Below are 72,089 nucleotides of genomic sequence, written 5' to 3' on the forward strand. Positions count from 1 at the left end.
CAAAGGTGCTGATCGACATTCTCGACGCTCTGTTTGCACGTTGGGGCCTGCCCAAGAGGATCACGACTGACCTCAAATGATTTCCCATGAACTGTCCTCCTATCTAGTGGGTAAAGGGATCCACCACATCCGCACAGCGTTCTACCACCCTGCTGCGAACGGGGGGGTGGAACGGCTGAACCAAACACTGAAAAATGGCATCAGGGCCCACCTGGCACAAGGGTGCACGCTCACCACCAGCCTCCTCCAGACGCTGTTGCATTATCGGGCCACGCGACACGCCACTACAGGAGTCTCCCCAGCCTCCCTCATGCTGGGGCGGGAGCTCCAGCTGCCTCTCGATAGGCTCCGCCCTACACTAGCTCAGCCCCCGGTCCATCCAGTTCAAGCCACAGTCACCAAACACCAGCGCTTGATGAAGGATCGTTTCGACAGGGCCAGACGTGCTAGGCCACCTGTCATTGCTGTGTCAGACTGGGTCAGGATCCGACGACCTCATCGGGACAACAAACTCCAGTCGTTTTGGTCTGACCCTGTCCAGGTCAGCAAACAGCTTGGCCCGGCCTCGTTTAGGCTCGCCGACGGCACTCGCTGGCATGCTACCCGCCTGCGTAAGGTGCAGCCTCCCCCTGGCCCAGCGTTGGGTGTGGCCTCTTCCACAGTCTTGCCAGCCGCACGGTTGGATGAAGCAGCAACCCCGGCCTACCAGGCTCAGCCCCAAGGCGTGGAGCCGCCACCAGTGGCTGTGGCTGCACCAGAGCCACGTCTGGTTCGAGCACGCAACAGGCCCGATCACTTGCGTGACTACATGACTGAGTATCACACCTAGGTTGTGTGAGGGGGGGGGAAATGTTACGTCTGTAGTTTTATGACAGTTTGGACTTTACTACAGTGCCGTGTTACGTTATGTGTTACACACGATGTTGAATAAATGGAGATAAGCTCCGACCTGAAGCTCTGAGTATCAGTCTCCGTTATTGAACATATCAGCGAACTCTAGGGGAACCAGAGGGAACTCACTTGATTCTCGACCTGTTCTATTTTTTTAAATAGCGGCGCAACTTGGTGGGCGCCCCTGGTAATTTCTCTGCGTGAGAAATACAAGGTGTGGCGTGTGAGCGTGTGCATGGGTTGAAATGCGTGAGAGCCCTGAAGACAATGACCCAAAACATACTGCTATAGCGACTATTAAGTTTTTCAGGGCCAAAAAGTGGAGATTTAAATCCAATTGAACATGCTTTTTAAATTCCTGATGATAAGACTTTAGACCAAAAAACCCTCAAAACAAACAACTGAAGAGGGCTGCAGTACAGGCCTGGCAGAGCATCACCATGGTTACAGTACAGGCCTGGCAGAGCATCACCAGAGAAGATACCTGGCAGTAGTGACTTCATGCAGTTATTGCATGCAGAGGATTGTCTACAAAATACAAAACTTTTTATGAATCTGTCCTATTACTTATGGTGCACTGAAATAGGGCGACTATGACTAAGATTGCCTTAAATTGCTAGCAGGTTAGCTTGAGTTACTGGCAGGTTATCTTAAATATGTAAAACAACCATTAAGGGAGTGAGACATCAACAATGAGTAGATTATGGAAGGGTTAGGAGCAGGGTTAGCTAGGGTTAGGATCAGGTCAGGCTAGGTTAGCTAGGGTTAGGAGCAGGTCAGGCTAGGTTAGCTAGGGTTTGGAGCAGGTCAGGCTAGGTTAGCTAGGGTTAGGATCAGGTCAGGCTAGGTTAGCTAGGGTTAGGAGCAGGCCAGGCTAGGTTAGCTAGGGTTAGGATCAGGTCAGGTTAGGTTAGCTAGGGTTAGGATCAGGTCAGGCTAGGTTAGCTAGGGTTAGGAGCAGGTCAGGCTAGGTTAGCTAGGGTTTGGATCAGGTCAGGCTAGGTTAGCTAGGGTTAGGAGCAGGTCAGGCTAGGTTAGCTAGGGTTTGGAGCAGGTCAGGCTAGGTTAGCTAGGGTTAGGAGCAGGTCAGGCTAGGTTAGCTAGGGTTAGGAGCAGGCCAGGCTAGGTTAGCTAGGGTTAGGATCAGGTCAGGCTAGGTTAGCTAGGGTTAGGATCAGGTCAGGCTAGGTTAGCTAGGGTTAGGATCAGGTCAGGCTAGGTTAGCTAGGGTTTGGAGCAGGTCAGGCTAGGTTAGCTAGGGTTAGGAGCAGGTCAGGCTAGGTTAGCTCGGGTTAGGAGCAGGTCAGGCTAGGTTAGCTAGGGTTAGGAGCAGGCCAGGCTAGGTTAGCTAGGGTTAGGATCAGGTCAGGCTAGGTTAGCTAGGGTTAGGAGCAGGTCAGGCTAGGTTAGCTAGGGTTAGGAGCAGGTCAGGCTTGGTTAGCTAGGGTTAGGAGCAGGTCAGGCTAGGTTAGCTAGGGTTAGGAGCAGGTCAGGCTAGGTTAGCTAGGGTTAGGATCAGGTCAGGCTAGGTTAGCTAGGGTTAGGAGCAGGTCAGGCTAGGTTAGCTAGGGTTTGGAGCAGGTCAGGCTAGGTTAGCTAGGGTTAGGAGCAGGGGGCCGTTCCACTAAAGGTGGCTTAGTATATCGGCGATTGAAATAAATCAAGCGATCAGGCAACTCGGGATTGGAATTCAAGCCTCAGGTGATTCCTCGAACGAGGATCAGGCTTGTGTGATGAGTGTTCACAGAAGACAGGCTTACAAATCTTCGATATGGGCGCGTGCACGCAGACATAAAGAGCCCCGAAGAGTCGATCTGTCGAAATGAAGATACTCCACTCTGCAGGGGTCCTACATTTGCGCAGCATTCCGAATTATTGATCTTTATGAAGACGGAAAAATAAGATGTAAAATAGTGCAATACTGCCGCAATTAACAAGGCGAGGGAAATGGTTTGGCAAGAAATTGCTGACCGATTAAATGCGTAGGTCATACTAGCCCCAGTTATTGTTATATGTTCATATTTTAATAAATGAATATTACTACTGTGGTGATATCAGCAGCAGGCTACAAACCGTCATATCGCCACAATGGCCTAGTGGTATCGACTGCTGCCATAAGATGTATTCGTCATTTTTGGACGGTGGTTCGAATCCCTCTTCGGACACACTTTTTACTGCATTTCATTGTCTGAATCTAATCTAAAATCTCATCTAAAAAAGTATGTAGGCTATAAAATTATGGTGCAGGCTAATTTACAAGAACTGACACGATTACAATGGTGTTTGAAGCCTTTGCATGAAATCTTCGGTTAAATGTAAAAAAAAATAAAAATAAAAAAACGTAGTCAAGTCTCAAACACGCGACCTTTGGATCTCTAGCTGGCTGCCTTAACCACTGCGCCAGCCAGACCACTGTGATGACAGCAATGCAAGTACAGACAATTTTTTTTTTTTTTACACTTTTATTTATTGATCTATCGATCTATCTATCACACTTTCAAAATATCAAGTTATCTATCACACAATCAAACTATCTATCGATCGATCACACTTTCAAAATATCAAATTATCTATCGATCACACAGTCAACCTATCCATCTATCTATCTCGTGTGAAGTGGGAACTAATATTTCCTAAAAGAGGAACATAAACAAACACTGGCTTCAAAAGATGTTTGAGACTCCCCCAGTCCTTGCATCCAGAGTTCTGTCTATGAATTTGAGAGTGCTACCATTCCTCCAACCCCATACCTCAGCTGTATATGGCAGGGACCGACATTTTGTTTATCCAATACGAGATTGCGGCTTTAAACGATATGTGGAAACAGCACAGATGCATTTCTCTCAACATTTACAGTCTGCTTCTGCCTGCTTTTAAGGCAGTTTGGCTTCTCATGTCAAACACTCTGAATGTGTCTGACATGAGAGTGGCTAGAGTGCAGAAATAAGGAGCCATGCCCTGAAAACCCTTAGGGGTATGTAGCTAGAAAAGTTCTAAAATGAAGCAGTCATGAAACAGTTCCCTTTACTGTATGGACATGACTGCAACCCTGCTCTTAAGTGTGGAACTCTGATGAATGGGTGTCCTTTGGAGCGCTAGCGCACAAAACTCCCCCTGCAGTGAAACAATGAATCTATTTATGAACAACATACATGGAGTCTGTGGGCAGTGGTTTCACTGTGAGAGTGGTCGAAGAAAAAGCAAGCCGTGAAAGTTCTACACATTTATTGTAGTATTCTTCTTAATTCTCCACGCAGCAATTTATGATTAGTAAAACATTTCAAGTAAACAATAATGTCATTCTTCTAGACCCACAGAAACCAAGAGTTCCATTTTGTGTGCAAACATTATAGATTGTCAGACTTGTCCTTGGTTCAAATATATATGTATCTATGATCTATCTATCTCAGTGAGAATTTCGGATTAGAGTAGGTAGTTAATTAACTAAATGCAAAAATACAGTATTTTATTTTACATAAGCTCCTATTCCTGTAGGCTACTGTGTTTCACAGATTCACAGTCAATGGTTCACGTAGAGGTTCATATAGAGGTTAAGAATGGGGAAACAAACAAACACACAGTGCAACCACATTAGGAACATACTATGCTGCAGCTAAAACCAGCAAAGCAAGTGAATGTTAACAAGTGAATGTTTAACTGGACAGTTAGCTTGCGTGTGGCTATCGGCTACTATTTCCTCATTCAACTGATCCAGGACCAGTTTTACTGTGTTGCGCATCGGGCTAAAGATTATGACAGAAATAAAAGGAGCTGATCCAAAATCAGTTGGCGTGAGGAAGTGACGTGAGTGAGGTACATCATGAAATACAGTGCCCTGTGTAAGTAATAGGACAGTGAAGCATTTTCTCTTCTTTTGGCTCAATCAAGACAAAACTATGAGGTGAAAGTAGAGAATCTTTTTTATTTGATGGTATCTGTGTACATTGGTTTCACCATTCAGAACCTACAGCACTTCTTCTGTAGTCTCCTTATTTCAGGGGACCCAAAGGTAATGTCAGGTGTGTTCCGTCGCATAATTTGCAGGCCTACAGACAATAAGAGAACTGTAATTGTCTAGTATTGATTGATCTAGTATTGATTATATCAGAAACTTGGTCGAAAAAGAGTTTGGAACATAATTAAAAGGAAAAGAAGCGTATTTCAGGGCCAAAAAGTGTAAAGTTCTTGACTGGCCAATGGAACATTTCATTTCCTGATGAGAAGATTTTAGGCAAAAAGACCTCAAAACAAACTACAACTGAAGATGGTTACAGTACAGGCCTGGCAGAGCATCACCAGAGAAGATACCCAGTGTCTGGTGGGGTCAATGGGTCACAGACTTCTGGCAGTTATTGCATGCAAAACATTGTCGACCAAATACTGTTACTGGTTAATTTGGACAAATTTGATCAATCTTTCCCATCATTCATTTCTGAATGGTGAAACCAATATATACACAAATACCATCAAATAAAACCTGAGAATCTCTAACCTAACCTCATTGTTTAATTTCAAATCGAAACTCTTGGACTGTAGAGCTACATGAAGAAAGCATGCTTTGCTGTCCCAGTACTTCCTCAGGGCGCTGCAGTTAGCTCGATGGCGCGGGGGTAAAGAAGCTCCTTAGTTCCCTCCAGTCGTGTTCTTCAGATGGCGCGGGGGTAAAGAAGCTCCTTAGTTCCCTCCAGTCGTGTTCTGCAGATATGCGGGGAGCAGTTTTACCTGACTCAGATGAAGACTGGTTCTAGACTCTGTTCCATAGAGCACCTCTGAAAAGTGAGTCCAGAAGGCCTATTTGTGTTCGGGGAAACCACCCCATAATGTACAGTATCTTACTTAATACCTGAATACTACAGTTAGGTCCATATATATTTGGACACAGACAGAATTTGTGTTATTTTAACTGTTTACCAAAACATCTTCAAGTTACAGTTATATAATGAATATGGGCTTAAGTGCAGACTCACAGCTTTAGGGTAAGGGTATTCACATCCAAATTGAAGGAAGGGTTTAGGAATTATAGCTCTTTAATATGTAGCTCCCTCTTTTTCAAGGGACCAAAAGTAATTGGACAATTAACTCAAAAGCTGTTTCATGGGCCAGTGTGGGCTATTCCTTCATAGATCTGACTTGATTCCAAGTGTGGCATTTGCATTTGGAAGCTGTTGCTGTATACACACAACAGGCCATCCTTAGGCTTCAAAAACAAAACAAAAATCCATCAGAGAGATAGCGGGAACATTAATAGTGGCCAAATTAACTGTTTGGTACATTCTGAGAAAAAAAGAACGCACTGGTAAGCTCTGCACCACAAAAAGGTCTGGACATCCATGGAAGACAAGAGTGGTGGATGATCACAGGATCCTTTACATGGTAAAGAAAAACCTCTTCACAACATCCAGCCAAGTGAAGAACAGTCTCCAGGAGGTAGGCATATCATTATCCAAGTGTACCATAAAGGAAAGACTTCACACAAGCAAATACAGAGGGTTCACCACAAGGTGCAAGCCATTCATAAGCCTCAAGAATAGAAAGGCCAGATTAGACTTTGCCAAAAAACATCTAAAAAAGCCAGCCCTGTTCTGGAACAGCATTCTTTGGACAGATGAAACTAAGATCAACCTGTACCAGAATGATGGGGGAAAAAAAGTATGGAGAAGGCTTGGAACAGCTCATGATCCGACGCATACCACATCATCTGTAAAAAAACGTGGAGGCAGTGTGATGACATGGGCATGCATTAACATTTTTATTTATGATTATGTTCATTTGTCCAATTACTTTTGAGCTCCTGAAAATAGGGCACTGTGTATAAAAATGGTTGCAATTCCTAAACATTTCATACAATATTTTTGTTCAACCCCTTGAATTAAAGCTGAAAGTCTGCACTTCAATTACATCTCGATTGTCTCATTTCAAATCCATTGTGGTGGCATACAGAGTCAAAACTATGGAAATTGTGTCACTGTCAAAATACCTAACTGATATCTGACCATCAGACTGAATCGCCAATAACCCCTTCAACATGTGTGGTGCACGAAGCCTGTGGACGAAGGCTGGAGTGTTCAGCTCTTCCCCATCATCTTCAGCAGGAGCTATGGAACAAGGAGGCACAAAGACAAACAGAGCAGAAGGTTGGACATTTGACATTTGACATTTTAGCCATTTTGCAGACACCAAAAGCCACTTAAAAAGAGAGATTACAGGGACAGATTACAGGGTTTCCCTGGAGTAAACTGAGGGCTAACTGCCTTACTCAAGGGCACACTAGTGGTGGTGTTCCCAGGTGGGATTTGACCTTCTGATCACCAGTCCAACTCACTATCCACTAGGCCACCTCTACCTACTCACACCTAGTCTTTACCTTCACTTTAACATACATGACTCGGGTCAGAAGCATCTCTATACAGTACAGATCTGAGGGAGAGAGATTTTTACAATGTAAAAATAAAGTACCGCGTGCGCTCGCTGGAGAATAGGAGGGGGGGTCTACCTGTGTGAGATGTAGCATGGAGAATGGGAGGGGGGGGGGTCTACCTGTATGAGATGTAGCATGGAGAATGGGAGGGGGGGGGGTCTACCTGTATGAGATGTAGCACGGAGAATGGGAGGGGGTCTACCTGTGTGAGATGTAGCATGGAGAATGGGAGGGGGGGGGTCTACCTGTATGAGATGTAACATGGAGAATGGGAGGGGGGGGGTCTACCTGTATGAGATGTAGCACGGAGAATGGGAGGGGGTCTACCTGTGTGAGATGTAGCATGGAGAATGGGAGGGGGGGGGGGGTCTACCTGTATGAGATGTAGCATGGAGAATGGGAGGGGGTCTACCTGTGTGAGATGTAGCATGGAGAATGGGAGGGGGTCTACCTGTGTGAGATGTAGCATGGAGAATGGGAGGGGGTCTAACTGTGAGATGTAGCATGGAGAATGGGAGGGGGGGGGGGGGTCTAACGGTGAGATGTAGCATGGAGAATGGGAGGGGGGGGGTCTACCTGTGTGAGATGTAACATGGAGAATGGGAGGGGGGGGGCTAACTGTGTGAGATGTAACATGGAGAATGGGAGGGGGGGGGTCTACCTGTATGAGATATAGCATGGAGAATGGGGGGGGGGGGTCTACCTGTGTGAGATGTAGCATGGAGAATGGGAGGGGGGGGGGGGTCTACCTGTATGAGATGTAACATGGAGAATGGGAGGGGGGGGGTCTAACTGTGTGAGATGTAGCATGGAGAATGGGAGGGGGTCTAACTGTGAGATGTAGCATGGAGAATGGGAGGGGGGGGGGGGTCTAACGGTGAGATGTAGCATGGAGAATGGGAGGGGGGGGGGGTCTAACGGTGAGATGTAGCACGGAGAATGGGAGGGGGGGGGTCTACCTGTGTGAGATGTAACATGGAGAATGGGAGGGGGGGGTCTAACTGTGTGAGATGTAGCATGGCACTACCAATAGAGCAAATCAAATGACCTCTGACCCCTCCCACCCTGCTGACCCCTCCCACCACCCTGCCCTCTGGACGGCGCTACCGATCCCTGGCCACAAAACATCCCGTAAAAAAAATAAAAATATCCCCCTCTGCTATAAGGACTCTGAACATCTGACTCACTGCACTAACCCTGCCAGATGCACTGCACTTTATAGTTGTACATATTATCTATGATTTTGTCTTGTGGTTATGTGTGTACATTGTCCATTGTGATAGTCATGTGTAATGGGTGTATGTTGATGTAATTGATACTGCTGTATTGAGTTTCTTTCCATCTGTACCGACAACAACTTCCACCGACCTTGGTTGTGTCGTCATTAAACGATTAATTAATTAATTCATGGAGAATGGGAGGGGGGAGGGGTATGTGTACCTGTGTGAGATGGTAGTCTCCGTCCACCAGCTGCTCTATTATGTTGAAGTGATCAGTATCAGGGACGTCTTCAAGACTCACCCTCAGTCCTGACGACTCCAACGCCTGAAAGTTCCAGACAGGAAGGGAGAGGAGAGAGAGGGGAAGGGGGTGAGAGAGGAGAGCGAGGGGAAGGGTGGTACTAATTAAAGCCATCTCGTCTGTACTTTAAGCCCATATTCATTATATAACTGTAACTTGAATATGGTTTAGTAAACCGCTAAAACAACACCAATTCTGCCAGTGTCCAAACATATATGGACCTACAGTATATCTCAAAAGTGAGTACACCCTTTAGATTTTTGCAAATATTCTGTTATATCCTTTCAGGGGATAACATTATCCTACTGAAACTTTGATATAACTTAAAGTAGTCAGTGTGCTGCTTGAATAACAGTATAGATTTATTGTCCTTTGAAAATTACTCAGTACACAGCTGTTAATGTCTAAACAGCTGGCAACAAAAGTGAGTACACCCCATAGTGAACATGTCCTAATTGTGCCCAATGATGTTGTTTTCCCGCCCTGGTGTCATGTGACTCGTTAGTGTTACAAGGATTCAGGTGTAAATGATAAGCAGGGCTGTTAAATTTGGTGTTTTGGGCACAATTCTCTCTGAATGCTGGACAACATGGCACCTCATGGCAAGGAACTCTCTGAGCGGCTGAAAAAAAGGATTATTGCGCTTCACAAAGATGGCCTTGGCTATAAGAAGATTGCCAACACCCTGAAAATGAGTTGCAGCACAGTGGCTAAGATCATACAGCGGTTTTCCAGGACAGGTTCTACTCGGAACAGGCCTCGCCAGGGTCGACCAAAGAAGTTGAGTCCACGTGCTCAGCGTCATATCCAGAGGTTGGTTTCCAAAAATAGATGTGCGAGTGCTTCCAGCATTGCTGCAGAGGTTGCAGAAGTGGGATGTCAGCCTGTCAGTGCCCAGACCATACGCCGCACACTGCATCAAATCGGTTTGTATGGTCGTCGCCCCAGACAGAAGCCTCTTCTGAAACCAATGCATAAGAAAGCCCGCAAACAGTTTGCTGAAGACAATGAATCCAAGAACATGAGTTAATGGAACCATGTCCTGTGGTCTGATGAGACCAAAATAAACCTGTTTGGGTCAGATGGTGTCCGGCGTGTGTGGCGGCACCCTGGTGAGGAGTACCAAGACAAATGTGTTTTGCCTACAGTCAAGCAATGGTGGCAGCATCATGGTCTGGGGCTGCATGAGTGCTGCCGGCACTGGGGAGCTGCATTTCATTGAGGGACACATGAATTCCAATATATACTGTGACATCCTGCAGCAGAGCATGATCCCCTCTCTTCGGAAACTGGGCCGTAGGGCAGTTTTCCAACATGATAATGACCCTAAACACACCTCCAAGATGACAACGGCCTTGCTGAAGAAGCTGAAGGTTAAGGTGATGGACTGGCCAAGTATGTCTCCAGACCTAAACCCAATTGAGCACATGTGGGGCATCCTCAAGAGGCAGGTGGAAGAGTGCAAGGTGTCCAACATCCGTGGGCTCTGTGATGTCGTGATGGAGGAGTGGAAGAAGATTCCAGAAGCAACCTGTGCAGCTCTGGTGAATTCCATGCCCAGGAGGGTTAAAGCAGTGCTAGATAACAATGGTGGTCACACAAAATATTGACACTTTGGGCACAATTTAGACATGTTCACTATGGGGTGTACTCACTTTTGTTGCCAGCTGTTTAGACATTAACAGCTGTGTACTGAGTAATTTTCAATGGACAATACATCTATACTGTTATTCAAGCAGCACACTGACTACTTTAAGTTATATCAAAGTTTCATTAAGATAGTGTTATCCCCTGAAAGGATATGACAGAATATTTGCAAAAATCTAAAGGGTGTACTCACTTTTGAGATATAGTGTATATATCTGTATATCACAGCTGGCACTAGATAAGTGATTGGGCCAGTTCAGCTGGCTGGTAGGGAGCCAGGCCATGCAGTACAGTACAATGTTAAAAACAACCCATATCTGAGCCGACACAGTGAGGTTTGTATTGGCGCGCTGCAGTGTGCGAACTATGCTAAGTGTCTTGTTGCGACTGACTTTATAGTAGTCCTCCGATTGTTGACGGAATTCCGGGGAGTCGTTCTGTGCCACTGCGACCACGATGGCACACGCCGAGGAGGAGAGCTTGAGCTGCGGAACCAGCTGACTGGGACTGTTCCTCTGAGCCACCTCCCTGAGGGGAGGGGAGGGGAGAGGAGAGGAGAGGAGAGGAGAGGAGAGGAGAGGAGAGGAGAGGAGAGGAGAGGAGAGGAGAGGAGAGGAGAGGAGAGGAGAGGGGAGGAGAGGGGAGGAGAGGAGAGGAGAGGAGAGTGGGGAGGGGAGGGGAGGAGGGGAGGGGAGTGGAGGGGAGGAGAGGAGGGGAGGGGAGAGGGGAGGAGAGAGGAGAGGAGAGGAGAGGAGAGGAGGGGAGGGGAGGGGAGGGGAGGGGAGGGGAGGGGAGGGGATGGGAGGGGAGTGGGGAGGGGAGGGGATGGGAGGGGAGTGGGGAGGGGAGGGGATGGGAGTGGGGAGGGGAGGGGATGGGAGTGGGGAGGGGAGGGGAGGGGAGGGGAGAGGAGGGGAGAGGAGGGGAGAGGAGGGGAGGGGAGGGGAGGGGAGGAGAAGAGGGGAGGGGAGGAGAGGGGGAGGGGAGGAGAGGGGGAGGGGGAGGGGAGAGGAGAAGAGAGACGGCTCAGACTGGCACCGACCGACACTGGACACACGCACACGCACACACACACATAACTACCCACTGATAAAGACATCTATACCACAGGGTCCTCTGTAACAGAGGGTCTTTGAGCGGGGTTTAGGGGTTGGGCCGTGGAAGGGTTGTGTATTAAATCAATCAAATGGCATGTGCAGAGTGCAAGGCATGACCAGGGACACTATCGAACATGTTTAGTCTGCTACGGTGGCCAGAGAGAGAGAGATCAACACTGTGAAGCTAGCAGCCAGTAAACTGGTGCGAGATGACCTGGTTTTGGTGTAAAGAAAAATAAATAATGAAATCGATTGAGGTTGGCTGCTAAGCTAGCTCGGCTAACTGTTCACATGCTGCCGGGGTGGCACGGTGGCAGAGTGGTTAAGATCACTGCCTCACAGTCTCAAGGCACTGGGTTCGAATCCCGGTCTCGGAAGGTGCTGGGTTCGATTCCTGGTAATCACTTTGGGAGTTTGCATGTTCTCCCCGTGCCGCGTGGGTTTCCTCCGGGCACTCCGGTTTTCTCCCACATGAATGAAACATGCAGTATGAATGAGTAAGAATGCGAGTGAATGCGAGTGAATGTGAATGCGAGTGAGCATTCCCAGGGCTGCTTCGAAAATGAGACTCGTCTCAAAGGAAATCCCTGGTAAAATAAAGGTTCATTTCATTTCATTTCATGCTAGCTAGCGAGTGAAAACCGAGTGTGTTGTTTCTGCCAATATTTTCATGACATGTCATGAAAATGTGGCTTGACTCCATGGGTCCATGTTTAGAACTGTTTCGGATTATTTATTGTTTATTAATATGTAAAGGGTTGGTTTTTTATTAAGTTGTTTAAACTAGGTATGGTAAAGACTAGCTAGCTGAGTGGCTTGATTGTTGTTTTCCCACCTCCACTTCTACCACCTAAGCCTTATTTTGAGCCAGGAAAAAAAAAACAGCAAGCCTAGTCGGGGGTACATACTCTGTCATCTTCAGGGGATCGTTCACATACGTGGAGAGGATGGGAAGGAGGTCGTATATACCACTGACAAGGAAAGCACCTGAAAGAAAGATAAAGAGAGAGATAGAAAAAGAATGAGAGACAAAGTGTGGGAGAAGAGAGGGAGGGACAGGGGTGACCACTATGAACTATGAACCATTTAAAATGATCTGAAAATCTTGTTACTGTCTGTCTCTGTACGTAGACAGCAGACTGTCATATAAACAAAACAAGGCGTCAGTTGTTGTGGATTAATAATGAGACTCAAGATAGGAACTTGCTTTTAATCTAGGTATACTATTTATTAAAGAAAATGGTCTTTCACAACTCGAGTTGGACCCAGCCCACTTAAGGTAGACTGAGTGCCCACTTACACACAACACATCTCTCATATAGTAAAACAGCGATAGGAGTCCGCATTCCATAAATGTTGGAACATTGGAACAATGTTGGACAAGGTCTTAATTTCACACTGTACACTGGGTCAACATAGTCGCAGGGCCCTGCACTCATGGACAGGACCGGACCAGACTCTCCCAACAATGCCATACATGCCATATATCCTCTGACCTCTGACCTTTAAGATCACATTCAGACCGGGCCAAACAGGTGTTAAATAGTTTCCAATGTTTAAAGAACTTGAAATGCGCTTGATTTAGCTGTGTTTGCACTTTGAGACTATACCAGGACTTCCATTGTTCCTGATGAGCCCAATCAAGCACTAAAACACGGAACGTTCTTCAAATATTTGCAATCATTTCACGTTTGTATTTGACCCAGGTTTCCTCACATGTGACCTCTCACCTCTGATCTGGGGTGTGATGCTGTACTGAGACCAGTCTGTGCTGAGCACCATGGCAGCCAGGTGAGCTCCTGCTGAGTGGCCACATAGGTACAGCCCACTGGAAACACACAACATAGAATAATAATAATAATAATACATTAGACTTTATATAGCGCTTTTCTAGACACTCAAAGACGCTTTACAAACTGAAAAGATAGAGTAAGTAAGTAAGTAAGTAAATAAAGCTTTATTTATATAGCGCCTTTCGTACATGAAATGCAACTCAAAGCGGAGTAGTAGTAGACAAGTAAAATAAAAATAAACCAAAAAAATAGATAAAAGAAAGTATAGGGGTCTAATTAATGTTTAGATTACTAAATCTAAATCTAAGTGTCTTTGTAGGACAATCTATTCTGTATACTGCAATTACACCTAGATTTCGGGCGGAGAAGCAGCGAACAAGCAACGCCAGCGTCCTCTCTTGACCGGCATTTTTTAAAAAGTGATCATATCATATCTATCACACAGTAATTATTATTATTATTATTATTATTATTATTATTATTATTATAATAACGTTTATTTGTATTGCGCTTTTCCTGCAAACGTTGCAGCTCAAAGTGCTCCAATCATTATATAGCCTAATCATAATTTAATTATTTAGTCATTTAAAAGCAATATTAAAAAGATGGGTTTTTAGTCTTTATTTGCTGAGGTTGCATCCCTAATGTAAACTGGCAGTGCATTCCACAATTTGGGTGCATGAAATGAGAATGCAGCCTCACCAAATCTCTTCTTTTGTACATGTGGTACACAGAGAAAACCAGCGTCAGAAGACCTGAGAGCTCTATTGGGCTGATATGCTAGCAAAAGGTCTTTCAGATATTCTGGTGCTGTGCCAGTGAGAGAATACACACAGTTTACAATAATACACATACAAAACACCAACAGAATAAAACACAATTAAGAAAAAACACACATTTTTCAAAAAAAGGATAAGAGAAAAAGAGTCCTTGTCATGTCCTTAATATATTTTTCTGGGTTTTTTGCATTGTGACTGCCAATGGTCGAATTGATTTTTGCTTATGACGACTGATGTATATATGATTCAATTACTGTAGACAAATGTACAACAAGTCACTTTGGATAAAAGCGTCTGTTAAATGTCAAAAATTTAAATATAAAAAACGTTAAACTGACCTAGAGGCACCAGAGTAACCAATTCAAATTCTCTGTGCAGATTGTTCCAGCAGTGAGGTGCACCACAACTAAAAACAGATTTACCCAATTCGGTGAAGACCCGATGAATGATCAATAATAAGGTTAGGTAAGCCTGCATAAAGGTAGTAAGTTTATGCAGTAAGGCTTTATACAAAAAAAGGGAGTAATGAAGAGAACTGCGGGACTTTAACGAGGTCCAGCCAACTATTTCCTAAAGTATGCAATGATGAGTATTAAAAATATCACGATAAAGTAGGGGTACCTAATATAACTCAGTTATATTAAGAGTGTTGGTCCTGAGAGGTTAGGGGTGCTATCCCTGGCCGAGTCATACCACAGACTCTAAAAATAGGACCCAATGCCTCTCAAATTTCAAGTTTGTTACTGACGTCAACATCGTTACGTCACATTACACAAGTGTACGAAAGTACAATTTTTAGGCTTCGGTTCCTGACATTGCAGCACAAGACAAGACTGCTTGGCACCCAGCGTTAAGGAGATGGATGGGGCGGGGGGGTAGGACTAGCGTCCTGTCCAGGTGTGGACTTCAAGCTACAGAAGCAGGAGCCATTCTGGCCTGTGTGACCGAATTCGCCTCAGACTGAGGCCTTGTCCACACGGAGACAAATTTGGGTGTATTTGTGTTTTTATTGTAGCCCAGCTACTAACGTGAGCTATGAGCATTTCAATAAATAAGTCCATTTAATAAATAAGCATCATTTCATGGTTATGTACACGGTTATTAACATTGTTATAAGTTTATAATGTGTACTTGTTTACAAGCTCTAATGTGAGTTCGCTCATTGGTTATATGTCATTCATTCATTTCTTTATTTCATTGGTCCATCGGGAAGAGCTAGCCAATGAAATGTATGCTGAGAGAGAGGGGGCGGGACTTTGTACTAATAGCGTTAGGTAGGGATGCTCCGATTTATCGGCCACCGATTTAAATCGGCCGATTTCACTCCAAATGACTCGATCGGTGATCGGCAAAAATGGCCGATCGCAAAAACCGATTATTTTTTTTTTCCCTGGGGAAGACAGATAACTGAACAGAAAACATAGGAGGACGTAACAGTATGTAAACCATGAAGGCCACGTTTATGATGTCTTTTATACAGCCATATCGACTGACTTGGGCTTCAGGCCCTAACTGGGTGATAGGCCAGACCTTTACTATGCCATAAAAATGGGTCTGCGTTTGCTTGGTGCCTAATGGATCAAAACTTTTGTCTAAAAAGCAAAAAATATGTAGGCTATCCAGTCAGTAGGCCTACAATTATGTATTTTAAAAAAAAATCGGTATCGGTATCGGTTGATCTTGAGGAAAAAAATCGGTGATCGGTATCGGCCCCAAAAATCCAGATCGGAGCATCCCTAGCGTTAGGTTGCGTGTCAGAATGTTTGAGGACCTCGTCGAGTGAAGTAAGACTTGTGTATGCTGTGTGTATTAACAATTCGGGAATCAACGAACAGTTATTCTTTTGGATGTTGGTGCACATTGAAGCTACCAGAGGTAAATACATATGTCTGGTGTTTGTTTATAAGCTACATCTACTCGTTGTAGTATGTTATATTTGACTGTAGAGCTAATCTCGGCTAGCGGTTAGCTTAGGATAATTACGTTAGCATGTTGCTAGCCTTTGCTGAGTGATAAATTGTTTCTAGCTTTATCAAAACGAAATAGCTATTGGATTTTGTAGCTCAGTGTATTCTGTTAATTCAGAATTGGAAGTCGAGAGACCCAGCAAAAGGAAAGCTCTTCGTTGGACAACGGAGACCGTTTCCAATCGCCTGGGGTAACTCGAGACCGTCCATTGAATCTTCGCGTCAGTGTCCTTCAATCATTCTCCTGCGCTCGTGGGAGAGCGCTGGACCTCATCCCCCTCATCTCTGCCTCTTTTTACACCATCTTTCAAACCCCTCGTTTACCTACGAGTTCCCCACGAGGTTACGTGAGTACTGAACCACGCACAAGCTTTTACTTGAAAGGAATTGGAATAGGCTTTGAGCCTATATTTGGTTATGTGATATTGTGATATTGTCTGTTGACATTGTATTGTGAATATTGTCTATTGACTTTGTATAACATTATAATTGACTACCAACACTTTAAATTTAGCATTTAGTAAATAAATATATACCCTTTGGTATTTGATTTTAAAGCCACTGTGTTGTGTCATAAACAGGTAATAGGCAATTCATATTCAGATGATTAAAACATAAATACATTAAAAGGATTAAAAAGGAAGTCCTATTTAAAATACTTCCACATAGTTAATGGAGGCACTGATCGTCATAATTTGAATAGTTTATTATTACAGGTAATACCGCCACTTATTTAAAATAGAACTCAGGCCCCGCCCATATGGCAGGGGTTACATTATCATATGGACGTTTCGTCCACACTGAACCGCGTTCTGGGAGCCTGAATACACTATTTTTTTAAACCAGGTCCCAGAGTGAACAAACCTGAAGACGCCACCGTTGCATTTCCGTCTCTACAAGTCATACGCATCTTTCCTGAACCGATGACGCCATAGCCCCGCCTCTCCTTTAACCCGCATGCGCTAACCCAGCCAACAACAACAACAACGGCGCCTTACAGGGTTGTTGCGTTTGTTGCGCATGCTCCATTCTTCTTCTCTGTTTCATCACTTGTGGCAGCGTTACAGCATTTTCAGTGGTTTCGTTTGGACGCACATATTTCTTGAGACGACTTTGTGTTTACGGAAAACCTTTTTTAAATGAAAAAGAAAAAGATGGGTTCTGTCTCTGTGTGGATGTGGCCTGACTTACTGTATCTAATGTGACAGTACCGCTGGAGGACGGACCGGCTTACCTAATGTGAGAGTACTGCTGGATAACGGACACCACACCCCTCCGCACCTGGGACACCATCAAATCCATATTTCCTGAATAGAAAACGAGAGGAAGAGTGAAAGGGTAGGGGGGGGGAAAAGAGAAAAGAACAAAAAGAGGGAAAGGGTAAGAAGAAGAGATCGACTTTGATCTTTTCCTCAGAGACAATCTATTATTATGACATACATTTGTGACATCCAGGGTACCTTTTGGGGCAATGTCATAGCCAATGGCGACCACCACAACGCCCTTATGAACCAATGGGACGGCCATAAATCCAGATTCCTCCTTGCTGCAAGGACGTGGTCGCAATACACAGAGAATATACATTGAATGGAGGAGAAGAACCAAAGCAGAAAAAGAGCCAGAGTTAGAATAGAGCGCCAGACAGACTGTCTGGGTTTAACCAAAGCCCCTCTGCTTCGTTAAACCATTTCATTGAATCATTGTATTGTCCCTCTAGGCTGGGCTGTTTGCACCGTGGTCAACAGAACTAGCAGTTTGCACAGTACACACTAACCAGACTCTCAGACAGACAATGTTGTTAAGTGTTACAGCTGAAAAAGTCTCAAGAAAAACAAAAGGGACTAAACTAAAGCGCTTCTCAATAAGCCGTACACATAAAGCAAGCCACACCATAAGAAGTTAGACAGAGTCACTGAACTGAACTAGCGTATAAAAGGTTACGGTTTTAAGAGTAGGCCCTCATACCTACACAACACAGAAAACAAAACATCCACTGATAACAGCAAACAAAACATCTCCCACTACCCCCAACTGTCCAGTCTATTCGGTTGTTAAGTCTGACGTCAAACGTGAGGTTTAGCAATTTCCGGTTCCAAACCAGAAATTCCCTGCACCAGAGTACCAGTGTACTACAGCGGTAGAATGACAGTTCAATCGTTTTTTAGACTCGGATCTATTCATACAACAAGGGACACAGCACTTTCCCGTTTTTCCCATATTTGTCAGCGTCTTTGAGCCTCGGAAAAGCGCTATATAAATATAATGAATTATTATTATTATATATATCACGACTTAACAACCGAATAGCAGGGCGGAACCAGAAAACAAAAAGAGAAAGAGTTTGTCTTTCTCAGTACCTCAGGAACTGCCAGTATCCTCCATGGATGTAGATAACCAGGGGAACATCTGGAATAGGAAAAACACAGAACAATGTTCAAAATGATAAATCAAACATATCGCTCCTCACTCTTTGGATGCTCAGAGACTGCTTCCAACTACATTTACATTTACATTTTTGGCATTTAGCAGACGCCTTATTCCAAAGCGACTTACAATCAATACATTTGAATACTAAGCATGTGAATCAGCAATCCACCATTCGTTGCAGGAAGAGTAATCTAGCTCGGGCCCGGGCCACTGATAGAAGAAAAAACCTTCTCCCTATCGCCTTCTACTAATTTTTTTTTTTTTTTTTTTTTTCAGAAGATGTCAGAAGATGTCTCAGGAGGAGCAGTTAAGATGTAACCTGAAGAGATGGGTCTTCAGTCTACGACGGAAGATGGGTAGTGACTCAGCCGTTCTGACGGCCGTGGGGAGCTCATTCCACCAGCGGGGAGCCAGTGTTGTGAAGAGACGTGATCGGGCAGCCCGACTGCTGTGTAGAGGAGGTGGGGCCAGTCGGCCAGCCGAGGTGGAGGAGCGGAGTGAGCGGGCAGGGGTTTGGGGGGTTACCATTTCCTTCAGGTAGGCAGGGGCTGTCCCTTTAGCTGCCTGGTATGCAAGCACCAGGGTCTTGAATCTGATGCGAGCTGCTATCGGGAGCCAGTGCAGGGTGCGAAGGAGAGGGGTGACATGCGAGTATTTGGGGAGGTTGAATAACAACTATACGCCTGAGGAACGGTTGGCATTAATGACTGGTATGGTAGCTGCTAAGAAAATGATACTACTGGATTGGAAATCACCTCCACCTCCCTGCTTCCAGAAATGGCTGAACAAATTAATCAGTATCATGCAGACGGAGAGAATACACTTCTATAACTCTAAAGTTCCCAATAGATATTTGAACATTTATATGATATTTGACAATTATTGATTATCTCAAAGTTTAAAGAATTGTTGATTATATCCTGTAGTGATGCAAGCCTGTACTCTTTCTTATTTTATTTTATTTTACTAATTTGTATCCCTGACACCTGACGATATTACATTTTGGAAATTGCTTTGAACCAAATCATACTAGACATTTATAGCTGGCAGCTTGTGTTTGTTTGTCTTTTGTATAAAACTGAAAAACTGAAAATAAAATATATTTTAAAAAGAACAAATTAAAGACACTCCTGCGGAAAAACATATCGCTCCTCTATTCCATCGTGTCTGCTGCAACATTAACTGCTTTTAAAGTTCATTCAACAGGAAAATGACTAATTATTATACAAGCTCAACACATACAAACATCTGTTGTTGTTGTCCAGCAAGGCAAAATCCAACAAATGTCCCCTCTACTAGCTATTCACTAACTAGGGGTGGGCATCAATTATCGACGATCGATAATTGATTGATAAGGATCTTGGTCGATCACAAAATATTTTGCTCGATAATCATTAATACATTGAGTGAAAATGTGTTTGTCCACGTTATGTGTGAGAAATGAACTTTGCATTTGCCTTCGCATTGAATTTCGCAACGCAGTACGGCATGATGCAACAAGTTCCCGTACGTTAGCCAGCAGAGCAAGCTCGGACATGGCAAAACGAAGCTTGGTGTGGGAGCATTTTGATCTAAAAGGCGACGCCGCTCATTGCAAACACTGCGCAGTGATATATAAATACAACACGACGACGACCCCGATGAAATACCACCTGCAAACAGTACATCCGACCCTGATTGCTCCTTCGCTACCTTCTCAGCCCTCCATCACGTCTCATCTAATACGCGGGAGGTGTGATGCACAACGAGAAGAGAAAGTAACGATGGCCATCTGCAAATTAATCGAAACAGATATTCTTATTTTCAAGAATAACGTTTTTTCCCCAAGGAAAACATGCTTGTTATTTCTGCCCTAGGCGTTGTTTTAATGAAAAAAAAGCTTATCAATTAATCGATAATTGATCGTTAATTATTGTGATTATCGAAAAAGACATTTTGATCGTTTGCCCAGCCCTATCACTAACCTAACCAAACCAAACCAAACCAAACCAAACCAAACCTAACCTTTTATGTATGCACTTTGGCTTCTCTGTCAATTATGACGGGAGGCACGAAAAAGGTACCTCGACAACTTCTGATAATGTAGGCATATTTTTCATACCATGTTAAAAAAAATCTGTCAACCCTGATTTCTGGTCGTAAGTATTGAACACATTTGACATTTACGATTGCCGGCCACGCCCTTTTTCCGAGCAGGTTGTCGGGAGAGACAATTGACAATTGATTGACTCTTAACACACCTCACACCACAGGATTTTGTTATAGGAAAATGTTAAGAGCCATCTGATAATCGGGCATTTTCTGTCGTTTTCAGACATCCGAAAATCCTTATGTGTGTACCCCGCTTTATGTGTGTACCCCGCTTAACCAAACCTAACCTAACCAAACCAAACCAAACCAAACCAAACCTAACCAAACCTAACCAAACCTAACCAAACCAAACCAAACCTAACCAAACCAAACCTAACCAAACCAAACCAAACCTAACCAAACCAAACCAAACCTAACCAACCTTAACCAAACCTAACCTAACCTAACCAAACCAAACCAAACCAAACCTAACCCTTGGGTTGCAGATAATAGTGTGATAATCTGTGGACCATCAGCTGAGACCTATCCAAATAACAGACGTAAACAAATACATTCAAATGCGTAGTCATGGGTTTATGTAAAGGGATGAAGAGAGGGCAGCTAAACTCTGTCTGTGAGGGGATTGCATAATCCCATCTGTAAAATGGTAAATGGACTGCACTTATATAGCGCCTTTTTTGCTGCTCCAAAGCTGCTCCAAAGCGCTTTACAACGGCCTCTCATTCACCCATTCACACACATTCACACACCGATGGCGGCAAGCTGCCATGCAAGGCGCCGGCCCACTCACTGGGACCAATTTTAGGGTTCAGTGTCTTGCCCAAGGACACTTCGACATGTGGCCAGCCGGGGCTCGAACCACTGATCTGCCAACCTTGCGATCATTAGACGGCGACTCTACCTCCTGCGCCACAGCCGCCCCAAACACACATGTGTACACACACATGTGCACCCCCCCCCCTTGCCTCCGTTGGGCAGCCTACCTAGAGAGGAGGTGTTGGGTATGTAAACGTCCAGCTTCTCTCCGTCTCCCTCACCATATGGAACGTTGAGGAGGGTCTGGGCTAGTCCACGGGCACGCTCCGTACCTAAACACACACACACACACACACACACACACACACACACACACACACACACACACACACACACACAATGGATATAGAAGGCCTATTTGTTTATTTAATAAGTGCATCTTCAGTATCTTTTTGAACGATATTTAGTTGTTTTCTTTGCGGATATCAAGAGGTAAATGATTCCAAACTGTACTGGATCTATTAAGCACTGTTCTTTTCAGGAAGTTAGTTCTTGTTTTTTTTATATCACCATGGTCAGCCTTTCTGGTGTTATGGTTATGAACAGTATTACAAAAGACGATTTCATCTTGCAAGAACTGAGGTTTATGTGTTCGCAGACTAATGCAAAAAAAATTCCCAGTGCTTGAGGTTAGCCTCTTCTCCACATCAAGCCACTATAGGCGAAGAGAAAATCCCAACAACTGAGTACCATCCTTCAATCACAGTGAGACGTTAACCAATGGTGGTAGATAATCCATCTATTGAGTAAATAATCCACCGACCTTCTTTGAGCGCCGCTACGTGGGCTTTGATGACGTCGTCCGCCGACATTCTGTGCGACCACCGACTGGGAGAATACTGTTTGTCGAGCTCCTGTCAAACGGTAGAAGTGTGTTACCGGTCGGCGGCCATACACGCCCCGGTGTGCCGGCTGGCTGAGACAGGACCATACACGCCCCAGTGTACCCAGGGTTGAGGCAGGCAGGGTTGCCAGATGGAATTGTCAATTTCCAGCCCAACCACAGTCTACCTACCGCCCAAATGTTTTTTTTTACGGCCCAGTGTGATCAGAAGTAGCCCATTCGGCGGGAACACGCCCCACCTGGCAACCCTGGAGGCAGGACCACGTCAGTGAGGACGCAGAGAACACCGCCCTCTAAAGGCGGTTATCCGAACATACATGCACTGACCTGATTTACACTGCTGTGGTCATGTTAGCGAACAACCTGGCAACAAGTGAGTGCATAATATTATGAGATATTGCAAAGATATTATAGATATTGCAAAACTCAGTTTTATTTCGGCCAAAAGAAGGCCGTGAATTAACCACGTTAAAACGGATGGATTTAATGCTGCTTAAATTAAAGGACTGCTTTGAGAATGTATGTTGTCAGAAATGTCATGTCTTATACAATAATAGCTTCATTTCTTCACTGTCTCTTAAACGGAACTTTTCCATTTACTGAAACGTACATCCTTGTACTTATATATATAATGTCATGTCTTCTACGATATCGTCAACATGTATCCACTGTCTCTTAAACGGAACTATTGAATCTAATGAAACTTACATCATTCTTCATATCTCTCCAATGTGCCATGTTTGCTCTTGAAGTAACAGAAACTCTGACCCTTTAATTTGAAATCAGGCACTTAAGCCAGATAAGGTAAAATGAAGATTTCTTCCAAATAAAAGCGCCCACGTTAGGTCCAGCCACAACCTTTGGACTGAATAGCAAAATTGAGAAAAACAACCAATGAGATGCCCTTTTTCCATACACGCCCCCTTTTAAAACTCGGATAAACAAACAATGCTCGCTCAAATTCTTCACTGACAGTGACTGACCGACCGTGACTGAATGACATTCAATGATTTACAATGGCGGGAGTTCAAATTTCTTAAATGTTTTTTAAAGATCAGATACATCAGATATTAGCGAGTTGTTTGTCCGAGTTTTCTGCCTGTAGTGACTTTTGCTGCGATATGATTGGACAATTTCTATTTTGGGGCGTGGCTTAGCGATAGGGCTATTATTCCATGCCTCCAAGAACCGTCAATTATTTACAGTAGTAGGCTAAATGTGTGCAACTGAACTGTGGAAGTGAAGTCAAGACTAGAGAATGACTAGATGATAGCCTGAGAGTGGAGGCACTGGCCTACCTGTTTCTCAGTGAAACACAGGCATAAATAGAATCAAATGCTTTGAGGTGAGCTAATGGATTATGTAAATAATGTCATCATCATGGCCTCTGTAAACATATGTAAGAGTGGTGATGACAAGATGTGCACTGATAGGGAGATAATCCACGATATAGCAGGTCTTTTTTTTTTAATACGGTGCCTTTTCCGTCCCCAGTGCAGATCATGTTGTATTTTGTCTAAATTTGGACAAATACTAATACCATTAGTTTTTTCATGTATAGTCAATTGTTATTATGTTTTTTACATTTTAAAAGCTTTGGTTAAAGATGTAAATGGGATTTTGCCATGTCCCCAGTGTTCAACTTCAATCCAAAAAATAACTATTAAAAACATATACATTTCCAAATATGTTATTATTATTTCATTTTCCTGATCAATATCTATTGAAATCAAATATATTTTTTATCAAAAAAATATTTTGTACAAAAAATTAAGGTTGTATGTTTGTCCCTGCGGTCACTGTCCACCCTGTTAAGCTGTGTTAATGTCCCTTTTAAAAGAAAACCATATTTCTCAATCACATCACTCTCATGAGGTGACATCACATCAGTGGAGGGGATTTCAAATGTGGTAAGCTGTGTGATTTTCTACCTCTTTTACCATCTGATTTTAGTGAGTTTAATGTGGTTGACCATAACGTATTAAGTATTTAGTGCAAATTAGATTCCTCATCAAGTATTCATGGTCATTCTAGGGATTATGCTAACACAGGCAGGCTAAAGGCTAACTTTAACTCAAAATGTCCACCCTGTTAGTGTCCACCCTGTTAATGTCCACTCTGTTAGCCCTATTCAACTAACAGTGGGTAATTTAAATAAAATACAATTTAGGTGCCTGAGCTCGACCACTATGTTTTTCAGCAAGCTAGATATGTCCTTTAATAGAACATTAAAATATAGATAAAGCAACAATTTATTTTTCACAAGTTATGAAGTCCAAATGGCACCCTATTTAAAAAATTACCCAGCACACCGAATTATATGTCTATGAGCACACTGCATTGTGTGTTTTTGCATAACAGCAGCTATGTTGGTAACAAACAATATTATGAATGCCTTGGACCGAAAGCAGCGCTGTGCTGCCCTGTTTGTTGATCTGTCCAAGGCATTTGATTCTGTTAACCATTGGCTGCTGTTGGGCAGGCTAAGTGATGTTGGTATGGCTCATGAGTTATCAACAGCCTGACTCAGGGAAGAGGCAACTGAGTAGGCTATTGTATTGTAGACTATTGCCGCGTTCGTAAATTGTCCGGAGCGCACACTGGGTTCGACGTCATAATGCAAGCATGTAATTTGATTGGACTAGAGGCAGTCACGTGGACGCTCCAGCGCTCTCAGAGCTAATTTACGAACGCGGCCTATATGAGTAGACTATTGTATCGTCGACGATATGAGTAGACTATTGTATCGTCTGCATAAAGATGCACTTTAGCTGTAGATGTCCTTCCCAATGTTATTTCTAAAAATTGCCTTTAAACAGCTGCAGACCTCATTATATGGTCTAAAGTTTGTTCTCAATGCTAAGAAAACCAAATGTATGATCTTTTCCAGATCTTAGATAAGCATTCATACCTTAGTAAGTAAGTAAGTAAGTAAGTAAAGCTTTATTTATATAGTGCCTTTCGTACATGAAATCAAAGCACATACCTTAGGAGGAGACTCAATTGAAAGAGTATCATCCTATAAGTACTTGGGTATTTGGGTGGATGACAGGCTCTCTTTTAGAGTGCATATTAAGAACCTAGTAAATAAACTGAAGGTTAGGCTGGGTTTTTATTATCGAAATAAGGCCTGCAGGGGCGGTTAGGTGGCGTAGAGGGTTAAGTGTCGACCATGTAACCACAGGGTCGCCGGGGACATATCCTGCATGTCATCCCTCCTCTCTCACCCATCCTTCCTGTCTAATTCTCCACTGCATCTATCAATAAAAATGAAAAATATGAATGGGACTGCCCCACTCAGAAAAAATAACTTAAAAAAATAATAATAATAAGGCCTGCAATCAAACAACATCATGATGTCCTCTGACTCCAGCGAATGTTCTGTCCTGGTCCTACTAGATCTCAGAGCAGCTTTCGACACAATAGGTCATGGAGTTATGTTAGATACACTTAGGTGGGTTAGCATCTCGGGGAGCACCTTAAACTGGTTGGCCTCCTACCTTAAAGAGAGAAGTTTCTCTGTGGCTGTTGGTCCTTCTCTGTGGCTGTTGGTCCCATCTGACCCCACACCCCTTCTGTGTGGTGTGCCACAGGGATCTGTGCTAGCGCCAATCCTCTTCGCACTATACATGCTCCCTTTAGGCCTCCTCATCAGCAAGTTCAGGGGTATCTCTTATCACTGCTACGCAGATGACATCCAACTCTATTTCGCCTTTAAACCAGATAAACTGGAGAAACTCAGCACCCTACAACAGTGTCTGTCCACCATTGAGAACTGGATGGGCAGCAACTTTTTCCAACACAAACAGAAGTGTTGATTGTAGCCACTGAAAACTCTGCTTCTAGAGTAGCCACGCACTTAGGGTCCCGTAAAGACAATGTGCGCCCCCACCTAAGAAACCTGGGTGTTATTTTTTATCAGTCTATGCATTTGCACAAGCATGTGAAATCTCTGACCCGTACCTGTTTCTTTCACCTCAGAAATATTGCAAAGCTCCGGTCCATTGTATCGTATGCTGAATTAGAACTGTCTGTACATGCCTTTATTTCATCCAGACATGACTACTGCAACTCACTGTTTACCTGTCTCAACAAATCATTTGTGGCTCAACTTCAGCTGGTCCAGAATGCGGCTGCCAGGCTTCTCACCAGGTCTAAGAAGTCATGCCACATCACCCCCATCCTAACATCCCTGCCCTGGCCACATCACCCCCATCCTAGCATCTCTGCACTGGCTCACGGTGCAACTCAGAATCCAGTTCAAAGTGCTGGTGTTCACCTTCAGAACCCTCCATGGCCAAGCCCCCGCCTACATCTCCCATCTCATCCACCCCTACTCATCCAGCCGGTCACTGAGGTCATCCGACCAGGAGCTCCTGGTCGTACCCAGGACCAGACTAAGAACTAAAGAGGACAGAGCGTTTGAGGTGACGGCCCCAAGACTCCGGAATGCCCTCCCCCCTGACCTGAGAGCCGCTCCTTCAGAACACATTTTTAAGCTGCATGTGGGGAGCATGGCACGTTCGACCTGCAGGGGGAGCCACAGGACGGTTGGTGAAGGGGATGGGGGCGTAATTGGCACCGGCAGATGCTCCACACGTTAGGGGTTATATCACGGGAGCATTTGCACTAGGCCCAGGAACGACAAAAGTGCCTATATGACAGGGGGTCTAAGCTTCGCATTTTCGCACCGGGAGACAGGGTCATTGTATTACTGCCCACTTCCAGCTCTAAATTACTCGCTAAGTGGCAAGGGCCGTTCGCGGTCACACGGCGAGTGGGGGAGGTGGACTGTGAGGTGGTGCGTTCGGATCGGGGGGATAGCACGCAGATATATCACGTTAATCTCCTAAAAAAATGGACCGAGGTGATCCCTGTCGCGCTGGCTACGCTACTTCCCGAGAGGGATGAGTTCGGACCGGAGGTCCCAAACGCTAAAATTAGTACCCCGGCCCACTTAGGAGACCATCTCTCGGCGAGTCAGCGAGCGGACGTGGCCGAGTTACAACAGGTTCGCTGACGTGTTTTCCCCCCTACCCGGTCGCACCACGCTGATAGAACACCACATAGTGGTGGACCGGCTTGGCACGGCTACATTTTATACGACCCTGGACTGTACGAAGGGATACTGGCAGATTCCGCTGTCGCCAGGGTCCCGCGAGAAAACAGCGTTCTCCACCCCACACGGTTTATACCAGTTCACCACGCTGCCGTTCGGGTTGTTCGGGGCCCCGGCTACGTTCCAGCGGCTCATGGATCGTATCCTGCGGCCGCACACTGCATATGCGGCGGCGTACCTCGACGACATCGTTATCTACAGCGATACGTGGCCGCAGCATATGCAGCGGGTGGCGGCCGTGTTGCAGTCGCTGGGGCGGGCGGGGCTCACGGCCAACCCGGCGAAGTGCGTGATAGGGCGGGGGGAGATTCGCTTTCTGGGGTACCACTTGGGGCGGGGGGAGGTGCGACCGCAGATAGAAAAGACCGTAGCGATAGCGGCCGCCCCACACCCCAAAACACGGAAGGAGGTGAGGCGGTTCCTGGGGCTGGCGGGCTACTACAGGCAATTTATGCCGGAGTTTTCGAAGCTCGCCAACCCCCTGACCGACCGCACCCGGTCCAGTGGTCGGTGGCGTTTGAGGGTATTAAAGCTGCTCTCTGTGGAAAAACTGTCCTGTATGCTCCTGATTTTAACATCCCTTTCTCCCTGCAGACGGATGCATCGGATAGGGGGCTGGGAGCGGTGCTGACCCAGCAGGTGGAGGGGGCCGACCGCCCAGTGCTGTACCTGAGCCGTAAGTTATCGGAGCGAGAGGGCAGGTACAGCACGGTGGAGAAGGAGTGCCTGGCCATCCGCTGGGCGGTCGGCGCCCTCCGGTACTACTTGCTGGGGCGCTCGTTCACCCTCTACTCTGACCATGCTCCCCTCCAGTGGCTCCACCGTATGAAGGACTCCTACGCGAGGATCACACGCTGGTACCTCACGATGCAGCCCTTAAATTTTACGGTGGTGCATAGGCCGGGGGTGCAGATGGTCGTGGCCGACTTCCTCTCCTGTTCAGGGGGGAGGGAGCAGGCTGGCGGCCGGGCACGCCCGGCCTTGGTCTGGTGGTGGGGGTGTGTGGGGAGCATGCCGCGTTCGACCTGCAAGGGGAGCCACAGGACGGTTGGTGAAGGGGATGGGGGCGTAATTGGCACCGGCAGATGCCAATTGAGTCCTCATCAAGCGCCCTCTTAATGTTGTGTTTTGCTTCCCTTGGGAGTTCAGTAGGTGGAGAGGCGGGTGAAAGAGTGACGGGAGAAACGGAAATAAAAGAACGACGGGCGGCCGAGATCAAAGAGAGTCGGCGAACCGACACGGAGACCCAGCTTCGGGCTCCGTATTATTATTTAAAGACTTTGTATCAAAAGTGATTATTGTTTGAGTGCGGAAAGGTGAACCCGCGAGGGCTATAAATAAACTGGCTGCGCCCTCTAACCCGTATCCCTGGTGTCCGGCTCCCTCTGTGCACTGAACCCGTTACACTGCAATTAAAGACTCATCTTATTAGGCAGGCTGGCAGTCACCCATAGCCATTTTATTGTTCCTGTTTATGTTCTGTTTACGTTGTCCCCTGTGGGGTCTTCGCCCGTTTTTGTTTTTGTTTTTAATCTTTGATTTTTGATTGCACTTTTCTTATTTTGATGTAAAGCACCCTGTGCATCCGTGCTGTGAAGGGCGCTATATAAATAAAGTTTTACTTACTTACTTACTTAATTTAGCAGTTATGAAAACACTTGTTCAGCCAACTGTTTTGCTCTGTGCTCTATTCTATAATGTTGTAACATATTTAAAGTCAATGTTGTTTCAGAATGGCAGTTGAATGTATCAACATTCCACTATGTTAAAAATAGGAGAGACAAAAAGCTGAATAGTTTAAAAATGAGTTTGAAAAATATACAGTAAATGTAAGCAACTCAAATTAGACATCTGTACGTTTTAAAGTTGGATTGGTGTGAGTAGCTTAAAAGCTGTAGGAGTCGCATGCAGAAACATCAATAATTGGTATAATAAGAATAAGTATGAGCAATAACAATAGTTGGACTTTCTGAAGCAAGCCCAATAATTAAGGTTCTTTACATTTTAAAAATATTGTGGTACACTCTCAGAAAGAACTGTGTTTTCTTTTTTTTCTTTTTTTTGAGGAGCACACTCTGAAGTTCTCTTTTGGATTTTGAACCCTGTAATATTTATAAAGGAAAATTGAGGCAGCTATTTGCATCAGCTTTTTGAGTTGGAGGTACCTTTTATAAAATGACATTAGGAATGTAAATAAAATAAGTTTCAGAATTATTATAATATAAGCTGCTATCAGTGATTTCTGCAATCACCAACAAAATGAAATAATTGTAAAAATGCATTTGAACACTTCTATGACTTATTAGTGGCGCTCAAGGATAAACATAAAGGCAGCATTACTTTTTCAAAACATGATTTCAAGCCCTACATCATTTGTTTACACACAAAAAAAAGAAGGAGCAATCCTTATTTCTTTGGTTATTATGATAAGCTACAACACATCTCCTGTGTTAAATTATTGTGATAAAAGTATAATTAATTTTAATTTTGCCATTTAGCAGACGCTTTTATCCAAAGCGACTTACAATTACGAATTACAGGGACATTCCCCCTGGAGTAACTGAGGGCTAAGTGCCTTACCCAAGGGCACACTAGTAGTGGTGTGGCTTCAGGCGGGATTTGAACTCACAACCTTGCGATCCCAAGTCCAACTCACTATCCACTACCACTACTAAGTATAAGAGTCATTAATCATAATCAAGGAGTATAATATAATAATATTATTACAACAACAACATTTGTTGTAAATCAACATTTACAATACTCTTTTCATTCAGGTATGAAAGAGCATTGCTTATATGATCATATTTTGTACAACCTACTAAGAACACACACACACACACACACACACACACACACACACACACACACACACACACACACACACACACACACGCACGCACACACACACACACACACACACACACACACACACACACACACACACACACACACATACACACACACACACACACACACACACACACACACACACACACACACACACACACACACACACACACACACACACACACACACACAAACTGAACCATCTGTCTCCCGCCTATCTAGCCCATCTGACGTCAGTAGTTTTGTGATATTTTGATCCTTCTCCATGTCGATTGGTTCCTTCGGTGACGTACTCTATGCCTATTGGCTAGCCTGTTCCTGTATATAGACAGACCGGTAGTGCCGGTGGCGGGACTTTCAACATTGATTCAGCTTTGAAGACTTGTGAGTTAGCAGCATTCAGTCCGTTCACAGCATATTATAACCAGAAGAGTAACAAAATGGACTGCTTGAACGTTCCAAAAATTCTGCCTAATTCTCCGCAGAAAGGCCGAGGACAAATTCAGGTAAGATCATGTCCACATGACTAGACTTGACCTCCTTCAATGGGATCGCAAACAGATAATATAAAATAATGTGTACTCTTTGCGCTCACTGATCAGTCCTCTATTGTTGTTTGCAGGTCATCTTCGGACCAATGTTTTCTGGTAAAAGGTGTGTATATAATGCTGTTTAAGCATTGTTTGTTTGAGATTATTGAAAAGTGAATGTGTTATTCTTTACAACTGCACTGTAAGATACACAACCGTACAACAGCTCCTTATGAGGCATACCGCCAAATCTGATGTCGCCCCTCCTTACGTCCGTGCAGTGCAGTAGAGTCTGCATATCACCATTAGCTACTCCAGGCGACATAATACAATCTGTTTGCTTTAACTCTGTCATTTTCTGTCATTAACATGGATTTCATATTTCATATTTCACAGCACTGAGTTGATGCGGAGGGTGCGTCGCTTCCAGATAGCACAGTACAGCTGCTTAGTGATCAAATACGCCAAAGACACCCGGTACTCCGAGAAAGGGATGGCCACACACGACAAGTAAGGAGAAGATGGTTTATTCTATGGCCGCGTTCGTAAATTGTCGGGAGTATGGGGTCAGAGATGATGCCGAGGTTGGAGGGGGTTACGGTGAAGCCATCGCTGTTGAGTGAGAATGTCTGGGTGCGAGGGAGAGAATGACTTTGGGCCGATGATGTATATTATATATGATATTTAGCATGAGTCATATACGTGCCATGACCTGTATTTTCCATCCAAAACACACATTATGCAAACATGGCCAAAGGGTATAGACAAGAGAGACCTCCCCAAACCACAGGACCTCCCAACACACCAGTTCACATCAACAACAATACTACTGTAACAAGTAACAGCAACAACAACGATATGCTAAACAATAATTGTTTCCATATCACTGAATACATAACTATCTGTTGCATTAAAACACACATTTGAATAGAATATCAGGGTTCCATTACATAGCTTTCATCTGTGTCTCAGAGGACAGAGCATAGATGTCAAAGTATTACAATAAGGCCATGTTGTTTTTTTGAGAACTTTCCACAATTGCATTGGCACTGCCCTAGCTTTGTTTTGTTTTTCAGGTGTAAATAATCTCCGGTGCTTATTGTAGCTAGCTGGCAGAGCAGTGTTATTTAGCATCCTGGTCATGGAATAACCTCCAGAACACACTAGGCCTACATCTTAATCATCTCGTCTCCCTGGGAGAGTTCAAAGCTCTGATTAAGAGTTGTGGGACAGAAGATCGCAATTGCTTTTCCTAAAATTGATTATTGTCTGTTTTTATTATGTTTCATTCTCCCATTCTGTAACCTTGTACTGGTACTGTGATTGAAAACAGGAAATGCTGAACCTCCATCCAAAAGGTCAATAAAACGGTCCATTTCTTTTCATGTCCCTTCCAGAAACACAATGGAAGCAGTACCAGCCAATCAGCTAGGAGACGTGCGTTCTCTGGCGCTCCAAGTTTGCGTCATTGGAATAGACGAGGGACAGTTTGTGAGTATGATGTACTTTGTAATGTGTATCGAATAGTAAATGGTAATGTCGTATTTGTTTCTCACAGAGGAATTCTCAGCATGGTGTCAATATGACCATTCCTAGGGCTTGTCTGGACCAAACTGTTCAGTTGAGAATCTCCAATCAAATGCTTTGTTATGTACCATGTTTGAAACGTCCCCATATAATCAACCCAAGATTATTCTAGATGTGATGTGATGTTCTAATGCTTTAGCGCGTCTCTTTTGTGTCCCTCAGTTCCCAGATACAGTAGAGTTCTGTGAGGAAATGGCCAACATGGGGAAGACAGTCATTGTAGCAGCCCTGGACGGAACGTTCCAGAGAAAGGTATGCATGCTGCCCAGCCCAGCCCGTCTGGGGGTTCTCTGATACAAGCTTGAATGACAACCGGAAGGCAGGAGGGACTCCCAGGGAAATGTGTGTTTAGTTATTTAAACATCATTATCTTGTTGCTGTGCATTTTAGTTTTTATCCAAAGTGATTTACGTTGCAGTGAGTTCATACATTTCACTATATATGGTCCCAGTGGGAATCAAACCCACAACCTAAGCGTTGTTAGCGCCATGCTTTACCAGCTGACCACTAGAGTATTACAGTACTAGGGAATAGGCACTGTATATAAATAGTGCACCTTTTCAGTAAGTATTTACTCCAGTTTAAACTAAACTCCAATTGACTTAAACCAAAAGCTTACCAAAACCTTTTTATTTTAACTTTACAGACAAGTTGAAAGAACACACAGAGTTAAGTTGCTTACAGTATACGTACAGTTACCACATACGCAGTCCGAAAAAAAGGTCTTTGAAAACGAATGCACCTTTTTCAATAATTTAATTGGAATTCAGGCCACATCCACAATCAATCATAATTGACTATTATTCTGAAATCCAGAGGTTTGTTAAATGGTGTGATGTTAACTGCCTGGTTTTAAATGTTAAGAAGACTGAGGAGATGGTGTTCGACCCCAGAGGTGTTGGGGACCACAGGCCTGTGGTCATCCACAAACAATCCATCTCCCAGGTCGCCTCTTACAAGTATCTTGGGGTTTTCATTGACAACTCACTCACCTGGAGCACTCATGTAGACAGCCTTTGTAGCAGATTACAACAACGACTACACTTCCTACGCCGCCTTAGAGTTCATGGTGTTGACCAAAAATGTATGCTACTCTTCTACCAGTCTGTCTTAGAGAGTCTCATCAGATACGGCATTACATCTTGGTTTGGTAACCTATCTGTACAACTAAGGTCCAAACTGGTCCGACTGATACAGACTGCATGGAAGATCATAGGGGTGAAAGACCACTCATCCCTGCAGTCTATTTTTGAACAGGCTACTCTCAGACAGGCTAATAGAATTCTCATGAATCCCTCCCATGTCCTACATGCAGAGTATGAACTGCTGCCCTCTGGGAGGAGGTTCAGAGTCCCCCGCGCTAGATTAAATAGATTTAAAAATTATTTTATTCCCGTTTCTGTTAAACTTTTAAACTGCACCAGATGAATGTGAACATATCTTGCTTATCGTTTTATTTCCACTCTTGTTTTAATCAGGTCTGCCTTCTGTTTGTGTGTTAACATTCTGTATTGTCTGTTGCTCTTTGTTGGCTGCTGTGGGGTGCAAGCCCAATACAAATTTCCCAGTGATGGGACAATAAAGTGACTTTTGACTTGACTTGAGACAGAACCGATCTTTTTCTTTTTCATAAAAAAAACTAACTTTTCCGTAAACAAAGTCGTCTCAAGAAATATGTGCGTCCAAACGAAACCTCTGAAAATGCTGAAACGCTGCCACAAATTACACCAAAAACAGAGAAGAAGAATGGAGCATGCGCAAAACTCGTGCGATGAACAATCACACAAAGAAGAACAATGGCGGAAAATACAAATAGACCCTACAACCCTGTAAGGTGCCGTTGTTGTTGTTGGCTGGGTTAGCGCATGCGGATTAAGGGAGAGGTGGGGCTATGGCGTCATCGGTTCAGGAAAGATGCGTATGGCTTGTAAAGACGGAAATGCAAGGGTGGCGTCTTCAGATTTGTTCACTCTGGGACCCGGTTTAAAAAAATAGCGTATTCAGGCTCCCAAAACGCAGTTCCGCATACGATAAAAAAAACGTTGGCAGATACACCAAAATTCGTCTCTGTGTTTACAAGGCCTCAATTCACTTCTGTGGTGACCTGACTACCTTGTGGTGATGACCTTTGACCTCTACACTGTTGTCTGTATTTGTCTGCAGCCGTTTGGCAACATTCTGAACCTGGTCCCTCTGGCGGAGAGCGTGGTGAAGCTGAACGCCGTCTGCATGCTCTGCTACAAGGAGGCCGCCTACACCAAGAGACTGGGCGCAGAGAAGGAGGTGAGAGGAGGGGAGGAGGAGTGGAGGAGAGGGGTATACTGCTGTACAATAGCATTGCATCAAGAGCTCATCAAGGGCTCCTGCAAAAAGAAAAAATACCTCGGGTTCAGGCCACAAACAGTGGGCGGATGGGGGATAGAGTGATGGAGGATAGAGTGATGGAGGATAGAGTGATGGGGGATAGAGTGATGGAGGATAGAGTGATGGAGTGGTCATGAGCTGAGAATGGAAGAGAGGACTCCTCAGATCCAGCTTGTCCTTCACAAACAACTCATGTACTCTGACCGGAGTCAACTTTTGTCTTTTTTCATCACCCATTCTATCCTCCTCTCTTAAATCCCTTGTTCATATCTCTAACCCTCCTCTCTTAAATCCCTTGTTCATATCTGTAATCCTCCTCTCTTGAATCCCTTGTTCATATCTCTAACCCTCCTCTCTTAAATCCCTTGTTCATATCTCTAACCCTCCTCTCTTAAATCCCTTGTTCATATCTCTAACCCTCCTCTCTTAAATCCCTTGTTCATATCTCTCATCCCATGTTTACGAGCTTCCGTTGTTATGGAAATAGAACATATTGTGGCGTCAGCCTTACTTCCTGCTCCTACGCCCCCAGGTGGAGGTGATTGGCGGAGCCGACATGTACCAGGCGGCGTGCAGGAAGTGTCACGGTGGGCTGACCGCGGAGAAGGAGAACAACAGCGCCCCCCGGAGGGACGAGACGCCGCCGCAGCTGGCCACGGCCAAACAGCTGGACGGCCGCGCCCCGAGAAAACTGTTCGCCTCGCTTCACCTCTGACGGGTTCACACACACTCCGTACGTCTGGACGTTCCATGTCGTTACCTGTAAACCTAAACGGAGACCTCACACTTCCGGTTCACACCAGCCAAAATGTTTCATTCATTCGCAGTTCAGAAGGCGTCCACATGGCGGCGCTGTGTAACGTAAGGCCGTGGCGTATCCCTGCGTTTACCAGAACATTTGAAGTTTGCCACTCCCACTGAGGGTGGATTTTTGGTCTCCAATAGCTGATTGATCTGTATAGTATCTGTGTCCTATCTAGACTTTTATGTGTGTTGTTTTTCTATAGCTTAAACCTATGTACATCAAGCCTACGTAACTGTAAATATTTCGGTGAAACAGAGTTTTAATTATTTTGATAATCATTTGTTAAAAAAAAAAAAAAATGCTCAACATAAATTGACCCACAACTTGCCCCCAGTGTCCACCATGTCCTTTCATCAACCAGCCAGTGTGTGAACCTCATTTGTAGGTGTCGAGCTTGCCTTTCCTTAAAAAGCAGATTATAATAATAATAATAATAATAATAATAATAATAATAATAATAATACCTTAAATACTACCTAAAAGCGCTATATAAGTTTAATGACTTATATAGCTCTTTTCTAGACACTCAAAGACGCTTTACAAACTGAAAAGATCGAGTAGTAACAATAAAAAGAAACAAAAGGTAAATAGAAGAAAGTATAGGGACCTAATTGAGGTAGTGCTGGGGACACATGGGAAGGGGTGGGGGAGGGGGAGAGGGTTAACTGGTGAAGGCGAGCTTGAAGAGGTGGGTTTTGACTCAAGGACTGAGGGCCTGTTTAAATGTTGGGAGGGTGTTGGCCTGTCTGATGTTGTTGGGGAGGGCGTTCCAGAGGGACGGGGCTGCGGCTGAAAAGGCCCCATCACCCCAGGTCCGGAGCTTGGTCCTGGTGGTCTTGATGGTGGTTTGGTCGTCAGACCTGAGGCAACGGGAGGGGGGGTGGAGGGGGACGAGGTCGGCAAGGTAGGAGGGGGCCAGATTGTTGATGGCTTTGGAAGTGGTGAGTAGGATTATTATACAATCAACCTTCATGCTAGTGCTTGAATATGGTGATATTATCTATTGAATATGGTGATATTATCTATTGAATATGGTGATATTATCTATTGAATATGGTGATGTTATCTATTGAATATGGTGATATTATCTATTGAATATGGTGATGTTATCTATTGAATATGGTGATATTATCTATTGAATATGGTGATATTATGAATGAATGAATCGTTTAATGACCACACGACCTAGGTCGGTGGAATTTGTTTTCGGTACAGCTCAATACAGCAGTGTCAAAAAAAACATACACACATTGCACATAACTCACATCTATTGAATATGGTGATGTTATCCATTGAATATGGTGATGTTATCCATTGAATATGGTGATATTATCTATTGAATATGGTGATATTATATATGGTGATATTATCTACTGAATATGGTGATGTTATCTATTGAATATGGTGATATTATCTATTGAATATGGTGATATTATCTATTGAATATGGTGATATTATCTATGGTGAATATGGTGATATTATCTTAGCAGAATGCAGCAACCAAACCTTTGAACCTTTGGATGCCAATCTACCGTAGGACCCTTTGCTTTATCATAGGTGATAGGAGTTTTAATACTCGTCATTTTCATAGGTTATCAAAAGGTCGGGTGGACTTCGTTAAACTAGACAAACTCATATTTACTGTATGTACAATCTTATGTCACTCACCAACAGCTGTTATGATTTTTTTTTTAGGGATTGTATAATATTTATCTGTTGTCCCTTGTCTGTTTTTCTTATATTTTCTTCTCCAATTTTGTACCGGTGTGCTATCTTGGCCAGGTCTCCCTCGAAAAAGATTTTCAATCTCAGGGGACCTGGTTAAATAAAGGTTAAATAATTAAATAAAAAAAGTCCTGTAGATCTCTTCATTACTCCTTTTTTGTGTATAAAGCCTTAACTCCCAGCTTACCTAACCTGACTATTGAATTCAAGAACATGCCCAGTCCTATCAGGTCTGACTACCAGGCCAGTCCTATCAGGTCTGACTACCAGGCCAGTCCTATCAGGTCTGACTACCAGGCCAGTCCTCTCAGGTCTGACTACCAGGCCAGTCCTATCAGGTCTGACTACCAGGCCAGTCCTATCAGGTCTGACTACCAGGCCAGTCCTATCAGGTCTGACTACCAGGGCAGTCCTTTCAGGTGTGACTACCAGGCCAGTCCTATCAGGTCTGACTACCAGGCCAGTCCTATCAGGTCTGACTACCAGGCCAGTCCTATCAGGTCTGACTACCAGGCCAGTCCTATCAGGTCTGACTACCAGCCCAGTGAGCAATAGACGTCTTTTCAACCTCGCGTCTACAATATAAACCAATATAAACCAGCTATATTACGGCTATATTTTCTACTTATCTTAAAAGCATGAAAACCGTTATTAAACCCCTCTAAACTGTCAGAATACGTCCCAGACGTCATGTAGTATGAGATTCCATGTAGTCTAGCATAGTTATTCATGCGGAAGTGGTGGTTTAAATTGCGTCTATACGTCGCTGTCCTTTAACCCAGATAAATGCGGTCTGTGTCTAAACCTGTTTTAGTCTAGCAGCACGTTGAGTTTAAATTAATACCCTAAACGCCTGTAGATTGTCAAAATATGTACCAGACCGTCATTTAGTCTGAGATTCCATGTAGTCTAGCATAGTTATTCATGCAGAAGAGGTGGTTTAAATTGCGTCTATACATCGCTGTCCTTTAACCCAGATAAATGCGGTCTGTGTCTAAACCTGTTTTAGTCTAGCAGCACGTTGAGTTTAAATTAATACCCTAAACGCCTGTAGATTGTCAAAATATGTACCAGACCGTCATTTAGTCTGAGATTCCATGTAGTCTAGCATAGTTATTCATGCAGAAGAGGTGGTTTAAATTGCGTCTATACATCGCTGTCCTTTAACCCAGATAAATGCGGTCTGTGTCTAAACCTGTTTTAGTCTAGCAGCACGTTGAGTTTAAATTAATACCCTAAACGCCTGTAGATTGTCAAAATATGTACCAGACCGTCATTTAGTCTGAGATTCCATGAGCATAGTTATTCATGCAGAAGAGGTGGTTTAAATTGCGTCTATACATCGCTGTCCTTTAACCCAGCTAAATGCGGTCTGTGTCTAAACATATTTTCTACTTATCTCAAATGCATTAAAACCGTTATTAAACCCCTCTAAACTGTCAGAATACGTCCCAGACGAGTTGATACATCCAATTGTATCGAACCTTTCGAGTTTTGATACTTTTTTGCCAGCGCCAGCCCAGCACACGTATATGTACAATTGGATGTATCAACTCGTCTGGGACGTATTCTGACAGTTTAGAGGGATTTAATAACGGTGGGAATAGTACTCGGACGTTTGACAAACTGTTCGGCACGTATCGGACACTAAAAAGAGTCGTTCAAAAAGATTAGTTCGTTCATTTTCGCCCATCACTAATCGACACAGCTAGCCCTTCTTGCCATGACTCCGGCGTTTATTCAGTAGGCTATTCATAGCTTTCATGTGACGTCACAGCATAGTGGAAACGCCCACCTGACGGGCAAAAGGCACTTTTTGCGGGCAAAACCCACTTTTTGCGGGTTAATAACTTTGATTTCCCGTGGGTTAGGAAAATAATTCCAACGTGTCCGGATAGAGTAGAAGACAGGGAATCCAACACTATTTGAATGGAGTCGATCCTCCACTCCTATCACCGTGGACACAGCAAGGAGCGAATTCCCGGATATAAATATTCCCTCGCCTCGCTGACAGCGGGAGTTGGGAGTTTCGTCCAGCAGCCGGTGAACGCCCGGTTGATCGAGTTTCATATTAAAAGTATATCTTCTCGGGGTGTCAGCGCGGTGGTTAAGTACTCAAAATGACCGTATACTGATGGTGAATTTAGCAATAATAGTCTTATGTTTGTACCACCTCCATAACCGGTGTTATTCACGGGAAAAGCCGGTCAAGGAGGCACCCTTTGCAGGTCAATAACTTTGATTCTCCGGGGGTTAGGAAAATAATTCCAACGTGTCCGGATAGAGTAGAAGACGGGGAATCCAACACTATTTGAATGGAGTCGATCCTCCACTCCTATCACCGTGGACACAGCAAGGAGCGAATTCCCGGGTAGAAATATTCCCTCGCCTCGCTGACAGCGGGAGTTGGGAGTTTCGTCCAGCAGCCGGTGAACGCCCGGTTGATCGAGTTTCATATTAAAAGTATATCTTCTCGGGGTGTCAGCGCGGTGGTTAAGGGCTCAAAATGACCGTATACTGATGGTGAATTTAGCAATAATAGTCTTATGTTTGTACCACCTCCATAACCGGTGTTATTCACGGGAAAAGCCGGTCAAGGAGGCACCCTTTGCAGGTCAATAACTTTGATTCTCCGGGGGTTAGGAAAATAATTCCAACGTGTCCGGATAGAGTAGAAGACAGGGAATCCAACACTATTTGAATGGTGTCAATCCTCCACTCCTATCACCGTCGTGTATCTTGATAGTTCTTCATGAGTGAGGTGGTCTAAATAGTAGGCAGCCATGTTGAGCGATGTTGCTATGATACTTTTTGCCCGTCAGTTTGGTGGTTGCTAGGGAAGAAACCACGTGACTGAAAGCTATGAATAACAGGTCAAAACAACTAGACCAAACGGCAGCAAACACAAATCAATAACAGGTCACGTCGACCTTAAATAACAGTGTACCAGTGTACAATAACTAACAGCTAACTCTTACAGTAACATGTGGCCTGTGTTTTTTGCAGTTCAATTAAAATGAGCATTATTACAAAACATTTAAAACACAGTGGACGTGAAAATGGCGGATCATTTGCATTCCGTTCATAACAAATGATAAATTCCACACAATGTATTTGATAGCACATCAGTGATGCAGTGACGTTGAACTACAACAAAGAGGCTGAGAACTACAACGACCGTCTACCCGCGGGCACTCATGGAACTACTACACTGCGCCTGCGCACAGCCAGCAAACGGTCGCGCGCAAGATTTGAATGTTGTTGGCCAGAGATTTTACCGTCATAATATGAATACCTCATTTAATGAATTTTTAATGGAACTATGTAGAAAACTATGTCTAACCTGTCGAGGTCAGAATTGGTTTCATCATCTGAGATAGGGTTGCCACCTTTCAGTCAGAGAAATAAGGGACACCCCTCGCAGTAGGGGCCCCGCTCCTCGGGACCACGACCACCACGGGCCCAAGGGCGGGGTGGGGGCCCCAGTGCTAGTAAATCATAAGTTAAACATTGTTTCAATAAAGCATTTAGATTCATACTTAAAGTTTCAAGTGCTTTATTAACACTGACTGAACGTATCTTAATACAAAATGTATTAAACAAAAAGCATTAGCATACAGTATATGCACCATAACTTAACTCAATAACTTACAATTAAACAAAGCTTTGCCACTTTCAAATATAGTGCAACAATGGTTGTGCAAATAATAATTTATGAAACTATAAAACTACAAAACATTCAACAGTCATCATTCAATCATGTGCAGCAGTAGACAGGGTTTAGCAGTTGAGCTCTCTCTCTTCTCCTCATTGTGTTACTTATTTTTCCTGTGAAAACAGTTAACACCTCTCTCTCTCTTCCTCACTGTGTGTATTTCTTTTTCCAAGTGTACTTCTGATCACTCCTTGCAGCACTGAGCAGCTGTTTGTCTTTCAAAACAAATTCGGACCAATCATAAAACTGTTTTGCAAGCGCGTCGCCTCGCGCCGCGCGCCTGTTGAGAGCGATTCAGTCTCGATTGCAGTGCGGGCCGCCACGAATCAATGCATAGGAAACACTGATATTGCCCAGCGCTGCAGTAAGATATATTGGAGGAATCACGCAATGCGGGTGGATTGAAAATACGGAACAAACAGCGTTCCGTATTGGTTTAAAACGGAACGCATCTTTTAACTGTCAAATAAGGAACGATTCCGTATTTCAAGGTACGGGTGGCAACCCTAATCTGAGAGCAATCTGTCCGTTTCTAGTCTAACTAGTAACAGAAGTTTGCGATTGGAAGAAAGAAGAAAGAACGAGGCTGACCCGTTCCTGTCTGCGCTGCAGTACCTCTCCCAGGGTGAGTAGCTAGTTCAGCTATACTAAAATGTATCTACTCTTTTTATCAACATTTATCAAGTCTTTCGGCTTAGCATTGGCTTGTTTGCTTTTTCTATATGTCAACATTGTGGAGTTATATAACTTCCAAGACCACTCTGTCTTCTTGTTTTTAACTAGCTAGTTATTTTTGGCTAAATATACCTACCGGCATCATCACTAAAGTAGGTGGATGCGTCCAGGGGCGGCGCTAGGGGGTGGCTACTGGGGCTCAAGCCCCGGATGTTTTCTGAAAAGCCCCGAATGTTTTACTTAAAAAAAATAATAATAATAATAATAATAATGCTGGTGAGTAACGTGCAGTACCGGAGTCCAACAGAGAGGCAGCAGCTGCGCGACATTAGCCTGCATACTGCGTAGCCTACCCTGCCCTGAAGAAGATGTGATCTCAATCAGTGCCTGACTTGCAAAATTGTAAGGATGGATATCCGAAAGTTGTTTTCAACAAAACAAGCGCCAAGAACTGTTGCAGCAGCCGTATCAGCAGCTGACAACAATGACATCACCAGCAGTGATGACATAGATGATGTTTCAGGTTTGTGAATCTTATTAGAAAGGTGACTGACTCACTGACACTACTTTTCCGGTTTGCTAATGCTAGCTGGCTATCATAACATAACGTTATGTTATAATGAAAATGAAACATAGCAAGGTACTGTTACGGTACATGGTAAGAAATCAAACAAAGGATAATACTTATACAAATAAAGTGAATAACAGGCTGATAGTCTTTGATATCTGCACTCTGGTTGACTGAGTAACAGGTGAAAAAGAATGATGTAACGTTAATGTTACAGCTAGTAAACATGGAGTAACCACATTAAGTATGCCCTTATGGTAGTATGTATGTATACAGAACATGACTCAAATCTATCCTAAGCTGTAACGCTAACTAACTAAGTTTGTTTAATGTCCCAGGGGGGATTTGATTTCACAGTACTATACACAGGCCAACAATACATGTAATATATCGTCATATAACACAGGACAAGACTCTAAATACAATATAAGTGGTGAGCACAGAGTCTGCCCTGATATACATACTGTAACATAACTAGCCTCAGCCCATCAATTATGTAATTCTATACAAATATAAATGATGGTGACTGACAGGGGGAGCTACGTGTGCTGACCTCCCTCTGTGCCCAGAACCACCACAATTAGTTTGCTTCATTAAAGGGTGTGAATGTATATGTGTTCTCCAGTGCCTTTTGTCCGCTTTAAGGTGGTGGTAAGTTGAAGGTTGAAGGCAACATTTTCCGGCGCGTTCCGCGCGCACAATATATTCCCCCTCTGGGCTAAGCCCCGGATCTCCTACGATCCTAAATCCGCCCCTGGATGCGTCCAAAACAAAAGCCTTATATTTGACATGAAGACCTCTATACCCGTATAGTAAGTTAATAACCTCTATACCGGTATAGTACTATAACTAGTAACAACATTGTCAATGAGGTAATTACATGGCTATATGGAGTTTTATCAGTTTGTGTTAAGTGGTTTGTACTCTGTGAAGCGCTGTGCAGACCAGCTGTCTTCAGTGCTCACAGACATCTGATCTTCAACACACATCAAACCTGGTTAAATGCATTAGAATTTTCCACTTATGAATTCGATTCCAATTTAGAACTTTGATCTCTGTACTGTAGGCCGCCATGTTGTTGTTGATCAGGCCTGCACCGTCATCAGCTAACTTGACTTGATCAAAAAGGTGTGCACTAAAGGTTTGTTGTCTATAGCAACGGCTTCAACTCTACTATCCATACACGGGGGTCTAGGGTGGGTGGTAGCATACTACAGATTATTTTGTGGCGAGTGTCAAACATTTGCTCACTATAGGAACAAGAGCTACAGGGCACCAGACATTCAAGCATATTACATTTTCTTTGGCACATAGTAGGCAATCCACAATTTATCTGGCTCTTTACTCTTGCTTTTTAAATGGGATTCTTCTGTGAAAATAACTTTTCTTTTGCTTTATTTAATTACAGAAGCTGTCATGAACCTAAAAAAGGTCACAGAGGTGGAGGCAAGGGCGAGCATTGGAGATCACCTGAAGCAGGCCCCAGGCAGAACGGGCGGTGCTGGCTACAGACAGAATAACCCAACCTAAATGTTGTCTCCATAACTGTCAATAAATACTATTATGTTGTTAAATGTTCCTATTTCATTGTTATTATGTTATTAAATGCTGTTAAATATGTTGTTATTATGTTGTTAAATGTTCCACATCAATCAACATTGTTAATATTTAATATTCTTTTTTCCTTATTTTTATTTTGTATTTACTAGTTAAATGTTCCTATTTCATTGTTATTATGTTATTAAATATGTTGTTATTATGTTGTTAAATGTTCCACAACAATCAACATTGTTAATATTTAATATTCTTTTTTCCTTATTTTTATTTCGTATTTACTAGTTCCCTAAATAAATACATGTTCCTATTTATATTTACTTATTACTCATGAAAATTGTATTTGTCTACTTATACTAAGTGTTTAAACGTCTAGGCTATAACAAAGCTAAATTGATGTGAAATTGGAAATTGAAACGTCTGTTTAAACTGCATTTCAACAGCTATATATAGTCTGCCGTTGAAATGCCTATAGAAACAGTCGTTTCAATTTCACCTCCATTATGCTTTGTTTTAGCCTAGAGGTTTAAACACCGGTGTTTCAATGTCTAGGTTATAATTAAGCTAAATGTAGGCTAAATTGGAAATTGAAACAACGTCTATGTTTAGACGTTGAAATGCCGTTGAAACATAGAAAGGGAAACAACGTCTATGTTTCAACGGCATTTCAACGTCTAAACATAGACGTTTTTAAAATATCCAATATGGCCGATATTTAGCCTCGATTTGGCCTAGACGTCTACGGGCCATTTAGACGTTGTTTAGACGTCTAATCAACGTAAAATTGCTCACTGGGAGGCCAGGGGCCTCATTTATAGAACGTGCCTAGATCAAATGTTGATCTTACCGGTGTCGTACGTAGAAAACCACGTCAACGTAGTGATTTATACAATTTCAACGTGAGTCAATTTGACCGTGGAAACGATCGTAGCTCGACGTCGAGTATTCAACTTGCGCACTTACGCACATTACCTACTGGTTATGCGGAGTTATTACAGGCATGTGAGCCGCACTGCCTACTGTAATTCATGCAAGTGGCTCGTAATAAAATTAACGATGTTGTTATCAGCCGAGAAAATGAGTTTAATTCAAGATTTAAAAGGAACTGATGTTTATGATTGTATTTCAGTCTTCCTTTATCTCCGGAGCTGTTTATCTCCCCTTCAACATGCCTAGTGCGTTCCACAACGGACCTTGCCCGGCCACGCGCTAAATTATACTGGATTTTCTCCGGTGTCTGGGAGTGAGCAGCCATATAAGAATAAGACCACCTGATAAGAATAAGACCATTATATTATTACAGTATAAGCAGCACTCGAGTTGAGGGAAATAAAAACAGTCAAAATCGCCCCCCTCTTTCCATACTTAATGTCATTTTATCAATGAACGTGGTATTACTGCTATTTCAAGGTGCGAGGGGGCACGCACACATGCAATGACATTTTTACCAAGTTACTGACACTGAAGTCACTGACGCTGAGGGGATGCTAAAATGGTCCTCTTATGATAAAATCCACCACCTCCCCTGATTTTCTTTTACAACTTGAGTACTGAGTATAAGCATGTGCCTGGTTAGTTGTCATGATCAAACGTTACAAATGCAACTTACCGAGAAGCCACCATTCTCTGCCCTCTCCCGCTTCCAGACGAACGCCTACCCTATATTATAGCACTTGTCTTAATTCAGCCGCTATAATTGAGCCTCTATCACAGGGCGTTAATACAAACCTCATTCACCTGCGTTCATTTGACCTGCGTTGGTATTTATAGAAGGAAGCACGTACGCAACTTTAAACCATCTCAGCCCGTTTTATAAATAATGCTTACGTCCGTTTAGAAAAATGTGCTTACGTGAAAGTCAAAGATGACGTTCAAGTACTTTTTTTTATGAATGAGGCCCCAGTCCTATCAGGTCTGACTACCAGACAGTCCTCTCAGGGGCCTCATTCATAGAACGTGCTTAGATCAAATTTTGATCTTACCCGTGTCGTACGTAGAAAACCACGTCAACGTAGTGATTTATACAATTTCAACGTGAGTCAATTTGATCGTGGAAACGATCGTAGCTCGACGTCGAGTATTCAACTTGCTTACGCACATTACCTACTGGTTATGCGGAGTTATTACAGGCATGTGAGCCGCACTGGAAAAACGTTGCCTACTGTAATTCATGCGAAGTTTAAGTGGCTCGTAATAAAATTAACGATGTTGTTACCAGCCGAGAAAATGGGTTAAATTCAAGATTTAAAGGGAACTAATGTTTATGATTGTATTTCAGTCTTTCTTTATATCCCTCCGGAGCTGTCTATCTCTCTTCAACATGCCTATGCCTTGCCCGGCCACGCGCTAAATGATACTGGATTTCGAGTTGAGTCGGGATGAGGGGGAATGGCACCCCCCCTGAAATAAAAACAGTCCAAATCATCCCCCTTCTAAAACTGCCATCCCCCCTTTCCATCCCTTATGTCATTTTATCAATGAACGTGGTATTACTGCCCTCTCCCGCTTCCAGACGCACGCCTACCCTATAATATAGTATTAACGCCCTGTCATAGCGGCTCAAATAGCGGCTGAATGAAGCCAAGTGCTATAATATAATATAATACAGACAGTATATAATATTGTCAGTATTGTCTGTCTGTATTATATTATATTATAGCACTTGGCTTCATTCAGCCGCTATAATTGAGCCTCTATCACAGGGCGTTAATACAAACCTCATTCACCTGCGTTCAATTCCAAGTATGTTTGGTATTTATAGAAGGAAGCACGTACGCAACTTTAAACCATCTCAGCCCGTTTTATAAATAATGCTTACGTCCGTTTAGAAAAATGTGCTTACGTGAAAGTCAAAGATGACGTTCAAGTACTTCTTTATGAATGAGGCCCCTGGTCTGACTACCGGGTGTGACTACCAGGCCAGTCCTCTCAGGTCTGACTACCAGGACAGTCCTCTCAGGTCTGACTACCAGAGCAGTCCTCTCAGGTCTGACTACCAGGCCAGTCCTATCAGGTCTGACTACCAGGTGTGACTACCAGGCCAGTCCTCTCAGGTCTGACTACCAGGCCAGTCCTATCAGGTCTGACTACCAGGTGTGACTACCAGGCCAGTCCTATCAGGTCTGACTACCAGGTGTGACTACCAGAGCAGTCCTCTCAGGTCTGACTACCAGGCCAGTCCTATCAGGTCTGACTACCAGGACAGAGGGAAGGGAAGGACCTTCAGGAATGGAAGGCAGCCTTGGTGTTAGATTGCAGTTCAATGACACTTGCGAGCGTAGACTGAAATAACCTGTTCAAGTCTTGGCAGGTTGTAGTACTGTACTGTATAGTACTCACTGCCAACAAAGGTGACCTTTATGGTATGCATTATGATGTATGTTATGAAGTAAAAGAAGGAGAGACAGGATTCTGGCAGACAGGTTTTATTCAGAATTCAGCACAAACACTCTTAAAAGGGGATCACAAGTCAATGGTGATATCTGACGTGCTTTCACACCGTTGAAGCCGTTGGAGTTTAGACAAACCAGAGAAGGGCTAACAGCTCATGGTACAGTGTGTATCACATGCTACGGCGCAGCATTTGTTAAAAAACTAAAGGCACTTTCTGAATACACGACAGCTCAATAGAGCAAAACTAAAACTCAGGTTTCTGGTACTATAAAGAAAAAGTTGACAAAGTCATAGGGGGTGTTTGACTCAGAGTTTGTGAAGAAACAATAGATTAGAACGCAGATTTGTAATCAACTTTTTTTTCCGCACATGTACATTATTTCATTTATGCCTGTGGTGACGATCACATTCCAATCAAAACAACAAAACAACCAAAGATGTCATGAAATAAAGATCATAGACAATAGTCGAAGTACACCCAACACCCCCAACACCACACAAAACACTCCAATCAATTGACTGGTTTATAATAATCTTAATTTATAACACAAGTCAAATATCTCTTGGCTATTACAACATTCATAGATACAATTAGAATACAGTGGTATTCAAGGCTGAATTTTAAAGTTAAAGGGATGGTTTCATCTGGACACAGGTGAATCCTCGTTCTGGACCATATGGCCTTTTAAAGGAGAATGTCCCTTTAAAGACACTTTTCTGTATGTATCTAGGATTAGCCATCATCTGTCTGGGAAACCACTCAAAAGGGTTTCATTTAAACAATGACTGCGTTTACATGTGCACCATATTCCGATGAAGGTCAATATTCGGGTTATTGGAATATTTCGAATAAGGTGTTTACATGTCACAATATTCCGATTCGAACAGGCATATGCCAGGGGTCTTAGTCGGAATATTGCTGAATCGGAATATGGCCTGAAAGCGGGTTCGGTACGTGTTTACATGACTCTTGCCCAATCGGAATATTGAGCATATGCCGCTTAATACAGGAATATAGTGTGCATGTAAACACCTTAATACAGGAATATAGTGTGCATGTAAACGCAGTCATTGTGTGAAAGGCAACAGCTCAATTCCTCACACACTTTGTTATTACCTGTTCCAAACTGTATCATCAACAAGTTATGCAGTAACAAACCGTTAATAAAACATGCATCTTGAAAACATACAGTACATGTACATTTCTGTATGTTACTGTGTGCACCTGATGCCCTACTGCAGTTTCTCCCTCTGTTTTTGTCTTGAGTAAGGCACTTAGCCCTTAAGTTACTCCAGGGAGACTGTCCCTGTAATCTCTAATTGTAAGTCGCTTTGGATAAAAGTATCTGCTAAATGGTAAACAAGACCAGACTGTCTTTACATGCAGTCCCACTCTGGGCTCTTCTTCCACGTGTCGTTGAGACTCAAGGCACTGTCAATCAGGGGTTGTTCTCATGAAAAACAAAAACTTTGAGATGAACTGTTAAAAAACGAATGATTTAGTTTGGTACAATGGAAAACCAATGAAATAACCCTTCAAGTAAAGCACTTTTAGTTAAAAAAAAAAGCTTTTAGTTTCACAGTCAATCACACTCTTCTACTTTCAAGTGTTTTCCATATTGGAGCCATGTCTGCTAGGTACAGAGGGCCATTAAAACCCAGTAAACACTGTGACCCTTTAGTCTGGAGCTACTGACTTCCTCCCAGTATCTCCTGCCACAAAGCCTATCCAGATGCCATAAAGGTCAGTGGATCTACTCAAGTCCTGACTCAACCAAAGAAGCAATGTAAGCTTACTGGATGTACCAGTCCATCCTGGTGTTGGATGTTCTACAGATCACACAGTGGATCTAAAAGTCAGGATTCTACCGGTCTATCTTGATGTTTAGCCTACCCAGATGTTGTACTGTACAGCAGATCTCTACAAGTCAAGACGAAAATCTAGCGAGAAATACCACTGCTTAATCCCTACAGTACATCCTTTGTTAGTACTGTACATCTACATGTCATGAAGATCAGTGGATTAAAAAGAAAAGCACAGTTCACCAAGGGAACAAACATTCCTCTCTCCTCGGGCCAAGTTCATATTATTACTGTATTATGCAACACACATTGATCACACATCACATACATTTCCTGACAAAGAAACAGTCATTCATTAAACAGTAAACAGAAATGTTTCAGACTGAAACATCCACATTTAACTGAAGAGAAGATCAGTGGAGACGACCTTCACAAACAGGCCCTCCTTGTTACACTGACAGTTGACATCAGATTCTTTTTTCAATGGTGTGGTTTTCCTCTTGTACCTCTTGAGACTGACCTCGACTGTTATCAGACCAACAGGGTTTGAGGGTTAAAGAGTATGTGTGTTTGTACTCTTTTTACCGCTCCTCAAGATGAAATATCCTACTGGTTTTATTACATACAATATAGGCAGTGGTAAATAAGGCTTTCTTGGACATTTGTCTCATCATACTTTGCTTAACCCATTGAATTCAGTAGTCTCACAATAAAGTGTTGTTAGGTGAATTAAATAAACATCATTATTTTTACACCAACTCAAACATTGTGCTTGCATGTCATCATAATAAGTGCGCTAAAAAAGGAAAACAAAAGATAAAACTTAAAAAAGAAAGAAAAAACACAGTCAGCCATTCCGAAATTCAAAATGGTGGTTTGTGTATTGAATAGCTATGTACAAATACACATTCTTCTTCCTGGTGGGGGATATAGATATGGCATTTTGAGTTCTAGAGAGAGAGAGAGAGAGAGAGAGAGAGGGGAACACGCCTTGCGCTGGCCCCTCTCAAGAGCTCTCATTGGCAGATTTTTTTGCTATAATCCCACATCATGTGACCAGACACCCAACCTCCCCCAAATGCAAACCTTAAAAAGGTGGACTCTGGGATGTGGCGTCAACAGGAAAAGAGTGGGAGATCATCACCAGAGATCATTTCAAAACAGACGGTCAATAATGAGAGGAGACAATTAACAACATACTACAACTATATTCTCACCATAATTGTGTGTATCTTTGGAAAAACATTGCTGTGACTTCCTAGCATGACGTCATACAAAGTCTACCTTTAACCGTAAGGAGGATGAATTCATGTCTAACCCTGACCCCTGACCCCATGACCCTAGACCCCATGACCTCCCGGCTCAGTAAGTAGGGGGCTGGTACCCTTCGTCACCCTGGGGCTGGGTGAAGGGAGGCTGCTGGAAGCTGTCCTGCCCGCTGGATGGAAAGGGGGCGTAGGAGGTGGGGGTGTAGGTGGTGGGGGTGTAGGTGGTGGGGTAGGGGGAGGGGTCGTAGGTGGGGGGGTAGGGGTGGGCTGCAGCGGGCTCGGCGTAGCTCTTGACCAGGTCGTCCACGCCGCGACGGTACCTCCCCAAGGCAAAGTAAGTCAGGATCCCCTGTCGACAAGGACGAAGGAAATCAAATCGAATCAAGCTTTATTTGTATAGCGCATTTCTCACAAGAAGAGTGATTCAATGCGCTTCACATGATGACAGAACACGCAAGGGTCAAAGATCTGTACACTGTGCATCCAGGAAAACTCCCTTGCAGCCCTCTACTCATAGAGCGACTACTACCAGTTTGCCTACCAGCACACAGCAGCGGCCCCCAAAACCCCCCTCCCCCTTTCTTCTTTCTGCCCATCTATGTATGTATCTGTCTGTCTGTCACATAGTTAAAAGGTTAAAGAGGGACTGTTTTTGTGTTTGATAGTGATTGACCCAGATACCGATACAACTATACCATAGTACCGATAATATACAACTATTCTTGTGGGAAAGAAAATACTTTTAGGTGCAAAAATCAAGGTGCCAACCATTATGATTCCAAAGCCAAAAGGATGGGGTTGTGGCTGTCTTTACTACCAATTCTGACATGCAGCAAGCGGCTTTAAACTGTACAATTTTGAGAATGAGTCTTAAAATAACAGTCAATGCTGCGATTACCTGATACCAACAAAATAAATGAAAGTACATTCTAGTACAGGTTTAGGGTTACACAAGTGCAGGGGGGTATCCCATCAACGTCACTAAAGGAAAATCCAAGCTTATTTTTCTATAACTCTCGCAAGACTCTCAATATAAGCCTGGATCGTCATTTAGCAGGGGTGCAAAGTGGTGATGGCCCAAAAAGGTGCCACATTTTTTTTTGGGCCTGAAAACGAAGAAAATGATCAATGCGCGGCTAACATTAACGGTGCTAAAGGGATATCGCTAGCACTAACGGTGGTCTAACAATGATGCGCGTGTAAGTAGCGGCAGCCCTGACCTTAACACCAGCAGAATTACTTCGAAATCAGTTTACTATGACTGTGTTCTCCATGCTGTCTGGAATTGTACCTAGCTGCCTGAAGCTTAAAGTTATTTCAACAGCAGCAGAGTTTAACAGACAGGAAGATTAGTTAGCTCGCGCATCATGTGACTTGGATGAGACTTAGACATCCCCCCCACAAAAAAATATTTTTAGCAGATCTACACGATTCACATGGATGACCTATTTTGAGATAAAAACGGCTAATTTAGGGTTAGCAAGTTTGCACCCCTGATTTAGCGACATTGATGGAATACCCCCCAGGACTTAGGGCTACAGGAAGGTGACAGGTGTAGTTGTGCGGTCCTCACCCAGGTGGCGATGGAGAAGAATGAGAAGGCGATGGTGGCGCGGGCTGCTTCCTGTGGTATGCCGCCCACGTTATGAGTACGACCCCATTGGCTGGCCAGCACGCAGAAACACACAAACCACAGGAACGTCCACGACCCTAAACACAACACAAAGGGATTCAACAGTTTTCCCAAATAAATGGGTCCAGGAACAGCGAGTCAGTTTCCTAACTGTTGTTTGTGCTCAATAACGTGTCAACAAAAAACATTCTCTCAACACCTGCTTTCACAATCCACCATATGACTAAAATGGGTTTGCAATGGGTTGCAAAGCATTGACAAGGATTGGGTGAGTAATCCTCACTGCTACCTAATTAACTAGAACACTACTTTACATTGTTAGCAGGCTCACAAAACAAGCTGTGTCAGTTGACTAGCGTAGCGAGTGTGTCATTGATTTGACGACAACGCTGAAATGCATGTACATTTTTGGAAAGAAAAGTCTGAACATTGGCTGACTTGCGGACCAATTGACCAGACACATATGAGGCAAACAACACTATCTAAAGCTTGGTACACACATAAAGATAATCTGGCCGATTTTGCAAATGCCCGATTATCAGATGGATCTAAAGATTATCCTACAAGATTATCCTGTGGTGTGCGGAGTCAATTTCTCCCGACAATCTGCTCGGAAAATGGTCGGGGCCGACAATATTAAACGTGTTCAATATTTACGATCAAAAGTCCTCTTGTTTGTGGGCGAAACTGACAACTCGCGAGTCCGATTGTGACGTGGAATGGAATGTAGCCAATGAAAAAGCGAGCTGACTGACGCGTCTTCTTCTTTTCGTTCTTCTGAACTTTATTTGCCGCGTCGCACGTCTGCCTCGTGCAGGTCAGTCAGGGTACTACTACCCTGATCACGCCAGATTTCTGGCTTGGGGGACGAGACTCTAGACTGTCATAGGACAGATCTTTATGTATGTGGAGTGCTGTATTGGGAATATCGGCGCACACCACACACAATACGATCAAAACTGTTCAATCCATGATTTTTTATCTTCATGCGTGGGGTCTCTCTCAGATAAAAAACCTGTTAAGATTTAGAAAATCTTTATGTGTGTACCAGACTTTATGGAACTTGAGAACTCAATACCAAATCAAAAGGCCCCCTCACCTGAGAAGCCCAGATCAGCCATGACAGCGTACTTCCTCTCCTGGGCGTTACTCATGAGGGGCATGTACGCGTCGAGCACCAGGAAACCCACGCATGCCAGGAACGCTATGACCCCGATGCCCACGGCGTAGTGACACGCAGAGTCGTTCTGGTTGAAGACGCACTTTGCCTCGGGACTGTGGGAAGGGTTGACGTATCCCTCCGCTGTGATACAGGCGAACACCACGATGGAGAAAACCTATGAAAGGACAAAAAGACAGGAAGGTGGGGGGAAAAGATGTTATGAGGGGTAGTGGTGGTCTACTGGATAGTGAGTTGGACTGGTGATCAGAAGGTCATGAGTTCAAGTCCCACCTGGGAACACCACCCTGGTGTGCCCTTGAGTAAGACACTTAGCCTAAGTTACTCACTGTAATCTCTAATTGTCAGTTTGAAAAAAGGAAATAAACGTCAACGTTGTTAAAAACACGCTCACTAGTCAAGACAAAATATTGCAATGCAATGGATTTGGTGAGTAATCCCCACTACTACCTAGTTAGCGCAGATTGATTGATTTTCAACAACGTTGACATATATTTACATTTTTCAGAATAAAAGTCTGAACATTTTGATTGGTTGCCAACTTGTTCCCCCTTTCACCAGCTGCTGTCACAAATGGTTAATTTGGGCACGAACACTGAACACTGGGCACGAACACTTTTGTCAAGCTGCCCTCGAACAGGAGGTACAGGACCCCGGCCGCTAGGACAAACAGACTGAAGGACAGCTTCTACCACAGGGCCGTCAAGGCCCTGAACACAGAAAAGGCCTAAGTTCTGGGCCCAGGACAAGTCCGGACGGATTGTATGGCAGCTAGTGCTGAGGCACAAACATGTACATTTTCAAGCCTGCAAACTGTGACACTTTAAAAAAACACTTTAAAAAAACTGTGACACTTTAAAAAAAAAATGTGAAAAAAATACTTTCTTGTGAAATATGACAACCCTATTTGACTATCTGTGCAGTATAGTACAGTGGATTGTGTACATAGCCTCTATTGATGTAAACCAGCTCCTTACCTTCTTGTGATTTTATGCATCTATGCTTTTTCCAAAATGTGTTTCTTTTTTCCTTTCTTAAACACCAGGGGAGCCTCCCCTCCTAAATTTCGTTGTTTGGTACCTGTACTGTAACAATGACAAATAAAGTCTATCTATCTATCTAATGTCAACAAAAACAAAGGGAAGGATTGTCTTGACTGGATTGAGGAGTAAGAACAGGAAGGGAGCAGGAAGTGACTTCATCCATCCATCTAATCTGTCTAAAGAGGTTCTCCATCTATACATGAATCAATTCTACTGTATCTGTCCAACTTTCCTTCTGTTTAAATCAATCCGTCTATCGATTCATTCAACCGTCCATCGGCATAAACAACTCTACAAACTAAAAAAGTTTGGAAACGTTATTTCGGTCGATTATTCCTCCCCTTTAATAATACCAACTGGTATTGTATTTTAGATCGTTGGAAAGACTGATTAGTCACCTTTAAAACGAGGTACAACTTGTAAGGATCATGCATTTGTGGAATGAGCAACACAGCTAAACGTGTGGGTAGCGGCCCCAAAAAATTTGCCAAAATCCCCTGCAATATTCTTCTGTTGGCACTTGAGGAGTTTAGTATGTTGTTGTTGTCATCATCATCATCATGAGCTCCAGACCAGCGCTCTGACAGCGAGCAGGAACGTCCACTCCTTGTCTCTTGTTTCGTTCCAGAGAAGAGCGGTGAAGAGTAGGCACCGTGCCAACATCACCAGGCCTGATGTCACCTCTCCTCATTACCCGCTGAACCATGTGACCATGTGACCATGACCATGTGACTGAGGCTGCCTGACTTACTTCTGCTCTGACATACATATGACCAGACGTTGGTCTGCGGGAGTTCCACAAGAGAGAGAGAGAGAACTGGAACATTAGAAAGTGAAAGACAATGTGAAAGTCTGGAGCGAGCGAAATGGAGAGGGGGTGGGTGGGTGGGGGGCGAGGTTGAATGAGAAAGAGTGACTGTTGAATGCAAAGAGCTGAAAAAAAGAACAACAATACATGGAACCAGTGAGAGACAGAAACCAGGGTGACTAGGTCCCTGTCACGGTTCCTGTCTATACTGTGTAGATCTACACTACAGGACCTGTCTATACTGTGTAGATCTACACTGCAGGACCTGTCTATACTGTGTAGATCTACACTACAGGACCTGTCTATACTGTGTAGATCTACACTACAGGTTCCTGTCTAAACTGTGTAGATCTACACTACAGGACCTGTCTATACTGTGTAGATCTACACTACAGGACCTGTCTATACTGTGTAGATCTACACTACAGGACCTGTCTATACTGTGTAGATCCACACTACAGGACCTGTCTATACTGTGTAGATCTACACTACAGGACCTGTCTATACTGTGTAGATCTACACTACAGGTTCCTGTCTATACTGTGTAGATCTACACTACAGGTTCCTGTCTATACTGTGTAGATCCACACTACAGGTTTCTGTCTATACTGTGTAGATCTACACTACAGGACCTGTCTATACTGTGTAGATCCACACTACAGGTTTCTGTCTATACTGTGTAGATCTACACTACAGGTTCCTGTCTATACTGTGTAGATCCACACTACAGGTTTCTGTCTATACTGTGTAGATCTACACTACAGGTTCCTGTCTATACTGTGTAGATCCACACTACAGGTTTCTGTCTATACTGTGTAGATCTACACTACAGGTTCCTGTCTATACTGTGTAGATCTACACTACAGGACCTGTCTATACTGTGTAGATCTACACTACAGGACCTGTCTATACTGTGTAGATCTCCACTACAGGACCCCCCTACGCCATGACATACACACACATAAATGTGTAATGGCTGTGTGTAATCTGAGTGTGTGAGTGTGTGTGTGTGTGTGTGTGTGTGTGTGTGTGTGTGTGTATGTGTGTGTGTAATGTGAGTGTGTTTGAGGGGTCTTTGGCACACATCACCAAGAGAGGGCTGGAGTGGGGGTGGGGGTGGGGGTGGAGTGGGGGTGGGGGTGGGGGGTATCGCCTTACTTCCCACCTCTCCTTGTTTATACTCCCAACAGTGAAGGGGGGGGGGGGCAGAGGGCACAGTCTGTCCTGGCCAAACGTATTTACATGTTGTGACACCAGCCATGCTTAATCACTGGGAGAACGTGGCTCCTATCTCCTCATCTGTTATTGTAGGCCTTTAAAACAGCACGAGGGCCAGGCATGCTGGTGGCACGTGTAGAAACCCAATGCTTCTCTCCATGGCTAATGGAGGTGGCTAACCAACAGCTACTTCCCCCAGGCTAACCAACAGCTACTTCCCCCAGGCTAACCAACAGCTACTTCCCCCAGGTGATCAGGCTCATAAACAAGCCCACTGTAGACAATTGACTATCATCCCCAAGCACACCCCATACAGTATACGGACTACCTAAACCTTAAGCTCACAGCCACTTTACTACTTGAACTATCTATTTTATTTACTATTTGTACTGTTAATTGTATCCTGTCTGATTTGTCACTTACGTCCCGTACTATTGTCACTTTTTTTATTTTGAATTATGCCTATTGCCTTATCGTCTTGTGCTGCAAAGTCAGGAACCGAAGCCTAAGAATGTTACTCTCCTACACTCACTGGTGTAATGTGACGTAACAATACAACTTGAAGCCTTATCTCAGAACTCAGAGTCCAAAGAGTTTGACTAGGTGAGACTTTAGCCCCTTTCACACATAGTTACCCTGTTAGTTAAGTGGAATCCCAACCCGGGACCACCAGTGATTTTCAGCGTTCACACATGAGCTAAACACCGGTAGATTGCAGTGTTGTGCCTTTTCACACGTCCCGGGTCTGCGCGAGTGAATCACACGTTCAACTGGATGCAGAACTGGAACGTAGTAGATATGCATTAGAACGAGACAGGTGTGTGAGACTGCCATATACATATATCTGCCATATATCATACCTCTGTTTTATATGTATTTATCATCATATTTTTCACATTTATTTAACAGCAAGTCAACTCGTATTAGTTGCTTTCCATCACCAAGTGCGCTCGCCAACTAAAGCACTTGATTACCGTTGATATAAACATACTATACTAGTCCAAAAGCACAGTATAGAAGAACTTGCTACAGGGCACACTGTGTTGTCAGCCTGAGTACGCACAGTTGAAGCCTCAGGGAAAAAAGTTTAAAAATGCAAAATGTTCCTTCTTGCGTGTAAGGTTCCAACGTGGAATTTCCAGAACTCTCCAGACAAATCAAATCACTCTCTGCCTAGTGACAAGTGACTGTTGAAGGGCTCACATACAGAGGATACATACAGAGGATAACACACACACACACACACACACACACACACACACACACACACACACACACACACACACACCTCAACACACACACCTCAACTTGCCTGTGGAAAGTCCCTTTCACAACCGCATAGTCGATAGCAATAGGAAACAGCCTGTTACCACAATAGTGCAAATTAGAAAAAAAGCACGGCTGGAACCAAGGTTTCAGAAGGCAGCAGACGTTAATGTTTTACGTCATATTAACAAAACATTTTGTTTCACTTCAAGATGTTTTGAAGTCAAAAGTCTGCATCCCCTTTTTCCAAATATCTACTTCTGCTTTTAAAACAATAACACCTGTTCACATTTCTTTCAAACAAGAAAGAAAGAAAAAAAAGAAGAAACTACCTTCTTCTAGCACGACGACTGCCAATGGCTCCAGGCCTGAGCATAAATGGCTGTTTCCTGCTACGACTGGTGGATAGATGATTCACTTACTTAGTCAAATGTATTTGTTGTAAGTCGCTTTGGTTGAAGGCGTCTGCTAAATGCCAAAAATGTAAATGTGAAATTGCTGTATCTGAGGCTTACAGTAGTAGTGCTCAAACCCTAACCCAACACAGATTTAGGCTAAGCCTATCATTTGCCATAGAAAGGGCCGGTTTCAGAGACAAGGCTAAAGCCTAGTCCTGGACTAAATCACACTTTCAATGTAAAATCTCCATTGAAGATGTTTTTTAGTCTAGGATTAGGCTTAAGCATTGTCTGTGAAACCGGCCATAATGTCCATTGGAGATGCCTTTTAGTCTCGGGTTAAAGCTGCATCTCAGTCCTGGAAACCAATGTGTAACAGTGTAATGTCCAATGTCACACTGACGCACACAACCATGCATGTGGTCTAGTCCTAGTTATAAGTGACCAGATTTATAAACATGTATTTAAACTCAACCACTGTTCGCAAAAAAAAAAAAAAAACGTCTGGCAACACATGTACGTCTTGGAACCAACAGAAGTTATAAACGTGAGTAAACGTAGGTTCAAAAAGCAAATAAGGAAACACCTGGGTACAGCAAACCTGTGACACTAGATGGTGACGCACCGTAGATGGAGATAGTGTAGTCCTCTCTAACATGGTTGTAGTTTGTTTTATTTTTATGTAATTAGATATGCAAGTGTAAAAAAATAAAGTAGCTCATGCCTTACAATAAACAACAACCGATCTGTCATGCAGCCTGTCTGAAACACAACCGATCTGTCATGCAGCCTGTCTGAAACACAACCGATCTGTCATGCAGCCTGTCCGAGCATGGCCCCTAGCAGCTGTGCTGTGTCATGCCACCAACTGCTCCACATGCATTATGAGAACAGCAATATTCACTACAGTCACTAAGCAACATCAGTTCATCTCAAAACACTGCTGTGGTGTTAAAAGTAACATTCAGGAAGATCGATATTTGCGCCAGAAATCTCTAATAGTGATTGGATACTTTAAGTAAACCTCGTCCCTTTCCATTTCCCAATCAATGTAGCAGCCTATGACTTCCCTGCAGCTCTCTCTTTGAAACCTTGGTCAATGAGTAACAACGTTTGGAGAGAAGTTCACCTTCCCACAATCACTCACCCAACTCAGGATCCGCACGATAGTTTGAGGTTGTCGGACAAACTTGTTCAAGTCGAAGCCGCCTCCGGCGAGCGAAGCCCCGTACGCGCTGGCACCGCCCGTCTCCTCCATGTCTGCTCCAAGTTCACCCGATCCACCAAGTCACAAGACCAGGGATATGTATTCGCTCTTCCTTGTGACTCGACTGACAGATAACTACTTCTTAACCACCTTGTTGTTTACGTTACCGTGTTTCAATTTCCTGAAATTGAAAGAAGGACCCACCCATCTCAGGGAAGTCACCTTAGTGCGTAACGTTAGGTGAACTTGATTTATGGGTCCGGTGTGGCGGCCGACGGAACACTTCCACATAGCTGCGCAAGTATATCCACCCGGCCTGCTGACGGAGGAACACTCCCACATAGCGGCCCTGCTGACGGCGCGGGGAGTAAAATAAGCGTATCGCTAATATTTTAGGGATTGTCATTAAAGTGACCTACATAATGAAAAGTGTGTTATTGTGTATTATAATTTACGAACGTAAATTATTCGAATGTGAACTATTCGATTGAACACTTTGGACAACAAGCAACAAATGGAGACAGAAACATATGATTGCTTTTTAATCGACATAAGAAACCTTGATATCTCTCTGTCTGTGTCTGTGTCTGTGTCTGTGTCTGTGTCTGTGTCTGTGTATGTCTCTCTCTCTCTCTCTCTCTTTCTCTCTCTCTCTCTCTCTCTCTCTCTCTCTCTCTCTCTCTCTCTCTCTCTCTCTCTCTCTCTCTCTCTCTCTCTCTCTCTCTCTCTCTCTCTCTCTCAATTTCAATTCAATTCAACAGGCTTTATTGGCATGACGTTTTACAAGTGTTGCCAAAGCACAATCACAGATATGACGAACAACAACATAACAACATAATATCAATGACATGAAAAAATAAATAAAAATAATATAAATAAAATAAAGCAGGTGGTGCAGAGAATAAAACATGGCATACTGTATGTATGTCCTATTGGTTGTCCCTTTTCTTGTGACAGGAATTGACATATTTTGCAGCCAAAACTGCACATTCTTTCTGTTCCCCCAGAAGGGCTGGTAATCTTTCCCTTTCTGTCATACTTCGGAATTCTGGGAAATTTGTTTCAAATTTTGGGAAGAACTCCTCTCTAATATTTGTGTAGTTTTTACATTGTGTTAAGAAGTGTAACTCTGTCTCTATAGCTCCGTCATCACAGTGACAGCACAGCCTCTCCTCTCTGGGCAGCCAGGTTTGTCTGTGTCTGCCCTTCTCTATTGCCAGACTATGATCGCTCAGTCTGTACATTGTCAAAGTCTTTCTCAGGTTTTTATCAGTTACTGTGGTTAGGTAGTCTGCCACAGTATACTGTCTGTTTAGAGCCAAATATGTTTCTAGTTTGTGTTGTGATTGTGTGAGTTCGTTCCAATATGTGATGTATTTATCTTTTTCTTTAGTTATAATTTGGTTAGGTCTAATCTTCTGAGTGATAGTGTAGCTGCACTGAGGCTGTCTGGGGTTTGTGATGTCAGAAGGTGAGAGGTCAGCTAGTTTCAGAACCAGCTGACTGAGGGGGCTCCTTTGGATGTTCAACTCTTGGCAGGCAAGGGCTTTATAATGGTAACAGGCAGGGTCACTCTTTTTAATATGGCTCCAGAATGTAATAGATCTTTTCTGTATATTTAGCAGTAAAGGATATTGGCCTAATTCAGCCCTGCATGCAGAGTTTGGGCATTTTCTTTGTACCCTGATAATAGTTTTGCAGAACTCTGCATGCAGGATCTCAACTGGGTTTTTGTCCCATTTTGCCCAATCACTTTGTAATAAGGGACCCCATACCTCACTGCCATACAATGCAATTGATTCTATAACTGATTTAAATATTTTGAGCCATGTCCTAATTGGAATTTGGATTTGAATTGAACGCTTGATGGCATAAAAAGCCCTTTTTGCCTTGTCTTTGAGTTCCTTCACAGCTGCACAGAAATTCCCAGTGGAAGTAATTTGTAAACCTAGGTATGTCTCTCTCCCCAATTGGGCGGAGACCTGAGGAACTTTAAGCCCCTTTAAGAGTAAGAGCTTTCCCTGTGAACGAGTTTGGTATACTATTAGTTTAGGTAGATGTTTATAGTTTACATTTGATTTAAACCATTTAGCAGACACTTTTATCCAAAGCGATTTACAATTAGAGATTAGAGTAATTTAAGGCTCCACATATCCTAGTTGTCAGGAAGACACCTTAAAAAAATGCTCATCCAAAAGATGATAATTGATGAACGCCTCTCAATGTACTAAAAAAGCAAGTGGGATTAATGCAACATTATTTAATTCGGTAATTAAATCCATTAAGCAGTTATTATCATCGTCTTTTAAGGCCGGTTAGGTAAACTGGGAATTTACAGTTAGGTAGTAGGGCTCTGAACCAGGCCTATTTCAGACAACCATTGAATCCGCTTGTTAAGTCGTGACGTGTTTCCGGGTCCAACGTTGGCTGAGGCGCTGTCTTCGAAATGCCGAAATAATAATAATTAATTATATTTATATAGCTCTTTTCCGAGGCACAAATACCCTGACAATATGGGGAAAACGGGAAAGTATTGTGTCCCTTGTTGTATGAATAGATCCGAGTCTAAAAAACGATTAAACTGTCATTCTACCGCTGTAGTGCAGTGGCTTAAGACCATATTTGAAAATAATGGGGACGCGCCGGACAAAAGCACCACATTTCCCCCATGTGCTCTACATCACCATAGATTTCCAAGGTGGCCGCCATGTAAAATCTATCAGTGCATATATCTCGGCTTCCAAGCCACTTAGAAGGTCAATCTTGGTGTCAAAATATACATTTTCTGGGTCAGAGAATGCATTAAAGCTATTGAGAATATCATTATGTGATTCATTTTTTTTTTTTTGACCACTGCACTGACTGAGGCTGGTATCGCATCCTCTGGCACAGCTGACTCTTTCCTCAAAGCATCCCACCTCACTAGGACAAGACATGTCCACCAAGTGAGCGCTCTGGCACTGGGGAAGCTGCAGCAGGATGCCTTCTTGGACATGGTGACTGAGGGACCACGTGATGAGAGGATCAAAGAAGCTTGGAGACAAGATATGATCACCAAGAGTCCAACATTCCAGTACTGGGATACCATCCTCAACTTGGAAATAATGGGTCTGATATTTGTACGTGCCCACAGAGAACAGGATTTCCCCCTCTATGTGGAGTCACTGAAGGCTCTCGTCCCATGGTTCTTCGCCCTTGATCACCAGAACTATGCAAGATGGATTCCTGTCCACATCCGCGACATGGAAAGCTTGCCCATGTCCATTCACAATGAATTTGAAGAACATGGTCACTGGGTTATTCCCAAGACCACAAACAGATTCTCAAGCATACCGATAGACCAGGGGCCTCATTCATAAAGAAGTACTTGAACGTCATCTTTGACTTTCACGTAAGCACAGTTTTCTAAACGGACGTAAGCATTATTTATAAAACGGGCTGAGATGGTTTAAAGTTGCGTACGTGCTTCCTTCTATAAATACCAACGCAGGTAAAAATGAACGCAGGTGAATGAGGTTTGTATTAACACCCTGTGATAGAGGCTGAATTATAGCGGCTGAATTAAGACAAGTGCTATAATATAGGGTAGGCGTTCGTCTGGAAGTGGGAGAGGGCAGAGAAGGGTGGCTTCTCTGTAAGTTGCATTTGTGACGTTTGATCATGACAACTAACCAGGCACACAGGCACATGCTTATACTCTACTCAAGTTGTAAAAGAAAATCAGGGGAGGTGGTGGATTTTATAAGAGGACAATTTTAGCATCCCCTCGCCAGTGACTTCAGTGTCAGTAACTGTCATTGCATGTGTGCGTGCCCCCTCGCACCTTGAAATAGCAGTAATACCACGTTCATTGATAAAATGACATTAAGTATGGAAAGAGGGGGGTGATTTTGACTGTTTTTATTTCAGGGGGGATGCCATCCCCCCTCAACTCGAGTGCTGCTTATACTGTAATAATATAATGGTCTTATTCTTATCAGGTGGTCTTATTCTTATATGGCTGCTCACTCCCTGACACCGGAGAAAATCCAGTATAATTTAGAGCTTGGCCGGGCAAGGTCCGTTGTGGAACGCACTTGAAGGGGAGATAGACAGCTGGGATATAAAGGAAGACTGAAATACAATCAGAAACATCAGTTCCATTTAAATCTTGAATTAAACTCATTTTCTCGGCTGATAACAACATCGTTAATTTTATTACGAGCCACTTGCATGAATTACACTAGGCAGTGCGGCTCACATGCCTGTAATGACTCAGCATAACCAGTAGGTAATGTGCGTAAGCAAGTTGAATACTCGACGTCGAGCTACGATCGTTTCCACGATCAAATTGACTCACGTTGAAATTGTATAAATCACTACGTTGACGTGGTTTTCTACGTACGACACGGGTAAGATCAACATTTGATCTAAGCACCCGTTATGAATGAGGCCCCAGGCTCATGAGCAGAATAATGATCTGGTGAAGGGTTCTGGGGGTGCAGTGGGACTCACCGAGAATCCCTCAGCATTGAAGAAGTGGATGATCGCAGGGCCTGAACAAGCACGACTCCTAAAAGAGTTTGAGCAGGAGTATATTTCAGAAGAACAACACCATGAAGAAGGAATGTCTACATAGAAGACATTCAAAGAACAAGCACTAGCTCTGGTGCACACCATCACTGGGATGAGCAATCCATTCCTAGATGATACCCCCGAGCTTCTAATGCTGGACACACGAAATATAACTGACGAGTCTGTGGTTAACACAGTCCGCAATGTGGAATCAGTGGGCAGAGATCAGTACCATTAGAGAGTGATCAGGAACCGCACACACTCCATTCACGAGCCCATCAAAAAGAACTCACTGCCTCTCTTCAGATGCCCAACACCCAAGACCAAGACCAAGCAGGCAGGGCAGATCTCAATGTTGAAGGATGATGTTGCACTCTTCTCCCAATTATATATAGCCATGCAACACAGAGAGGGTGACATGAGCACCTTTTTTAAGCACGAAAACCATCCATACCCTCCCTCCCTATCTGACAGAGGGAAACTACGCTTGGGAAAGAAGTCAGATCTGCTAATTGTTCTGACAGAGAAGACACAATAGGAACCTCCAGGTACTTTTTTTTTTACAAACAAGTTGTAATCAGTCAGTGGCATTAAGTAATATCAGTAATAATCAGAAAAAAAGCATATCATTCTCTTCAAGGTCTGTAGAGAGTCCTTATTTACAGTTTGTTTTTCGTTTTTTAACTAACTTTCTTTTTTACCTCCAGGGACTTTTGATGTCAAAGTACTCGACGGTGCTGCTGTTGTGCACTTCCTGTCCACCACCAACATTACCACATTCGACGAATATGCCAGTTGTGTCTTTGTTCCCCACATCATGAAGCACTTGGAGACCTCTGCAAGAGTTGATGTTAATTAATTAATTAATTAAATTAATCTGGGATACTTACATCACCAGCACAGTGGCGGCTGGTGCTAACATTTTTGGGTGGGGCACAGGTTATGGGGGCATGCTCCACGGGGAAGAATATCAACTTTAAAATCTGGATTTACAGTCGATTTTAGCATGAGAATAGCTCTACCCCCCTGTACAGACCTCGCCATCCCCTCTACCCCCCTGTACAGACCTCTTCATCCCCTCTACCCCCCTGTACAGACCTCTTCATCCCCTCTACCCACCTCTACAGACCTCTTCATCCCCTCTACCCCCCTGTACAGACCTCTTCATCCCCTCTACCCACCTCTACAGACCTCTTCATCCCCTCTACCCACCTCTACAGACCTCTCCATCCCCTCTACCCTCTGTACAGACCTCTTCATCCCCTCTACCCCCCTGTACAGACCTCTCCATTCCCTCTACCCCCCTGTACAGACCTCTCCATCCCCTCTACCCCCCTGTACAGACCTCTTCATCCCCTCTACCCCCCTGTACAGACCCCGTCATCCCCTCTACCCCCCTGTACAGACCTCTTCATCCCCTCTACCCCCCTGTACAGACCTCTTCATCCCCTCTACCCCCCTGTACAGACCCCGTCATCCCCTCTACCCACCTCTACAGACCCCGTCATCCCCTCTACCCCCTGTACAGACCTCTTCATCCCCTGTACAGACCTCTTCATCCCCTCTACCCCCCTGTACAGACCTCTTCATCCCCTCTACCCCCCTGTACAGACCTCTTCATCACCTCTACCCCCCCAGTGTTCTCTACAATTTCTACAATTTTCTCTCTACAGTTTCTACACGTCAACGTGTACCGAAACACTTGTTTCCAACGTGGTCCTACGTTTCTCCTACACCAAGACACATACAAAGAGCATAGAAACATACAAAGAGCATAGAAACATACAAAGAGCATAGAAGATACAATCAGAATACAGTCTGCCATTCCTTCTCCCAGCATCGATTTGGTTTTCCTATCATGACTGAAGGACAGACGATTCACTTACTTACACTACTGTAAGTCGCTTTGGATAAAGGCGTCTGCTAAAATGCCAAACATGTAAACAAATAAATCATGTAAATGTCGGCTAAGGTGATCAGCTGAGCTTGACTTGGGACTTGACTAACAACAAGTGACACATTTCCCATCTCACACGCTGTTATTGCACAATGTTATTGTGTGTGTGTGTGTGTGTGTGTGAGTGTGAGTGTGAGTGTGTGTGTGAGTGTGTGTGTGTGTGTGTGTGTGTGCGTGTGTGCGTGCGTGTGTGCGTGTGTGCGTGTGTGCGTGTGTGCGTGTGTGTGTGTGTGCGTGTGCTGGGTGAATACATAAACAAACAAGCGAAAAGACGACATTAGAAAACGTACCATGCTGACGATATTACTAAATGTTTGAAGTAGCTTTTATCTTAGCTGACTCTCTTACCTTCAGGTCGAGTTTGTGTATCTGGCTTCGCAAAAGACCAACAGCAGCCTAACAGCCGGTGCGGAGATTGCGACCACAAACAAGATAAGTTTGACTTCGGTAATAGGTCCAGTTGCAATATCCTCAAGTTGGGAACAAAAGATGCCTCCTTCTAATCCATTTGTTCAATTTGTTTACAGAAATAAATCCTCCTTACATTGTAAAAAAACTTAATTTGTTAGGAGAGCAGTCGTGCGTGCAGTCGTGCGTGCTGCCCCGGAAGTCGGAAGTCCTCAGCATAATACATTTTCTGCTATACAACCGGATATTCAGGGCGCAGTTTTTTGCGCCCCGGCCGAGAAATAGGAGACAGCCAATTGGAGCGCTGCTACAGCTCACGTGTAAGCGAAAAGTATTTGGCCTGTGATAGACTTGCATTCTACCGGCGTCCCTACTCCTCCCCCTATGTATTTTAACAGTGAATTTTACACACACACAGATAAAATGTTTATTGTATTGGAGGATTTTTAATGAATGCTGATAGGCGCCGACAGAATATCAGCCGCATTTTGTGAATAAACAATGTTTATTTAAAAAAAAACTTTTACAAATCGCAACTAGGAAGTGAAGGTGGGGGCGGCGCCCCAGCGGCCTCTATCGGCCAGCCGCCACTGCACCAGCAGCATAAAAGAGTCAACAAGGGAGAAAGGGATACGACGGAAGGTGGCTGGTCAGAACAAGCTGCCAGGGAATTGGCCAGATTTCCTGCGTGACCCTATGAACAAGCAGGAACTCTTCACCTTCCTCTCCAGGAAGATTGCATCCATTGCCTGGCCAGATGGTAAGCAGGTCTTCATTAAATCTGGCACCAGAGTGGTCGGCACAGACACCAGCCACTTCATACTGCCATGTAACCATGAAGAGGCCGACCAGGATACTGATTCATCTGCTTGATGCCCTGGAGCATCGCTCTTCTACCTGCTTGGTACGCACTGTGGATACAGATGTTGTCGTTATCCTCATCGGCAAGTTCCATGCCCTGCTCACCAAATACCCAGCTGCAGACATCTGGGTCGCTTTTGGCACTGGCAAGAACTACAGATATCTTCATATCAATAACATCTGCCATACTCTGGGCAAAGGTAAGTCCACAGCACTTCCAGTATTCCACTGTTTCACAGGCTGTGACACAACCTCAGCATTCTGTGGGAAGGGGAAGAAGTCAGAATGGGAGGCTTGGAAGTCCTACCCCGAGGTCACCCAGGCCTTCAACTACATGGCAGCGAATCCGCACACTCCCGTGACCATAGATGCCCAGCAATTTAAACTTCTGGAGCGCTACACAATCGTCCTTTACGACAAGACGAGTGATGTGGAATCTATTAATGAAGCACGGAGATAGTTGTTCTGCCAGAAGAACAGAACGATGGAACACATTCCACCAACACAAGATTCCCTTCTGCAGCACTTGAAGCGAGTTGCCTACCAGTCTGGGATCTGGGCAACATCTGAACTGGCTCAGCAGCCGACACCCAGTCCAGACGGATGTGGATGGACATTGTGTTGTTATTATAATACATAACATTGGTTCCGCCCTATGTTGTTGTACCCGGACCGGGGGACCGGGGTTAGAGCTACAGAGTGTCTGGAAGACGGATGTGCAACGTGTTATTAAAAGCCAGTTAAGAAACCCCTGCCTGTTTATTCCTAGTTAGGAATACTGGAAACAACAAACATAACATGGTGTCAGATAATGGGACTGGCAACGCGGAGTTCATCGACTTATGAAAAAGGAATGTGCTGGATTCCGAAAGCACACATCTGCGGACTGCTAGCAAGAGGAGCGTCACGCGAGCATGTCTAGCGAGAGTGGAAGTGACAGTGATCAAGCTACCGTGAGTGAAAACGATTCGAACAATCAACAAGGAGACCAAGAAAATCCTGCACCCGTAGTGTTCCCCATCATGGATAAACTCAGTCCTCCCTCACCCATGCAGTTCAGTGGCAATCTTGCTGATAATTGGAAGAGATTCAAGCAGAGATTTAATATTTACTTGGCCGCGAGCGGGGCGGGGGGAGGAGATGAAAAGCTAAAAGCGTCTATATTTTTGCATGTAATAGGAGAAGATGCATTGGACATTTACAACACCTTTCAAATAGATGAGGGAAATTTAACATTGACTGAGCTAGTGACAAAGTTTGAGGAGTACTTTGTGCCCAGTAAAAATGTAACTTTTGAGAGATATAAGTTCTTCTCTGCCGCTCAGAAGACAGGTGAGAGTTTTGATCAGTACTTAACTGAAATACTTACTTTGAGCAAGTCATGTGAATTCTGAGATTTAAGAAACTCATTAGTCAGAGATCGAATAGTGTGTGGGATTCCTGATAATGGGCTTAGAGAAAGATTACTACGTGAAAGTGATTTAACGCTAGAGAAAACAGTTCACATGTGCAGAGCAGCAGAAACCACTCGCGCACAAGCAAAGGAGCTGCGCATGGATGAGTCGGCAGCAGTGCATGCCGTGAAAAGAGAGGGACAGCGCCCAAAACAGTTTGGAAAGCAAAAGCCTACAGAGCAAAGTCCCAAGAGTCCAAACAGTAGATGTGGAAGATGTGGAGGCAAGCATATGCCTAGGTCATGTCCTGCTTATGGAAAGGTCTGCCACAAGTGTGGGAAGGATAACCACTTTGGGAGGTATTGCAAAGCTGAGGCTTCAGGGATGAAAGTGGACACAGTGGAAGAAGAGCCAGAGGAGTTCTTGGTTGACTCAGTACAGTCTAGCACAGCAGATGCGTGCAAATGGTTAGTCCCATTAACTGTGAATGAGACCATAATTCCATTCAAGATAGACACTGGTGCACAAGTCAACCTTATGTCCATACATGATTACAAGACCCTCACAGTTAAGAGCAAAATACACCCGGTGAAAGTAAAAGTGACAGGCTATACAGGAGAGACAGTTCCAATTAAAGGTTGTTGTATAGTGACTCTAAAGCACAAGGGACAGCAGTTAAAGACACAGGTGCTCATAGTAGAGAAGAGCGTACAGCCAATCCTAGGTCTGAGTACCTGTGAAAAGCTTGACTTAGTGAGAAGGGTGTTTGTAGTGAATTCCCAGACTAGCACAGACCACAACGCAATTATGCAGGAGAACAAAGATGTCTTTGAGGGACTAGGATGCTTGCCTGGTGAGCACAAGATATGTGTGGATGACACAGTGACTCCTGTAGTTCATGCGTGCAGAAAGATTCCATTTGCACTGAGAGACAAACTCAAAGAAGAGCTAGCACGCATGGAAAAGATGGTGTTTTTTATTGGTTTTTATAAAAACACAACACCGTATATACAATCAATTAATCAAACAATCAGACATTTAAGACATTACATTCAACAACAACCAACATTAAACTAACTAAAGTGCTCAGTGTTCAGTGTATTGTCCAGTGTAGTGTAATGTTCAGTGTTCAGTGTTCAGTGTCCAGGTTCCAGTGTCGGTAGGAGGCAGGGGTAAAAAACCTGTTCGCTGTGCATCCGGGAAAAAAATTCCCCTGCAGCCCTCTAGTTGTAGAGCGACTACTATCCAGTTTGCCCACCAGTGCAAAGCCGTGGCTCCCCCACCTCCCTCCCCCGAGGGACCCCACACACCCGACTCACCCGACCCACCACCGGCGCATCCGGCCCAGCCCACCAGGCTCAGACTCCTGTAGCCCTTCACGAGGCTAGCCGGACCAGGCGCCCCAGCGGCGGAGCAGATCGAGCACGCAGGCCGACCGGAGGCCCCTGAGGAGAGGCCCAGAGAGCTCGGCGCATGGCAGGCAAGCAGAGGCGAAAAACCTGTACACAGCTTATCCAGGGAAAAAGCTCCCTGGCTCTTCTCAGCTTGTTCCGGGCTGGGGGTTGGGGGTTGGCGGGTAGGGGACTGGGCCTGTAGCTGGGGGCCTGGAGTTGGGGGGGGGGGGCCCGGAACAGGGGGTTTGGGGTCGCTGAGTTGGAACCTGGGGTTGGTGCTGGGGTGACGTGGTGGTTCCCGCCGGTCTCTGCTCCTGGGTCTGGAAGCCTGGGTAGGTGTCAGAGCTGGATATGACATGTGCCTGAAAAGATACAGGAGTGAGAGAAGGGAGGTGTGCATGGTTTGTGTAGTGTGCATTTTGGTGTCAGGCGGGTGATCAGTACTTCCCTGTGACCCAGTGGTGTTGGTCATCCTGGTGCTGGTGGTGCTGGCAGAGACGGCTGGTTCGGCTGTGGGTTGTGTGTGGTGATATTCTGGTGAGGGTAGGAAGTGGGTCAGTGCTGTGTACATGTGTAGGTGGTGAAAGGTGCAGTAAACTTCCCTGTTGGTGTTGTGCGCTGCTCCTCTCCTGGTCCTTGTGATGGTGATACTGCTGACCAGGGCTTGTGCTGGAACGGTGGTGAAGGTGATAGTGCAGGAACTGGTGGTGTAGTGAGGTAGGCCCGGGGTGGGGGGGGGTTGGGCGATGCGGCGCGGCATGGGGGGGGGATTTAGAGGATGACGTCCTTCCATCTCTCCACCCCCCACACCGCTCTTGCTTGATCCGGGTTATTTTTAAAGTCAACAATAGCATGGTCCCTGAGGCAGAGGGTGATTCTCCTCCTCAGGGTTGTCAGGTGGACGCTCTGTTTCTGATAGACCCTGATGTTCCTCGTCTCCCAGAGTACCTGCTTGACGGCGCTGATGATCCTCCACTGTTGTTGTAGTTGGGGGGTTGTGCACCCCCCGGGAGGACCATACAGGATGTTCTCGCTCGTCAAGCGGGGCAGGGTCAGCAGGCTGTTTAGGGAGACAGAGGGAACAAACAGGGCCCAGACCCGCCTGGCCACGGAGCACTCACAGAACAGGTGGTTAATGTGTTCTGTGTCCGTGCATCCGTGGGGGCATTTCTCAGTCGTTGCGATGTGCCGCCTATGCAAGAATTCCCTAGTGGGGAGACAACCATGAGCAGCCATCCAGGCAATGTCTTTTTGTTTATTGTTAGTACATTTATGATTAATGTTTTTCCATACCTGTTTGGAGTCCACGGCTGTGCTGGCCTTGGGGTGAGTAATGGTTTCCTTCGACCTTATGAAGGTCATAATGTCTTTGTATTTCCATGAGGCCAGCCCAGCCGCGGACAATCCTGTCTTGAAGGCAAAGTCCCTCCATATCTTGTAGACTGGAGGGGGGTCCCAGCTGTAGGGCACAGTGTGATTTATTGATGCGGTCACCCTGAGTGTCCGGAGGATGGGTGTGGCATAGTATATTTCAAAGAACCTGGCTTTCCTATCTTTGTTGTTGATGTTGTTGATGAGGTTGGAGAGTCCCTGTGCCCTAATGATGTTTAGGATGTCTGGGACCCCTTTCCCCCCATTCTCCACTGTTTTGTACAGGGTGGTGCGTTTTAGTTTTTCCATCTGGCTCCCCCAGACAAAGGTAAACATGATCCTTTCGATGGTTTTGGATACTGCTCTGTCTGGGGGAAACACCCTGCCCAGGTAAAGGAGAATGGGAAGAACAATAGCCTTCAGGACCAGGATCTTGCCTGTCATTGTGAGAGGCCGTGCACTCCACTCACAGATCTTCTTTTGGACCTGGCGGATGGTCTCCTTCCAGCTGCCGGAGGCTCCTCCATCTTTCTGGTAGGTGATCCCCAGCAGCTTAATGTTTTCCGTCTTTACAGGGAAGGAGGTTGCCAGGTTCTCCTGCCAGTGCTGCGACAGAAACAGCTCACACTTACCCCTATTGATCAGGGCGCCAGTGGCTGCACAGTAGTCCTCCACCACTTTCGTTGCTGTGGAAATGGAGCGACTATCTGTGCCGACGATGGTAATGTCGTCCATGTACGCCACCACCTTGAGCCTCTCCCCCCGGGCCCCTGGTAGAGGGTAGCCCATGATGTTGGGGGAGCTCCTGATCTTCCGTAGGAACGGCTCCAGGTAGATGACGTACAGTAGAGGGGCCAAGGGGCATCCCTGCCGTACTCCAGCTTTGATGGGGAAGGGGTCTGTCAACTGGTTGTTGATCCGAACTCTGCTCGTGATGTTGTTGTAGCAGAGTTCGGTCCAGTTGAGCAGGTGCTGGGGGAAGTTCATGCCCCTCAGCACCCTCTGCAGGAAACCATGGCTAACCCTGTCAAAGGCCTTCTCCTGATCCAGGCTGAGAAGGCCTAAAGGGGACCTCCGCTCCTGGGAGTGCAGGATGAGGTCTCTCACCAGGAGCAGGTTGTCGTTGATGGACCTACCGGGGACGCTACAG

General features: G+C 44.3%; 3 protein-coding genes across 4 annotated transcripts; 1 reads left to right on the top strand and 2 right to left on the bottom strand.

Moving 5' to 3' along the window:
- Nucleotides 1-4,126: 4,126 nt before the first annotated feature.
- On the bottom strand, nt 4,127-23,328 carry afmid (arylformamidase). 2 transcript variants are annotated; one of them, XM_080524864.1, is made up of 11 exons: nt 23,000-23,323; nt 22,211-22,301; nt 21,615-21,719; nt 18,471-18,519; nt 17,574-17,659; nt 17,348-17,420; nt 13,305-13,402; nt 12,483-12,561; nt 10,870-11,005; nt 8,750-8,854; nt 4,127-6,986 (listed from the first exon to the last, which is right to left on the bottom strand). In XM_080524864.1, exons 1-11 carry the CDS (start codon nt 23,027-23,029, stop codon nt 6,957-6,959), a joined length of 882 nt encoding a protein of 293 aa, XP_080380990.1. In that variant the 5' UTR covers nt 23,030-23,323; the 3' UTR covers nt 4,127-6,956. The 2 variants fall into 2 exon arrangements, with proteins under 2 accessions (XP_080380990.1, XP_080380991.1); XM_080524865.1 differs by lacking the exon at nt 21,615-21,719 and having other exon boundaries at nt 23,000-23,328.
- A 7,363-nt stretch (nt 23,329-30,691) lies between these two features.
- tk1 (thymidine kinase 1, soluble) lies at nt 30,692-35,456 on the top strand (the record flags this gene model as incomplete). The annotated part of the gene is made up of 7 exons (XM_080524946.1): nt 30,692-30,766; nt 30,883-30,914; nt 31,187-31,300; nt 32,188-32,281; nt 32,540-32,629; nt 34,541-34,660; nt 35,274-35,456. The coding sequence occupies exons 1-7, from the start codon at nt 30,701-30,703 to the stop codon at nt 35,454-35,456; spliced, it is 699 nt and encodes a 232-aa protein (XP_080381072.1). The 5' UTR covers nt 30,692-30,700.
- Nucleotides 35,457-47,200: 11,744 nt separating this feature from the next.
- On the bottom strand, nt 47,201-59,234 carry syngr2b (synaptogyrin 2b). The gene is made up of 4 exons (XM_080523840.1): nt 58,941-59,234; nt 52,980-53,217; nt 51,821-51,957; nt 47,201-50,596 (listed from the first exon to the last, which is right to left on the bottom strand). The coding sequence occupies exons 1-4, from the start codon at nt 59,049-59,051 to the stop codon at nt 50,342-50,344; spliced, it is 741 nt and encodes a 246-aa protein (XP_080379966.1). The 5' UTR covers nt 59,052-59,234; the 3' UTR covers nt 47,201-50,341.
- Nucleotides 59,235-72,089: the final 12,855 nt, after the last annotated feature.

This window comes from Nansenia antarctica (assembly GCF_963989245.1).
Source record: "Nansenia antarctica genome assembly, chromosome: 2".
Classification (NCBI taxonomy): domain Eukaryota; kingdom Metazoa; phylum Chordata; class Actinopteri; order Argentiniformes; family Microstomatidae; genus Nansenia; species Nansenia antarctica.

Bases quoted from the DNA above. Each gene is read 5' to 3' on its own strand.
- afmid (XM_080524864.1), bottom strand. From the start codon at position 23,029: ATGGCACATTGGAGAGATATGAAGAATGAT. The intron at 17,660-18,470 runs GTACTGAGAAAG...ACGTCCTTGCAG, and splicing joins GGATACTGGCAGTTCCTGAG to CAAGGAGGAATCTGGATTTA. The intron at 8,855-10,869 runs GTCAGTCGCAAC...TGGAACTTTCAG, and splicing joins AATCGGAGGACTACTATAAA to GCGTTGGAGTCGTCAGGACT.
- syngr2b (XM_080523840.1), bottom strand. From the start codon at position 59,051: ATGGAGGAGACGGGCGGTGCCAGCGCGTACGGGGCTTCGCTCGCCGGA. The intron at 53,218-58,940 runs GTGAGTGATTGT...GTCCTTTCATAG, and splicing joins TCGTGCGGATCCTGAGTTGG to GTTTTCTCCATCGTGGTGTT. The intron at 51,958-52,979 runs GTGAGGGGGCCT...TGTTGTGTTTAG, and splicing joins GGCTGATCTGGGCTTCTCAG to GGTCGTGGACGTTCCTGTGG.